The following is a 72,089-nucleotide window of genomic DNA, read 5'->3' on the forward strand; positions in this document are numbered from 1 at the left end:
GGTGTAGCTTGGAGGTATAATGCCCCTGGGTTTCATCCCCAGTACCGCAAAAAATAATAAATAAATAAAATAAAGTAAATTGAAAACTATAAGAAAATCAGTTAGTGATATTAGTAGAATCTGGCTGTACTTAAAGAATATATTTAAGAAATAGTTTCAAGTAGATATGTAAAATATGGAAATGAATGTCATCAGGAAATAGCTGTCCAAATAGGAAGTCTTCAAACAAAAACCTGATTGATTCTCATGTAGGGGGAGATAGCATGGCATCCAAGCAGCAGTCCCCAAAGGAGGTTCCTGTAGGTAAAAAAAAGACTTTCTAAGCCGGGCGTAGTGGCACACGCTTGTAATCCCCGCTCTTGGGAGGCGAAGACAGGAGGATCGCGCAGTTTGAAGCCAGCCTTGCTGGCTTAAGAGACCCTGTTTCCAAATAAAAATATAAAAAAATAGGTCTGGGAGTGTAGCCCAGAAGTAGAAGGGCTTCCAGAAACCCCAGTACCACCAAAAAAAAAAAAAAAAAAAAAAGACTTTCTAAATGGCAGCCAGCAGTAGCATTAAGGAAATCAATTTTTGGAAATTAATCTGTTCCAGGTGCATTTTGCCCATTCTTCTCCCCTGCCCTCCTCTTTTATGATCACTTTTTAATGACTTTACAAAAGAAAGTCATCTCTCTCATTTATCTCTGATCTCCGCAGGGAACATTGCTTTAGAGATTAAACAGAGACATTTCAAACCTTAGCAATGGTATCAATAAAATAATTATTCCAGTGACAAATTGCAAATCTTTCTGCAGTTTGGTTGGGTTTCGAATTCTTTGCTCTCAAAAGAAGTGACCCTGTTTCTAAATAAAAAATACGTCTGGGAGTGTAGCCAGAGTTAGAAGGGCTTCCAGGAACCCCAGTACCACCAAAAAAAAAAAAAAAAAAAAGGAAAGAAACCTAGTAGAATAGTCAGCTGGAAAATTATTAAAAACAGTGTTCCATGATGTTCTAATTTTATTTTGTTTTTCAGTATAATATTTTTAAGAATATTTCCTATGATTCTGTTTAGCAACTTTTGCTAAAAGAAATAGTGTCTGACTACTTTGAAGACATATACATTGAACACCTAAATCAATCTTAGGACAGAGAGGTATGGTGTAATATTATTCATTGTTGCATGTTTTCAATCTGTAGTCAACTTAATGGAAGAAGCTAAAGAAAAATCATTCCCAATTCATCTTTTAAGAAATTATATTGTAGTTTTAGATTAGTGTTATTAATAATACAGACTCCCTCCCCCCTTTGGTGCGGGAGATTAAACCCAGGAGCATTCTACCTCCAAGCTGTAATGTAAACCCAGCCCTACATCTTTATTTTTTTTCTGAAAACATTTGGCCTTGCTAAGTTGCCAAGCACCTCATTAGGTTGCTGAGGCTGGTGCTGAAGCTGCAATCCTCTTGTCTCACCTCCCAAATGCTGGGATTACAGGTGTGCACGACCACACCCGACAGAATACAGACATTTGATACCTTCATGTTGCATTTAAATGTTTTTGTTAACTGGGTAATAATATTAAAAATCAGATGCTTTTTAAAAACATTGCTTGCAATTTTAGCTATCTAAATTTAAGTGGTCTGGTACAAAACTAAATTTTATGTCTAACTTTTATTTTTGATTGCCTTATGAAAGTTTCCCTTAAAAAAAAAAAAAATCAGTAACTGGACCACAGAGTAGTATTTCACAGGGTGGCTAGCATGGATGGAAAGTTATGGCAAGTGACCTACAGCAATAATGGTTACCTGTTGCACCAAGCACAATGTATTTTATTGTGAAAATAATACTTCCTATTCTACATAATTATTTGCTGCAATTTTATGAATGATATTATTTGCTACAGTTTTTTTTTCTATTCTTGGGATTGAACCCAGAATCCTATTCTTCGAATTCTACCTTCAAGCTACACCTCCAGCCCTATTTTATTTTTATTTTGAAACAAAGTCTTACTAAATTATTGAGGCTGGCCTCAAAACAGCAACCCTCCTCCCTCAACTTCCCAGGTATTGTGATTAAAGACATAAGCCACCACACCCAGCTTATTTGCTACAAGTTTAAGCATACTTTATATTTTAGTATAAATATCTCTTTTGTATATATAGGTCCCAAATGTCATACCTTTTCATGATGATATATGTCATCCTTCTTACTGGAAGTACTCATGGTGTCTTTCGAAATCAAAGATCTCTGAACCCTGAAGCAAATATGAATATTGTAAGTTGTTAGGAAATAAATCTAAACTGCTGAAATAACAACAAATGCTTCACTTTATATTTTGGAGTCTTTAAATTAGTAGATTTATAGTCAAATGCATATCTTTGCATTTGTGTATTTTGATATGGGCCAATTAAAAGTTTTTCATCTACTTTTCTATAGTTTTACAGTTTCCCCTACAGCCTTAATCTCTTTGATGAAAATATAAATATATGAGTATACTGATACCTTCTTAGAGGACATGCAAATTCTCTCCTGTATATTCACATATATGCAAATTTAAAATACAAGGTTAGATGTAGACATGAAACCATTAATGGATAGACATTTATTTTAGAATTGTGCATGGGTGGGGAAGTAAAGGTATGAATGACTTACTGGCAGTTAGAAAGTGAAGGGTCCAAGAATTGCCCACCAACCCAAATAACAAAGGACTCACAAGAGATGTAAAATGCAAGCGAGGTTTATTGTGCTGCAGCTCTATCCCGGCTAGCCAGAGGTCGAGACCAAGACACTAAATGGTCAAGGTTAGACCCAGAGTTCACTCCAAGGTCTGAATTTATAGCCCCAGGAGGGAATGGTTACACACATCAGAGCATGCTAAAGACTGCTTATCTCCCATATGGTATGTGTTCAGTTCCCTAGGGCTGCCTTTCCCACCCACCTTGACTGGGCCAGGCTTATCTCTGCGCTGAGGAATCTGCCTGGAGAGCAGATTAGCATGGCCTTGTTCCCCAGGCCGGAGGGGGAGGGCTGACCTGGCTCAGAGATATGGGGATGGGGCCCATGTTGCTTGCAGCTGTGGGGGGCAGCACGGGGAGGACAGAGACCTTTTCTGACAAACTGGAGATTAGAATCTTTGACCTGGCGGGTCCCCTACCCTGGTCCTTGAATCCTGCAACCTGGACAGCTTGGCTTACAGATCTTCATTCTGCTTCCAATCCTACCTTACTTCTATATCTTAGCTCTATATACTAATATCTTATTTTATATCCTACTTTCTTAATCCTAATAGGGGAGAAGGCTTCTCTAACTAAATTCTCATGCTGGGGGGGAAACTCTTCTTCCAGCATTCCTACAAAAGAAGAACAATTAGTGGAGAGTTCTTGAAATATCTTTTTGGGAGCAGATAAAATTTATCCTATTTTATTTATCCTAGAATTTCTAGTATTTAAAGACTGGTGCTTAGAAGGTATTCTATATATATTAGCTAAAATTTAAATCAGCGGGTTAATGAGAATAAAAGCATATAGGCCTGAGGTTGAGAGAGAATATTAAGATTCATTATTACATAATGAATTTGAAGTGGCAAACTATTTAAACTTAACTGGTTGACAATTTTATGCTAAAAGGTTTGCTTTTACTTTATCCAGAGCCAACTTATTTCTTACTGGGGCTACCCTGATGAAGAGTATAATATTGTAACTGAAGATGGTTATATCCTTGGCCTATATAGAATTCCTTATGGGAAGACAAACACTAATAATTCAGGTAATATTCAATTAAAGATAGGAGGAGGAGGTAAGCATGTCTTGGGTGAGGCAATTCCCATTTGGCAGAAAGAGATTGCTACAGAGAAAAGAGCAGTGATGAACCCTTATGAAAAACACAACGAGGTCTCATGAATGGCCTCCTCCACCATCCATTCTAGATTCCTCTCCCTCCCACCTGGCTTGCCTGGTGGTGGGATAAACCAGCCCCTCATCCCCAGGGCTTATTAGATCTGATCAGATCATAGTTGTTGTCTGGTCCACAGGCATTAAAGCACAGAAATAGTGAAAGAGGCCCCAGGGAGCAGGTCACTTCTGTGGATCCAGGGAGTTCAGAAAATCTGGGATTCAAGTTTCTGATAGTTCTTCCCTAATCCCCTCATCTCAAGTCTCAGGATCCCACTTCTGCCCTATCATAGCTCAGAGCATGGCGTGAGTTCTACTCAGTGCTGAGAACTCAACCTCCTTGAAGTTCTGCTGTTCTTACAACTGGGTCCTGGCCCAGATTTTCAACTCAGTTCCCCTGTGGCTGTAGGACACAAGGAAGGTTAGATGCTGACCTGAGGAAGTCAGGCCTCAACTGAGGTCTAGCTTCATCTTGGTGACTTGGAGTGATAGAGAACATGAAATACATCAGAGTTGATCTAAGCTTGAAGCAAGGGAGTTGGTCTTTTGTACCTCTGTGTCATTTTGTCAGTGTGAATTTAGCTCTCTCCTCCACCACTGTGAGGACTTCCTCAGGTTAGCCTCCTGACCTTCACACTTGGCCTTGAACTGGTGATTGTCTGCTCTGAACTCTTCCTTTCTCTCTTTAAAACACCACTGGTACTCAGTAACAGCCACTCACACCCACACACATTTTTAATTATACTTCCACTATACTTCTTGACAGTCAGACGATTGTAAAAGCCAATCCTCCCTTTTCTGGATCTTACTCCAGCTCCTTGCAGCTGAATAGTCTAACCCTATTACTTGTATGTTGTACTGTTGCTACAACATGCAAGGTTCAATTCAGCTACAATCAGTGATGTAATCCTTACTGCCAGCCATCCAGGAGTAAGCCAGCTCCACAATTCCATCCTTAATTTTGTACTTCTTTAATAGCTTACGGCGGTAAATCTTAGGTTGAGATCCTGAGAAACAGGACCTGTGATAAGGATGAGGGTGTACATGATTTTTTTAAGGGAATAGAAGAAGGAGAAGGGGAAGGAGAGGGAGGAGGAGGAGGAGGAAGAGAAAGAAGAGGAGGAGGAGGAAGAAGGAGGAAGAAGGAGGAGTAGGAGATGGGGAAAACAGAGGACAGGGTAAAGCATGGATGTAGCTAGGCCTCAACTGAGGTCTAGCTTCATCTTGGTGACTTGGAGTGATAGAGAACATGAAATACATCAGAGTTGATCTAAGCTTGAAGCAAGGGAGTTGGTCTTTTGTACCTCTGTGTCATTTTGTCAGTGTGAATTTAGCTCTCTCCTCCACCACTGTGAGGACTTCCTTAAGACAAAATTATATGATTCAAAAGGTTTTATTTTTCAGAAAACATTGGAAGTACAGACTAAGGCTGTGGGAACTCAGGTGACTAAGATAGTGGTGATAATGATAACGATTATGACATCAAATATACTTGTGAAAAATGTGATCATAAAATAGTTTTATGAAATGCAAAAACCAGAAAGTCATATAAAAATTCATGTAGTATGTTATATAAAATATGTAGAAGTGCCCAAGTTACTATTAGATATTTGATGTTTTCTATCCCCCAAATTTACATTTTTAAATGGTACATGACCTAATTGTTCCTTGGTTAGTTGAGAGAAAATCTATTAATGAACTATATTAAACAGCTCTGCCATGCAATAGAATTAAATATTAGGAGCACACTGCATTTACATAAACCTTAATATCTCCAAACGGTTATATATTAAAGATTTGAATTTCAGATAAGAGATTTTTCTGTAGGTACTACACAGTTTAAAAAGAAATTTTCTGTATTTCACCCCCAGCTCAGAGGCTGGTTGTATATTTGCAACATGGTTTGCTTACATCTGCCAACAGCTGGATTTCCAACCTTCCCAACAACAGCCTGGGCTTCATTCTCGCAGATGCTGGTTACGATGTGTGGATGGGGAACAGCAGAGGAACTACCTGGTCCAGGAAACATGTATACCTAAAAGTGAATTCCAAGGAGTTCTGGGCTTTCAGGTACAAATAAAATGAAGTAATCTTTCATTTTATTTTATAAGTATATTGAACATTTTATTCCCTTTTTGAGTGGAATAAAATAAAATAAAGGTCTCTTTTCTCAATTCAGGAGTTTCAATAGACCATACAAAGTTATGCAAATTTTAGCTTGAAAAGTAAAATGTGTATTTGATATTAAGCTAGTTTCTCCTATTTCAGCAGTAACCTTATTTCCTACTTAGCACCTTAATGAATAGCCCCACCCTTGCTTTAGCTACTCTTCCAATTGACAACTCATGTGTTTAGTCCAGCCTACTGTATTTATAATATACCAACATAGGCCGGGCGTGGTGGCAAACGCTTGTAATCCCCGCCCTTGGGAGGCTGAGACAGGAGCATCGCACAGGTTCGAAGCCAGCCTCAGCTACTTAGTGAGGCTCTCAGCAACTCAGTGAGACCCTGTTTCCAAATAAAATATAAAATAGGTCTATAAGTATAGCCCAGAGGTAGAAAGCCTCTGGGTTCTACCCCCAGTACCACCAAAAAAAATTTATATATATGTATACGTGTATATATACGTATACATATATATATATATATATAAAATATACCAACATTTTCTTTATAAGACTTTTTGTGGTTTTATTTCCTTGACTCATGGTTCACCACCAAAATAGAAGTCTCATTTAGTATGTACATTATGTATAACTTCTTAGTGACACCCAAAGATCTGTTCTTTGAGTGTCAATAAATAAATATAACATTTGTTATCTTCAAATGTTAGTATAACATTAGTAGCAAGGGCTATTTTTATTTTCTTTTTTCTTTTGTAGTTTTGATGAGATGGCTAAATATGACCTTCCAGCTTCCATTGATTTTATTGTGAAACAAACTGGACAAGAAGAAATATTTTATGTAGGCCATTCACAGGGGGCCACTATTGGTATGCCAAGAAAGATGAGTGCTATATTCCTATTAATGACTTAAAGCATTCAATAACATATAAACCAGTGCTTAGTATCTTCTATGTAAGAAATCAAGAACTTTTAAAGTATATTTAGAATATATATTAAAACAATTTTACCCAAAGTATAGGACTTATCTATGTGAAAATTTTACTTATCTCATTTTCATCATTGCCAGTTATGCGAATGCTCAGTATTTCTGATTTTGATTTAATTTTATTTCTCATTTTAAACAAATGTGCTATAAGTCTGTTGTACTATTTTCATATTTATAATATTTCTAAAATCCTAATTATCAACATTATATTGTAATCAATATAATGCCACATGATGAGTAATCAAAAATATTTGATGAGCTGGACATGGTGGCTGACTCTTGTAACCCCAATATTTGGGTGGCTGAGGCAGGAGGATCTCAGGTTCTAAATCAGCCTCAACAATTTAGCAAGCTCTCAGCAATCTAGCAAGACCTTGTTTCAAAATAAAAAATAAAAAAGACTGTATGTGTAGCTTAGAGGTAGAATATCTCTGAATTTTATCCCCAGTGCCACAAAATACATGTATATATATTTGTACATAATTTTTGGCAATTGAATTAAGAATGAGTTACTTGATTGTTCAGTGATTATTTTTAAACTCATTCTCTGCAATGACTTTTTTACATGCTAGTAATTGCTTAAGAATAATTTATTAATTTGTATCATATTTTCTTTCAGCTTTCATAACATTTTCCACGATGCCACAGATAGCTGAAAGAATCAAAATATTTTTTGCCTTAGCACCAGTGTTTTCTACTAAGTACACAAAATCTCCTTTAGTTAATATGGCAGATAAATTGAAGTCAGTAATCAAGGTATATTCTATCCTTCTTTTGTGTAGTTGTTAACTCAAAGTGACAATAATTCTGTGCTTTTGAAATAAGAATTCTTGACTATTTTTGCATAGTTTCATGTATGAACTGAGATCATTAGTTTTGTTTATACTGGATTCTTGACATCATTTATACAAATGAATAAAATATTACATATTTTTATTACCTGTAAATATGTCATTGTGAGAGGAAACCCAGTGGAAAAGCCGTATTTATACTGTGTTTCCATGCCTTTAATTTTTTAAACTACTGTAAGATCATTTATTTTGCTGCATACATAGAAAACTCTCCCTGTATTTTCTTAATTGCCTATTGTGGTCTTCCAAATGTGAATGAAATACATTTATTTTACAGGCTTTTACTGGCAACCAAGACTTCTTACCCAAAACCTCATTTAACAGATTTGTTGGTTCAAGGCTGTGTCCATTACCAATTTTTGATAAAATTTGTTTGGACACCTTGTTTATGATATTTGGATATGACGCAAAGAACCTGAATACGGTGAGAGCAAGTTGTATTTAAAATGTATTTTGCCATATTGGAAAGCAGCTTGAGTGTTTATATTATGCCTCATGTTTATTATCTTATGATTAATCTATATATATATATATATATATATATATATATATATATATATGAGTAGCTAGATTCTTAGCATATTTGATTTTATGAGCACAACATTATGCAACTCATTTGCATGCCGGGATTCCTTTGCTTCTGTATTTGTCTTATTCTCAGTAAAGACTAGAAGGTGGGTGCTGTGATCCATGTCCTTAGGAGCTTTTGCTATAGGGTGTTAGTTACCCCAGACTTTTATATTTAGGCCCTCTTCTATTCACCTGATTCCCATAACTCTTCTTCTTATATCCTGTTTCCAAACAGTCCTCCTCTTCCTTGATGATTATTTCATAATTAAAATAGGTGTGCCTGTCAATTATCTTTAAGTTTCTAGCATCCATCCACACCCCTGGACTGGTAAATTGTTATGGTGCTAAAAGTACTATTATCAATACCATTTGGGCTGGTTGTGTGTACATTCTCTTGAAAATGTAGAAATTTATTCTCAGATTTTTATCACATTAAATTCAAACTCCAACCGGACGTGTTGGCGCACGCTTGTAATCCCCGCGCTTGGGAGGCAGAGACAGGAGGATTGTGCTGGTTCGAAGCCAGCTTCGCCGGCTTAAGAGAACCCTGTTTCCAAATAAAATAGAAAATAGGTCTGGGAGTGTAGCCCAGTAGAAGGGTTTCCAGAAACCCCAGTACCACCAAAAAAAAAAAAAAAAAAAAAATCCAAATTTGGCAGACACAATTGTGGCATTTGGATGGTGATTGGCCTTTTAAGAGATTTTCAGTGAGAACCAATTTATACATTCAAAGAAACAGGTATTCTATTAGTTCTCAAATATATGTTTATGCCACAAGGACATATTAATTTTATTTGACCTCAAGGTCTTACCCCATTCTCAGAGAGATATAAAGATAATTATAGGAAAATGAAAGAAAAATTTTACAGTATAATACATGAAGTCAGTTCTTGCCTCCCCCCACCAGTAGAGGTGTTAAAAATATACTTTCTGCCATAGAAGGTAAGCAGATCCGATTTTATAGCCGTTCTCTCTCACAATTTTCTGTCCATTTTTATGCACTTACTATGAAAATCTTGAAAGAATCATAATTTTAATTTTTGTTTACCAAATCCATTTATTCTGCATGTTGAGTACTATATTTGGCCAGTGCTGCATTTTTAGTAATTATATTGTGTCTCTGAGAACTCTTTCCCTGTGAATTATTGGGAAGCTTATGCTCTGGCTTCGAAGCCTTCAAGTTCATGGGAATTCATTCTGGGACAGAAGTTGATAACATTGTAGAGCCATGTCCTAAATTATCTGGAGTATAGAAAACTAGAAGTGGGAAATATCACACATAGAGTATAAACAGTGGAAGTGACAGTACAGTTAATCTTGAATGAGTCCTCTTAAGCCTGTCAAGGTCTGTGAAGAAAATAAAGAAGCTGGAGCTGGCTTGGAATGTCTTTCCTAGAGCCAGTGTGAAAAACCAAAAGAGAATCTGTCCATTTGTAAGAGGATAGTGAGTGGGACCAGCCCAGTGTTACTCAGGGTGGAAAACCAATTGTCTTTCCCATTTCTAGAATGTCTATTTAATTATAAAATAAAATATGGTAGCCCTCCCTTATCTATGTCTTTGCTTTTCATGGTTTCAGTGCCCTGTGGTCAATTGCTGTTTGAAAATATTGCTATAATACAATAAGGAATTAAGATATTTTGCGAGAGACAGAGCATTAGAGACCACATACTCCCAGCACAATTTTATTTCTTATTTGGAAACAGGGTCTTACTGAGAGCCCAGCTAAATTGCTGAGGCTGGCCTTGAACCTGTGATCCTCTTGTCTCAGCCTTCCAAATACTACTCTAAGCAATCATCACCATGCCAGGCCACATAAGTTTTATTATAGTGTATCATTATAATTATTTCATATTATTATTAGTTATTATTGCTAATCTCTTACTGTACCTAATTTATAAGTTAAATACGATGATTGAATTAAATATGTACTATATATTATATACAAATATAAATTATCCATAAATTATGGTCTTTCTATGTATCTACATCTATCTATATCCATTTATCTATCTATAATATATATATATATTATAATAGAGTTATATAAGGTTTGGTACTATCTGTGGTTTTAGTCAACCACATTGAGGTCTTGGATCATATCCCTCACAGATAATGGTGGACTACTGTACATTCCCATTTTCTGCTGAAATATCCAGCTTTTTTTTTTAACCATTTCAACTTATTTTAATACTTCAACATGCTAATCATGCTTATTGAAAAGTCTTCCCCAATTCCAGTGTGTGAATAATTGCTGCATCTGCTTCCATTGCTTGTGTTATATCTTTCCTGTTGGTTATGTTTTCATTATGTGGCGCATGCATTTTTATTGCATGCGGGGCATTGTGAGTGATTTGCTGCATTCTCCTGGTTAAGTTGCTGTCTTAGTCTGTTTCAGGCTGATATAACAGAATACCTGACACTGGGTAACTTATAATGAAAAGAAATTTATTGCCTCACAGTTTTGGAGGCCAGGAATTCCAAGATTAAGGCACTGACACCTGGCCTTCTGAAGCAAATTGGGAGGGGCTGCCCTCTCCCTTTTATAATGGTAGAATCCACCTATGAGGGCAGAGCCCTTATGATCCTGTCACTTCTCAAAGTGAGACCTCCAAATATTACACACATGGCCACCAAATTTCATCATGAGTTTGGAAGGGAACGAATATTTAAATCATAATAGTTACCCTTCCCTCAAGAAGTGTCCGGGTTTCTTTTTAGGCTTGTTGAGGTCAGTCTGATTCTGTTGAGTTCTTTCCAATTCAGGAATACTTACCTTAGTGACCTGCTGCCTAAAATCCAACTCGGTAGCAGTCAGACTTACTGATTTTTGTCACTTCTGTTCAGTAAGTCTGTCACTCATTTTCCTTTGGAAAATGCCCTCAGGATCAAAGTTGGAATTGACACAGGTTTTCTTCTCATGATTTTCTTTTGTCAATGTTCTTATCCTGCATTGGTTGCCTTTTAGTTTCTGTAAAGCGTAATTGTTTTATAATTCACATTCAGTAACATCTGAAATATTTGTGAGGTTCTCCCTAATCATTTATTTTCTTTTTTGCTTATTCTTTTTTGTAATTTGATTAATAAGACATACCTTTTATTTTTCTTGTGAACATGAACATGGTTTACCTATCCAAGGCATTTGAGGTCACTCTGAGATCTGGACCACTATATGTCTAATTTGCTAAACTGAGGTTCCCAGGGACTAACATAGGCAATATAAGCTCACACCTCTCATTCAGCTTTACTTTGGATACTGTAGTATTTGGGACCCCATTTTATCATGGTGCATATTTCTTTTCCAAATATCTTAACTTTGGCAACCCCTGTCAAAGTTCAACCAGTTTGGGCATTGATATTTATTTTTTTATCTAAGTTCTCTAAATACAACTTCAAATTTCCTGGGACTGGCAAATAAACTTAAGCACAAAGTGTCTTCAGTGCTTTCCTTGTCTTTTGGTGTTTTTGTGGTGTTTTAACCTTTGTTTTCAATTCATCCTGTTAATTTCTTTTTATTTTGTTCAGTGTGTGTGTGTGTGTGTGTGTGTGTGTGTGTGTGTGTGTGTGCGAGTGCTTTACTGGGGAATGAACCCAGAGGCATTCTATCTCTGAGCTATACCCCCATCTCTTTTTCAATTTTTGTTTGAAAACAGTGTCTTGCTAGGTTGCTGAGAGTCTCTCTAAATTGCTGGGGCTGGTCTTGATGCTATGATTATCTTGTCTCAGCCTCCCAAGTACTGGAATTGTAGGAATGCCCCACCATGCCAGTATTCTCATCCATTTTTGTCCACTTCTTAATGCTTTCAAAAGGTGTGTGTGTGTGTGTGTGTGTGTGTGTGTGTGTGTGTGTAGTTCATCAGTTCTAATTGTTTTCATTGGAGTTATGATGGATCAAATAACTTAGAAATCCAATCATAGTTTCTATACTAGTTAAAAAATCTCAATTTAATAAACACATTTGAATAATTATATGTGATTTGATTAATTGAAATTATTTATTAAAAACTGCCTTATAACTTTCTTGAAATATATAATTTTATTTATTAAATATCAAAATGATGCTTTTTTGATTGAACTAAATATAAAGATGCTTTGTATCCCCCCAGAGTCGATTGGATGTGTATTTTTCACAAAATCCAGAAGGAACATCTGTTCAAAATATGCTCCACTGGAGTCAGGTATGAGGGTTAAAGTGCATGTCAGTACAAACTAATTTATACTACTTATGGGTTACTTATCATTTTAGAGATTATGCCATTGCAATGCAATGACAAACTGAAAATGATAAAATGAAATTATTACATATTTGTATAAGTCTCTGTACTTTACAAAACATATTGATGTCATACTCTATTAGATACTCTGAACTTAAGCAATGATAGAACAATATAATTATCTATGTCTTACAAATGAGAAAATGTTTGAATCGACTAAGGATAATCCCACCCCTTTTGTTTGACTTGCTTCAGGATTCAAAGCTAAGACTAGAACACAGTTTTCCTGATGCCTCATCTGAAACACTTTCCTTTTTGTTGAATGGTGTTGCTTGAGAATCATGAGTAGGTTTTGTTCACTGTTGTATTTCCAAGACCAACGGTTCTTGGCTTATAGTAGATACTCAACTAATATTTGTTCAATGACTGATACCGATAAAGAGAAAAATCCAGAGTGAATGTAATCTCAATGTTGAAAGCCAGGATAGTGTGCTAAAAAGAGCACTTTCCTAAGAACAAAAGACCAAACAGTAAATCCTTTCTTTGAACTTTTCTGGCAGCATAACATCAAGCTGCTCATTTAATCTTTCTGAATCAGTTCCCAACTTTTCATAATGGAATGATTCTCTAACCTAACAAAGCCATTTTAAGAATTGAATAGAATAATGATGACTAATGTTAAACACTAGTATCATTAAGTTATTAGTATCAAGATATTAGATAAAACTTCCTCATTTATAAAATGTCTACATTTACAAAGTAATTGTTTTGATATCAATTATTAAAATACTTATTGTAACTTATCTTTAAATTTGGTCGATTCCTGATAATACATCAGAGAAATCTAAGCAACCTTATATTTATTCGTTCATGATAATAGTATTTATCAAGCACCTACCATGTGCCCTATATTGTTCCATGCTCATGAGATATACAAGTGAACAAAACAAAAGCTTGACTTTTTCTCTTGTGCTAGGTATCAAAGCTAGGACCTCACCATGATAGGCAAGCACTCTACCACAGAGCTATATCTCCAACACTTCCTGTATTCCTTAAGCTTGTATTATTGTCACACACATATAGAAAGTAAACAGGAAGCTAGGAAATAAATAAATTACTATAATATGTTAGAAGAGAAAAGAAGCTATGGAAAAATGAGGCAGGGGGAAGAATGGGAAAAGGAGTTAGGTATGTTAGTCATACCTTTTAATAGAGAAGTTAGATGCATAGGCCTCAGTTAGATGGTGACATTTTTGAAACAATTTGAAGGAGGTAAGGGAATTAGCAATGTGGACATCTGAGATTCTTAGTCTATTTAAGCTGCTTTAATAAAACATCATAAATTGGCCGGGTGTGGTGGTGCATGCTTGTAATCACAGCTCTTGGGAGGCTGAGACAGGAGCATCTCACAGGTTCAAAGCCAGCCTCAGCTACTTAGTGAGGCTCTCAGTAACTTAGTGAGACCCTGTTTACAAATAAAAACAATATATAAAATAGATCTGGAACCAGGCATGGTAGCGCATGCTTGTAATCCCATCATTCGGGAGGCTGAGACCGGAGGATCGCGGTTCGTGCACAGCCTCAGCTACTTACTGAGGCCCTCTGCAACTCAGTGAGACCTGGTTTCAAAATAAATAAAAAATAGGGCAGGTGGTGTAGCCTAGAGGTCAAATGCCCCTGGGTTTCATCCCCAGACCTGCAAAAATAAAATAAAATAAAATAGATCTGGGAGTGTAGCCCAGAGGTAGAAAGCCCCTGGGTTTCATCCCCAGTACCACACCAAAAACAAAACAACAACAAAAACCCATCATAAATTGGATAGCTTTTTCACAGCAGAACATTTTTTTTTTTTTTTTTTGCGGGTCTGGGGATGGGACCAAGGGCCATTTGACCTCCGAGTTACACCCCCTGCCCTATTTTTTTATTCTTTATTTTGAAACCGGGTCTCACTGAGTTGCAGAGAGCCTCACTAAGTAGCTGAGGCTGTCCGCGAACCGCGATCCTCCAGGTCTCAGCCTCCCGAATGCTGGGATTACAAGTGTGCGCCACCACGTCCGGCTACAGCAGAACATTTCTTACAGTTCCAAAGCCTGGGAAGTGCAAGATGAGGGCACTGGCAGATTCAGTGTCTGGTGAGGGTGCTTTCTTAGTCATAGATGGCACTCGCTTGCTGTTTTTTAACTTAGTGGAAGGAACAAAATAATTTCCTTGGGCCTATTTTTATAAGGGCACTAATCCCATTTACAAAGATTCTTCCCTCATCACCTAATCAACTTCCTAAAAGCCCACCGGCGCCCCCTCAACCCCTCAGCCCCCACCCCCGCTAATACCATTGCCTTGGTGGTTAAGATTTCACCACATGAATCTGGGGAGGATCTAAACATTCAGATTGTAGCATGGGGGGTGAGCATTCCAGATGGAGGGAGTAGCCAATGCAAAACCCTTACCAGGAACATTTCTGAGACTCACACTTAAGAATCAAATACAAGTGAAGTAAGGGAATAGTAGTAAAAAGAGGGAGTAGACAAGTAATAGGGAATCAGAAATCCATATGCCATTGTAAGAACTTTGGTATTCACTATGTATGAAGTGGATTTTTGATGTGGGAGGTGACATGGTATGGCATTTACAGGAGAACTTTGCTGCTATGTTGAGCACATTGTAGTGGGACAAGGGTGGAAGCGATGTCAAAATTAGGAAATTATTTCAGTAGTCCAAAGAAGAAATGATGATGTCTTAGATTGATATAAGTTGGCAGCAGAGGTGTAAAATTGGTTGAATTCTGAGTATCTGTCCATGTGTCATAAACACACAGCTGATAAGATTCAGGGGTAGAAGAGAAGAAAAAATCTTGGATGACTCCAAAGTTTTTGACTTAAGTGATGAAAATATAAAATTGCCATTAATGGGTTAAGGGAAATCTGTTGGTGAAATGGGGTTTGAGGAATGTAAGATGTTCTGTTTTGGAGACGTTAAGTTTTAGACATCCAAAGGATGAATTTGAATAAACAACTATTTATAGAAGTCTAGAATTTAGAGTGTAGCCCAGAGGCAGAAGGGCTTCCAGGAACCCCAGTACCACAAAAAAAAAAAAATAATAATAATCTTGGCCAGTTTTGGTGAAAGGATATAAGCAGTGTGTGCTGGTCAATATTTGATATTTGGCTTACTTAGTAGGAGTGAATAGATAAGGGTTGCATTGTAACACTTGGTATGCTTTGTGGTGGAAGTGTTCTCACGGTGGCTTATTCCAACGAACCAATATGGTGCCATCATATTCAGAACTGACAAAAGATAACCATAAATGGCCCTTGCTAATATGATCTGTCCCTAGCACACTGCCAGATGAAGATGTAAGATTGAGTAGCATGGACTTAAGAAATGATGGCATGGTGGTTGTACAAATATTTGATAAAATGGCATTAAAGGAACTTCAGACACATAAGGAGAGAGACAACTAGAATAATGCAAGGGGTTTGGGGAGGAAACTGGGGAGAGGAAAAAGGAGAGTTGATGAAGGAAACATTTAAAATGATGCTATGTACATATATGAAGTTATCAATACCAATATCCATAATATATAGGGAAAAGGGGGGAGTGGGGTGGAATCCAGAGGAAAACACACCAAGTGCTGTGTGCATGTATGTTTCTATCACTTGGAACCTCATTACGATGTATAATTACAATGCGCCAATAAAGTGTATTAATACAAATTGCTTTAAATAGTTAAAATTGTAAATTTTACTTTGTGTATTTTACTATACTTTTTAAAACAATGATTAAGGAGATTAAGTAGAAGTAATGAAAATCCCTCAGTGGAATCTCATAAAGTAAATATAAATAAAAATATTTGTCAAGAGCTGTGGTGGGAAAAGAGTTGACTCTATCTACCTTTCGATATAAGAGATAATTAACGATATGTTTTTATATTAACTAAATAGACTGCTAGAAAAAGAAGTAGGAGATAAAGGGGTGGAATTCTAGAAGAATTGTATAAAGTACATAAGAAATATGTAAGTTTTTAACTAACAGAAATAATATGTGTTCATTTGCTGTTAAATATGTTGAGATAGTAAACTTTTATGAACTCAGCTATTTTATGTTTGCTTTAGTTTTTATTAAAATAAAAAACTAGAGTCTGGATAGAAAAGAAGGTAGAAACCCAGTGTAGAGAAGACAAGGTATGATACAATTGCCCTGAAGAGTGGGTAAGGAAATGGACTAGGGCATTATGAGATGATTCCTAGGCAAAACGAATGGTCTACATGAGGTATGTAATCGGAAATTTTAAGTGACTTCAGTATGCATAAATTTGAGTTTTTCTTTTACTTTTTAAAAGCCTCAATATATATCATATAATGGGTAGAGAATTTAATTTTTCTGGTTTGTTTTTATGAGACAAGTAGGATGATACAAAAGATATGGAAAAGTGTTGAGTAAATGCAAGTAAAAATTTTAAGTATTAGATGTGAAATTTCAGCTGGATTTGGAGGATAGAAAGTACTTTAAGAGAATATGATATAAAAGATTGGAAGGGTTAATGGATACAAGATCTTGGTGGAGTTGAAGAATTTTTGAAGTTGATATGCTGGAGAGGATTAGTAAGTAATGTCCAGAAAACAGTATGAATAAAAATTAGATTATGGAGGGATTGTAGTAATGAAAAGGTTCATAATTGGTCATAGGGTAAATGGTTGCCATAGATGGAGTACAAAATCAGTAAAGAGAAGAGCTCAAAGAACTGAGAGGGGAAGTTGTTGGAAGAACCAAATCACTAAAATTCAAAGCAGAAACTTTGAGAGAGAGAGAGAGAGAGAGAGAGAGAGAGAGAGAGAGAGAGAGAGAGAGAGAGAGAGAGAGAGAGAACGAACCAGCAAGGAGGACCACACAGACAGAACAATGTGGGGTTAATAAAAAATAGAACTGCAAAAATAATAGTGGTTAATGTTATTGAATTATATGAGCATTTCAGAATTTATAGGAAATTTTTTAGGGAGGACAAAGTGAGAATTGTTTGGAAGAAAGAATAATGAGAAAAGAGATTAACCTGACCTCCAGGCCCAGCGATCCCAGGTATATGGAAGAAAAAAGTAAAACCACTTGAAAGCACTACAGGGAAGAAGAGATCTCAAGGAAAATTAGATTGTCAATAGAATAAGAAGGTGAAGGGGCCTGTCAGAGAAGACTTTTAAGATATAGAGTTGATAATGAAATTTTAGATAACACAGCATTAGGGTTTGAAGAGAACTGGGAGGATTTAGAAGAAGGAATACACAGCGCCTCATTAGGTCTAGACATCCATAGTCACAGGATAACCCAAGAGTCTGACCTTCTGGTGATGAAAAAACATATTCGGGGGTAAAATGGGCATAATAAAATTAAATCTAATAGACTTAAAGCAAATAGTAGTGGTGAGGCTGGGAGTGCTAAGAGGTGAAGCAAGAGATTGCTTCTGGGACACTCTTGAGTCCTCTTGTAGGTGGCAAGTTTATTTAGGGAGACATCATCTTAATCCCAGTGTAAGACACTCATTCTTGACCTCTGTTGGAAGCTGAGGATTTCTGAGGAAGTCCAATGTTACCCCAAACACACAGCCCCCTTTGGATAGTAAAGGGCTTTAGGGACATGCACATTTGTGTGAAGATGATAGATGAGTCTTTTGATTCCTCTGCCTCCCACCTCTCACTCCTTTCATTTCCTCTATCCAGAGGAAGCAAAAAGCAAAGAAGCCACAGCATAAACACCAGGAGACCCAGTACAAAGAGGACACACATGCAGTGCATACCCAATTTGGTCTTCTGCCACTGTAATGAACACATAAATATGGTCTTACTTTTTGTTTTTCTATTTTAGCTTCTACATTCTAATCATATGAAAGCCTTTGACTGGGGCAGTCCCGTTCTGAACTTGGTTCATTTTAATCAGGTACATAATTATATATGCACCACCTTCCTTCCTGCTTGGTTCAGCAGATGATAATCATGTTGGTTTTTATTTATATTGTCTCATCCAATGAAAGCAGTTTTTCTATGTTTCTACGTATTTCAGCAACAAATAACCCATATAAACTTAGAGAAGTTGACAGGCAGAAGAAGAATTTGTCATCACTTAAGAAGAAAAATATTGTGTTTGTAATATGTATAGCTCTGTACTTGGCTAAAATGAAATAAAAGCCATAATATATTTCTTGACTATGCAGTTATTCTGTTTAGGAAGATAGGACAAAGACATATACTAATTAGGACTTAGAAGCTTATGAGAACATGGTAAAATTCCTGAAATATTAGTACACAAGTCTGACTTCTAAATTTATGCTTTTCTACCAAATATTTTTTGCTTCAGCTAAACTCCAGACCTGATATAGTCTGCTAATATGTAAAAGCCTGAAGTAAACTTTGAAGATCAAATTCAGTGAGTTCAGAGTTGAACTTGGCTGTCAATATTTATAATTAATTAATAAACATGTTGACAGTAATATGGTCACAGAAAATTTGATTAAAATATGTTCATGCTTTATAAGCATTACTGAAATTATCTCTTTAATGTTTTAATCCTTTTAATTAGAACAAACATCTAGTTTTATTTGTTGTATTTATTTCTAAGTGAATCTTATATTACCTAGTATTTTATACTTTGTACTTCCATAGACCTATCAAGTTGAATTCATTAGATTAAACATCTCAAAATATTTAAATTTACTATTTGATAAGTTAACAATTAGAAATTTCTAATATATCATTTTCTGTGAAACCTTCTTTTAAACTCATTTATCTTTAGACAACATCTCCATTATACAATGTGACAGCTATGAATGTGACAACAGCAACTTGGAATGGTGGAAGTGACCTGTTGGCGGACCCAGAAGATATTAAAATTTTGCTTTCTGAAATCACCAACCTCATTTACCACAAAACTATTTCTTCCTACAATCATATAGACTTTTTGTTTGGGTTAGATGTTTATCATCAAGTGTACCATGAAATCATCGATATCATTGAAAAGAATCTCTAAAGGGCCGTGGTACTCTGTGTTTAAGGACTTATATCAATCATTCCTATTAAATTCAATTATTTTTCTTACCGTGTATTATTGTAACATATTTAAATAGAATATGCGATAAAGTAAATTTTCTATTATCTCCTTGCTCCTAGGCCCTCCACTCATTAAAGTGGGGGTAATTATCATCTCAGGGGGAAATGGTAGGTTACAAAGCAACCAGTCTGTTGACTTTCTTAACAGAATCCAAATAACTAATATCAGAAACAATAATAGTAAAGCTATTCAGCTTTCAATGACAAGAGATAGCTTTTTCAATGACAAGAGGTAGCTCTTTTTTAGAAAGTTCTTATTTCTTTAAAAGAATACAAGCTTACTTTACATATAAAAATAGAGTTTGGAAGAGCACTTGATACGAAAACTAATTTTCCTTTATGCTGAATGAAGAGTAAAAACACTTTTCTGACCATGAAAAGAATTTTGAGGGAAAATGAAGAGAGAGCCTGGATGCCAGTGTGAAGTCTTTGTCTTCTGATCACGCCAGAGGGAGGGAGATCACAGAAACCACACAGGGCTGTGCCTTTTTCCCTGAGGACTGCATTGCCAGGGGAGAATAAAGTCAGCTTTCCAACCCACTGTGGGTTAAAAGTAGTCATGGTTAAGGCATATTCCTAGGTAAAAAGATCTGAAGGTGGCCTCAAAAATATCTCTTGTAAGTAGTGCATAAAAGATGCAAACATGGAATAAATATAGATATATTCAAGAGAATACTGGAAGATGAGAAAAGGTTGAAGATGTGAGGTGATAGGATACTGTCAAGAGGTGGTGGCTTCATGCTAAGTAAGATTAGCCAGTCTCAGAAACTCAAGGGTGGTATGCATTCCCAGAGGAAACTTAGACAGAAAATAGGAAAGAAGCCTTCATATAAAAGAGGAAAAAGACTAGTAGTGGGAGAAAATTGGGGGAGGGGAAGGAGAGGGAAAAAAGAAGCCTTGAGAAAGGAAACAGATCAATCAATGTTATTTTCATTATGAAAGTATCACTTCCAATCACTACTAAGTACAGGAGAGGGGAGTGGGGTGGAATGCAGAGAGAAATCCACCACATGATGTGGGCAGATAAAAATGCATCACTTTCAGTCTCACTGTGTCGTATAATTACAGTGCTCCAATAAAAGTATATGTCTATATAATTATAACAGCACTCTGTTCTAAACAAGGTTAAGATTCAGGACAAGGTACCAAGGTTTCGCTATAAAAGTCTGTTTTCAATGTGTAATTACAATGCACCAAATAAAAAATGAAAAGAGCAGGGGGGATAGCTCAGAGCTAAAATGCTCGGAGTTAAAATCACACACACACACACACACACACACACACACACACACACACACACACACACACACCAGGAAAAAAAAGGAGGAGGAGAATGAAATAATGGAGGTGAAGTGGATAGATCTAGGTTGGGCAGCACCTCTGTTCGACTGTTTTCTTCAGGCTCCGAATTATTGCTCCCTCCCAATGAAAATTCAATTTTGAGACTGATTTTGATCAATGTGGATGGAGAAACAATCAGTTATTGTTGAAGTACAAATACAGATTACTTATGGGAGTAATGTTTCTGAAAGTATATTTATCTCCGAGTACAGGGTTTAAACCCAACTGTAGTATCCCTAAAAGGGGTACACAACCATGAGAATGAGGAATGGGGAGATGGTTAGAGGGTGGACTCTTGTCCTACTTTTCATTACTGATCTGAGCTCCAAACAAAATTAACTATAAATCATAGTTGTTTATAGTCTTTAAAAAGATAACTGCAATTACTTTTCCCTTATTCTTATAAATGACTTTGTATGCATGCAACTGAGATAACAATAATGCAATCTTTTAGGGATGTTATGGTTTGCCTCAAAGAAAAGAGGCCAAATGTGCTCAAAGTTTGAGCTTTTATATTTGTGAGAAGTTTTTTAACATCAAAATTCCTTGCTTTTATAAATTAAATGATATGTGAATAAAATGTCATGTGAGCATACTACCTCAAAAGCATAGGCTACCAGAAAGGTCTTATTTAACTAAACTCTGGTTTATTCACATCTATGTCATAAAGGTAGAAATACTTGGAATAATTATTTTAAAGTTTTTAACTCTTAAGTCAAATCAAGTTGACCTAGAATAAACTATTTGACAGGAAAACTTTGCAGGTATAATGTTTTCCAGGATACAAAATGAGTTCTATAGTAGTAAAACTTGACTAGGGGATTATATAATTGGATTGGGTAATTTAGCTTTACCTGACTACTGGCTTTATTTCCTTAAATAAGACATATTATGATAATATATGTTTAAATAAGATAATTTGTTTGTTTTATTTTTATTTCTTTAAATCAATTCCTTGACTTTAGCATGATTAATTTTGTAGATATATTTCATGACTGACCTTCACTATTTTACCAATACATTAATCTACATAAGAGGTAAGTGTGGAGTTTTCTAGTATCCCCAGAGGAACCCTAAGTTTCAGCAGAGCTTCATTCTTTTCAGTAGATATAGAAGAGAAACTTGAGATTCTCTCTATTGTGGATAATAATTTCTGAAATTTTTACTTTAGTTAGTTTAATGTCATCTGTGACACAGTTCAGAGGAAGGATATAATTCTTGAATGTTAGAAGAATAATTCTTGTACCTTATTCCTTTAAGAATATTAGGCAATTTCTAGTGATCAAAAGACGCTTAGGGTATATAAGTAAGGTAACAGAACACTAAACATAAAACTATAATCAAGATATAAAAAGTGGTAGTGTTGGGAGGAACAGAGTTCAGAAGAACTAGGGCTAGAAATTGTTAACTCTAATTGGGGCATCAGCATCCTTATCCTTAGTCTAAGGGTTCAATTCAGAACACTTGGCTAAACTAGGAGAATAGCCAGCTACTCAGATTAGTCTTTGTCCAGAAATTCTAAAACACACTTACCTTTCTCTCTTCAAAAAGTCAACAAAGCAAATCTGGTTTGATTTTTCAGTAATCTATTTTATTGTTGTCTTAAAGATTAGGCATAAAATACAATTCCTCCTCTAATTCCAAACTTCATGGCAAAAGGCAAATTATTTGCCATGTGTGGTTGTGCTAATCTGGTCTAGACTTTTTACATCATGCTACTATGTAAGTAGTCTTTCTTCTAGAAGCTATATATGGTAAAACTTCTTTGGCTAATAATATAACATATATAAAATATACATTCTCTTCTAGTAAAGCATAAGTTTACAAAGAACAAATGTTGCTTTTATGTGTTATTTGTGAAACCTTTTACCTTTCTTTATATTTACTTAAACTAATCCTCCACAGCCTCATGTGACCAACTTTACTGTGGTTATGGAAAATTCCGACTGTACTAGGTATGAGAAAATGGCTTACTATCTGATTCTTAAAATATCAGCAATTTACTCTGCAAAATCCCTGACCTCATTCACCTTCTGTCTCTGCCTCCTTACAATCAATTGGATTTGGATTTGGTCTAAGAACATGGTGTACTTCAAGACATTTACTAGCAAATCATTAAAACAATAATGAAAACCTTGCCAGATGCAAAGCTCTAGATTGCTTTATTTTTTTTTTTTTTTCTTTGTGGTACTGGGGGTGGAAACCAGAGAGAGGCATTCTACCTCCAAGCTACAGCCCCAGTCCTAATTTCTTTCTTTCTTTCTTTCTTTCTTTCTTTCTTTCTTTCTTTCTTTCTTTCTTTCTTTCTTGTGGTTTGGGGGATGGAACCCAAGGGCCTTCTACCTCCGGGCTACACTCCCAGACCTTTTTTATATTTTATTTGGGAACAGGATCTCTTAAGACAGCAGAGGCTGGCTTCGAACCCACGCAGTCCTCCTGTCTCCGCCTCCCAAGCGCAGGATGACAGGCTTGCACCACCACTCCAGGCTTTATTCTTTATTTTAAAACAAGGTCATACTGAGTTGTGAAGGTATTAGCAGTATTAGCAGAGGCTGTCCTCGAACTTTGCGATCCTCCTGTTTCAGCCTCCCAAATGCTGAGATTACAAGTGTGTGCTACCACAACCAGTTAGATTTCATTCTTAATGTTATCTTTTACATTCTTTCAAAATATTTCTTAAGTTTCACTATAATATTTTTATTCTGTGAAAGTTACAGAAATAGTGCCGGGCATGGTGGCTCATGCTTGTAATCCCAGCATTTGGGAGGCTGAGAAAGAGGATAGCGGTTCTCAGACAGCCTCAGCTACTTAGGCCCACTGCAAATTAGTGAGACCCTGTTTCAAAATAAAGAATAAAAAATAGGGCAGGGGGTATAGCTCGGAGGCCAAATGCCCCTGAGTTTCATCCCCAGACCTGCAAAAATGAATAAATAAATAAAGTTATAGAAATAATCATTACTATATAATATGTATCACTATTTTTCAATGTCTGGTTGACTTCATAATGCATGTGAAATAATATTTTGCATGGTATTTCCACTTGCAGGAAATCCTTTCATTACTGTATTTTTTCTTCAGCTTTTCATTGTCTTTCTGATTTATTAACTCATTTATTGAAGGATATTGTAATTGATATATAAAGAACTATAATACACAACCCAGAGCTAATGATCCCTAACTTTTTTTATAGATGAAAGATAAATTTGAGAATCCAATGAAAGCCATGAAACTACTCATCTTAGAAATATGAATCTAAACCCCTATATCTCACCTAACACAGGAATCAACTCAAGATGGATTAAAGACTTAGAAATTAGACCTGAGACTGTGAAGCTAGTAGAGGAAAGCATAGGTTCAACACTACAACATATTGGCACAGGCAGTAACTTTCTCAACAAAACCTACAAAGCTCAGGAAATTAAAGCAAGAATAAACAAGTGGGACAACATCAAACTAAAAAGTTTCTTCTCATCAAAGGAAACTATCAATAACCTAAAGAGGAAGCCTACAGAATGGGAAAGGATCTTTATCAGCCACCATTCTGATAGGGGGCTAATATCCAGAGTATACAAAGAGCTCAAAAGGCTCTACACTAGCAAAACAAACAACCCAATCAAGAAATGGGCAAATGAACTAAATAGACACTTCACAAAAGAAGAGATACAAAGGGCTAATAGATACATGAAAAGATGTTCTTCATCACTGGCCATCAGGGAGATACAAATCAAAACTACACTGAGATTCCATCTAACCCCAGTCAGAGTAGCAAGCATAAAGAAATCAAACAACAACAAATGCTGGCGAGGATGTGGGGAAAGAGGAACTCTTTTACACTGTTGGTGGGAGTGCAAAGTAGTTCAGCCACTATGGAGATCTGTGTGGAGATTCCTGAGAAAGTTGGGAATAGATCCACCATATGATCCAGCTATACCACTCCTAGGTATCTTTCCAAAGGGGTTGAATTCAGAGAAATACAGCAACATATACATACCTATGTTCATAGCAGCACAATTTGTAATAGCCAAAATATGGAACCAACCCAGATCACCATCAACAGATGAATGGATAGCAAAACTGTGGGAAATACACACAATGGAATTCTATTCAGCCATAAAGAAGAACAAAATTATATCATTTGCAAGAAGATGGAAAGCCCTGGAGAGCATCATGTTAAGTGAGATCAGCCAAGCACAGAAGGAGAAGATACACATGTTTTCTCTAATATGCCCAAACTAGAAAACACAAAGGATACCAGTAGGACCTCAGATATTAGAGGGGAAATACTAGCTAAGTTTTAATGGAAAGATAGGAGAGGAGAAAGGCCGATCTGGATTAATGAGGGTCTACACCTGAACATGTGTAAAATTATGAATAAGACATGGTTAACCTGGACAACCATTGGTGGGGGGGGGAGGGGGCGGGGGGGAGAGGGCACCAAATATAGTATAAATGTATACTACTTATGTTCAATAAAAAATTGTTAAAAAATAAATTAAAAAAATATATACCTTCAATAATGCAATGAATTGCCAAAAAGGGACAAGTCAAATTAATTTTCTTTTAAATCTCACTAATAAAATATTATATTTTCCTCTAGAAAAAAAAGAAATATATATATATTTCTAATATATATATATTCATATATTTCTATGTGTGTATATATATATGTAGAGAGGGAGACATAAACACACACACACACACACACACACACACACACACACACACATCTACATAAGTCCCAGTAAATGTACATTTGTTTTTAATAATGTCACTGTAAACTATGTAAAGTAGGAAGGACCACTCTAGGTTTCTAAGAAGAGTTGTAGTGATAATGGGATCACCTCTGAGTGATAAACATTTCAATTTAACAAAACAGCCAAATAAAAGGATTAGTCAAACACCAAGGATTATCTCGTGTATTTTCAAAATGATGCAGTAGCTAGGATAATTTAATTTAAAGTGAAGAGTCCTGTACAGGCTTATAATGACATTAAATTTGTGTTCTAATGAAGTTCATTTTTAACTAATTGAACACATGCTAAAGTCATTAAGAAGCAGTAGAAAACAGGAGAGATTTGAGGTCCAAATGAGTTTTATAGTCACCAAAGTATAATAGGAAGTGATGGGCAGAAGAGAGGTCAATTGGTATTGGAAATTTTAGAAATACTCTATTCCCCAGAAGAGAAAAGATTCTCCAAAAACTGCCTATTAAATGAATAAAATACATTCTTTGATGTTTGACCTTTATTCATGTCACAGTGGGACCTATGGTAAATTTTTAAACTAGACATGATATAATTGGACTTGGATTTTAGGATTTCAATTGGGCAATGGAATAAGGAAATAATGGAAGATTAGCAGCTAGAATACCAGTCTAAAGTGACAGAAAATATCCTAGATGAAGTGTAATAAAAGCTTATAATAGAATAAAAGAATTAGGGAAACAGTATGGAGGATCCTCAGAAAATAGGAAAAAACTTACCATATGATCCAGCAAATACTACTTCTGCGTATCTACCCAAAAGAATAGACACCAAACTACCAAACTAATGCATGCGTGTCTGTGTTCATAGCTGCACAATTCACCATTGCCAAACTATGGAATCAACCAAGATGTTCATCAACAGATGAGTGGTTTACAAAATTATGGGATATGTATGCAGTGGAATTTTACTCATCATAAAGAAGAACAAAATTATGTAATTTACAGGGAAATGAATGGAACTGGAGAACATTATGCTAAGTAATATTTGTCAGTCACAAAATTAAGAAATCGGATGCTTTTCCTAATATGCAGAAGCTAGAGAGAGAATGAGTCATAGGAGGAACTCTAGACAAAGAAGGAGAAACTATAGAGGAGCAAAAAAGGCAACCTGAGGGCAGGGAGAGAAGGAAAGAGGAAAATTTTCTAATGTACATGATGTACAGAGAAGGAGGGAGGTGGGAGGGAATGGGTAGGAATTGGAAATGGGCTAAATGAGTGATGTGTGCAGTATTTGGGAGAGGCAGACAGATCCAATCCAATCCACCTTGAATTTTTGAAAATATTTCTCCAAATGTAGACTGCTCTTGCCACACATGTGCAGGAATTCTAGACAACACACTATGTAGGAAAAATGTTCAGGTCAAGTCGGAGGGAGCCCCGCCCATGTTGCTGGGCTGATTCGCTGCACCACATATATTCCTCTGCGCTGCGCTGAGGGTCAGGGTGCGCTTGGAGCAGCGGATCCTGCTCTCCATGGGGAGGCTATGAGCCTCCCCTTTCAATGAGGAGATAAAAATCCATTGCTGCTAGGGAATTGGGCTCCCAGCTTCTGCAAATGACATGTGCTGTTTTCTCCTACTAAATTATATGTGGAGGGAAAAATAGGAACCTCTGTAAAGGTCACGCCCACAGTGACAGGAACCAGAGCCTGCCAGGTAGCGAAGCCGGGTCAAGAGTCAGTGGGCCAGGATGGAGCCTGCTGGGGGGCGAGGCCGGGTCTGGAGCCGGCGAGGCCGGGCCTGGAGCCTTTTGCACCACAGGCCTGGAACTGGGGCCTGCTTCACAGCAAAGGGACAGCAGGTTTCATCAACTGTGTGGCCAGGAAGCAATAGATGCTGCCGCTGCCGCTGCCTCACCTAATCTCTCAGCAGATGCATAGATCCAAGTGACCCCTATTTTAAAAAAAATTTGGTTGTGAGTGGATCATCCTGTCAAAGTTACTCACCTTCTGGCTTTCAGGTTTTCAGTAAGTGGGAATAAGTGTGGAGAAATAGAAGCTCTAATACATTGTTGGTGGGATTACAAGTTGGTGCAACCACTTTATTTATTTATTTATTTATTTATTTATTTATTTATTTATTTATTTTTGGTGGTACTGGGGTTCCTGGAAACCCTTCTACCTCCAGGCTATACTACCAGACCTGTTTTTACACTTTTTTATTTGGAAACAGGGTATCTTAAGCCAGTGCAGCTGGCTTCGAACCTGCACGATCCTCCTGTCTCCACCTCCCAAGCGCAGGGATTACAAGCATGCGCCACCACACCCAGCTGGTGCAACCATTTTGGAGAACAGTATAGAAGATCCTCAGAAGAAAAAAAATGAACTTATCATATGATCCAGAAATACCACCTCTGAGTATCTACCAAAAAGAATGAAAATCAAAATACCAAACTATTGCACAAACAACCATGTTCATAGCTGCATAGTTCATTATTTCCAAACTGTGGAACCAGCCAAGATGTCCTTCAACAAATGAGTGGATTTCAAAACTATGGGATATGCACACAATGGAATTTTGCCCAGCCATAAGGGAGAACAAAATCATGGCATTTACAGTGAAATGCCACAAAAAATAAATCAGATGCTTTTCTTAATATGCAAAATATTAGGGAGAAATGGGTAACAGGAGGAACTCTAGATGAAGAAGGGACCCTATAGAGGAGCAATTAAGGTGACATATCTGAGGGGATCAGAGGGAAGACAAGGGAAACTCTTTAAAGCACATGATGTACTTAAACATATCAAAGTCAATCAGGAAGCCAAGCATGGGTAGGAGGGAAGGGGAGGGAAGGGAAGAGATTGAGTAGGGGCTGATTGGGTGATGTGTGCATGTATATCTCCTCAAGTTTTTTATCCCATTGAGAATGCACCAATAACAATTTTGAGGTTGACTCCCAAAAGATAGCTAGTTCAGCTAGAAAGATATTCTCAACAAGCATGGACTTCAGGGAATCTGCACAAAACTTCAGAAATAATGAGCAACCGTGTGTGTGTGTGTGTGTGTGTGTGTGTGTGTGTGTGTGTATGTGCACCTGTGCACACATGTGAATGGGAGGTCATAGCTTTTGTTGGATTTTTAAAGCATGCATGCCCTTATTAAGAACCAGAAGAAAACTGCAATCAATGTCAGTCTATGGCATAGTCCCTCCTTAGGAAGTGAGCCCTTCCACTGATCTCTGTTCCATTAAAAAAAAATGTATATATATATATATATATATATATATATATATATATATATACATACATACATATATACATGTGTACACGTATACATGTGTACACATGTACACGTATACATGTGTACACGTATACACATATACACATATACACATATATACACACACACACATATATATATACATATACATACACACACATACCAGTTCAAAGCTGACATGTATCCTTAGGCTAAAGTTAACCTGACTGTGAAATGAACTTTGTATACTGAATCTACATTCTACCTTTTGGACTAGAAAGATCAAAATAAAAAATTATGAAGATTGGCAATACATGCTGGAGGAAGCCAAGATTTATGCTAAATGTGGTGCAAGAATTTGAAAAGTCTGAGAGAGGACACGTGTTCCGGGAAGAAACTCTTTCTTATTCTCTTGCATTCCACTTATATGTCACAATAGATGAAAGTTCCTAGATGTCTGATTCTAACACATAATTCTTGAAAACTTTAAGGAATCATGAACCATTTGCTTCCTGTGCCTCTTCTAAGTTGTCACAATTACAGCAGCAGCAACAACAAAATGCCTCAAAATGAATGGGCTCCAGGCACCTGTATTTAATTCATCACATGATTTTAATATGTAGCCTAAATTGAGCATTACTTCCTTTAGTGATCTCATCCAATCCCAAGATTTAGATACTGTATACTAATTACACACACACACACACACACACACACACACACACACACACATATATATTGATATATTGATATATTGATATATTGGTGGTACTGGGGTTTCTGGAAGCCCTTCTACCTCCGGGCTACACTCCCAGACCTATTTTATATTTTTATTTGGAAACAGGGTCTCTGAAGCCAGTGCCACTGGCTTCGAACCTGTGCAATCCTCCTGTCTCCGCCTCCCAAGCGTGGGCATTACAAGCGTGCGCCACCACGCCCGGCCAATAATAAGTATATTGAACAATATATTGGTGACCATTTCTCATATCTGCATTAGAAACAAAGCCACATGATGTTAAGTCTGGCTCTCTATATATTAAGGTACAAAATTTGGACCAAAGATCAAAATTATGATAATCTGATCTTCAAAATCCAATGCATATGAGGTAACTTTTTAGAGAGTAAATATGCTATTGAGTAATCATTCTAATAAACATTTCTTATGACTTTCTTCAAACTGACCCTTTTCTTAATTATTGTGACTCACCACTATTTCAAACTGACCTCTTTACTTTCATGTTACCATTTCAGTACCCAGGGATTTCTGAAGCAGAATAAATTTGATTTCATAAAAACAATAGATACTTTAACATTTCAGTGACAGGTTTTGTTTGTTTGTTTGTTTGTTTGTTTGTTTTGGTGGTATTGGGCTTTATATCTCTGGGCTATACTCCCAGACCTATTTTATATTTTATTTGGAAACAGGGTCTCACTAAGTTGTTGAGAGCCTCACTAAGTAGCTGAGGCTGGCTATGAACCTGTGCAATCCTCCTGTCAGCCTCCCAAATGCGAGGATTATAAGCATGCACCACCCCACACTTTTTAAATCTGTAAACTCAAGAATCACATTAAATAATTTAACATTTAACTTAAGTTTGGATCTGTATTGGACAGATAAGCACCATACTTTTCTTTCTTTTTCCTTTTTTTTTTTTTTTTGGCGGTACTGAGGATTGAACCTAGGGGCATTCTACCTTCAAGCTATACCCCCATCCCTATTTTTTACTCTTTATTTTGAAACAGGGTCGCCCTAAGTTTGGAGGGCCTCACTAAGTAGTTGAGGGTGGCCACAAACCTGGATCCTCCTGTCTCAGCCTCCCAAGTACTGGAATTACAAGCATGTGCCACCACACACAGCTAGCTCCATGCTTTTCAAATGATATGAAAGACACATTTATTTGGTGGTGGTTTGATTTTTTTTTTAAGTAAAATCACCAAACTTGTGCAATGGAAGTACAAAAGTTATCGGAGGTATCTTGTGTGATTGTGCTTTAGCCTGGGTGAATGCAGTTTAAATTATAAAAACTGAAAATTAAAGTACAAAGAAGTAGAAGTTCAATCTGCCTACTTCGAAGAGAACCTGCATTCTTTAAAACCAGCTAACATTGATTGGGGGAAGTTAAATTAATTCCATGAGTCAGAACACAAGAGTGACTAGTGTCTATTTTCACCTAAGATCATTATTCTGTAACGTTCTTGGTCTTGAAACATTTCAGTGTACAAAAATATTGCAATGTTAATCCAAGAAAAAAAGCCATTATTATGTGTGTACTGATTATCATGATCAGTGTGGAACATTTTTTTTTACAACAAACTATCATGCCCTTTAAACAAAACAACAAAACAATATGTTGTTTCCTTGAATTCCATATGAATTTGAAAAGCTACCTACTTTACATTTTTATCTTCCTATCTAACATATCCGAAGGGGATTTTTAAAATTTTTTGGTACTGAGAAATGAGCCTAGGTACATTTTATCTCTGAGCTACACCCTCAACTCTTTCTTAATTTATTCTTTAATTTTGAAACAGTCTCACTAAGTTGCTGAAGATCTCAAACTAAAGATCCTCCTGTGTCAGCCTCCAACGTACTTGGATTACAGGTATGCACCACTGCACCTGGGTCAAAATGGATTTCATAACTTCCTACCTCCCATCCCCATCTGTTCCATCCTTAGACTTTTCAATGTAATTGATTCCACTATCCACTCAGTCGGCCCGCGTAAAACCTGCAAATCATCCTTGTTTCATATTTCTTTCTCTTCTTCAGACCTCTCCTGAATCTTATATGTTAACAAATCCTATCAGACTAACATCCAGAACATCTCTTAAAGCAGTTCTTATCTTCTCAAGTACCATTCTGATCAAAGGCTTTACCATCTTTCAACTGGAGCAAAGCGATTCCAAAATAAAAGTAGCTGAGGCTGGCTTTGAACCTGTGCAATCCTCCTGTCTCAGCCTCCCATGCACAGGGATTACAAGCATGAGCCACTACACCCGGCTCAGTGACAGTTTTTAAATCTGTAAACTCAAGAATCACATTACATAATTTAGCATGAAATTTCCTAACAGTTTTAATACATTCCACTAATTTTCTAAAATAACTGAGGAACCAATATTTACAGTATATGGAATATTTATGAAAAACCTGTCATCAGGTATATATATGTATGTGTGTATATATGTATACATACATACATATATATTTATATAGAGAGAACCCAAGATTATATGCAACTAGGAAACAGGTTTTATGTCATGTCTTAACAGTAGAACTAGAGAGTAATGAGATGGGTTTATAAACGCTTTTCAAAGTATGGGCGCTGGAAAAGGAGCAGACATATTGTTTCAGAACCTGAAGTTTTCTCGGGATTGAAGTGAAAATCATAACTGCCACAGAGGCAAAAAAGGGAAGCTTTTCCTGCTTTAATTGTTCATCTGCGCCAGAGTCCAGTATCCCTGAGATAGGAACCACTGCGATGCAGAGGGAGTGACAGGGCCTCCCAAAGGAAGATTGTTCACTAGTTAGGCCTCCTGCCCTGGTCATCAGGTGTAAGCTTTATGTTTCCCAACCTAATGCTTCGCAGCACCGAGATGTTTCAGTGATGGTTCATCATAAACCCAGCATTCTCCATCTTCATGGAATAACCTTATCTCCCACTGAATTTCCTTCTTCCTTTCTCGGGCTTCTGCTCTTTGTTGTTCAAGTCTGTGCTTTGCTTCAGTTGCTGCTTCAATGTCTCTGATTTTTAAATTGGAAGTGACTTCCTTCCAAAGGCAGCGGGATTCATACTCATTCTGATCTCCCCGCTTCCTTACTTTCTTCTTGATTATAGGCAACTTTCTTGGTATCTACAAAGACCATATTTCCCCCTGTTGCCTATTTTGCATACATTACACTATTCCATTCTTCCATTGAGCAAAAAGACTTCTTGTCATTTGGAAAAAAAATTCTCAGGGGTGATTCTGTGCTTCTTGTCCCCATTGAAAGGTTTGGTGTGGAAGGCAATGTTTGCACTATACCCTGTTTTGGAAAAACCAATATTTCATTCTCCTCTTAATTCCACCTAGGGCACTTGTTAAAACACTCAACATTTAAGGCTGAAAGGAATAGATGATGGGAAACTTGCTCAGCCACAAACGTTACACTGTTTTTGGAAACCCAGGGAACTGGTCCTTCTGTAACTAGCTCCGTGTTCTCTTCAATGTCACTGGGTTGTATCCAGTGACACTGGAAAATCTCGCCCAAGATGGGGCTGTACGGCTTTTTGGCGACTGATCCTTTCCTTCCTGCATGGAAGGCGGAGAAGTACCACTTCATTAATCTGGACCATTTGATCCCTGGCATCTTTTTGGCCACTAATGCTCAAAAACAGGTCGGGATGTGAAAAGAAGTCTGCCTACATTTCTAAAAGAGATCTTTCAAGAATAAATGTTGGAGCAACTACATAGTAAGATCCATCCCGAGCCTGACCTGTGACAAGAAGTGCGTGATGACACTTCTGTGCTCCTCCACCGACCCAGCCTTCCCGTCTCTGCCATCATGGGAATCAGAAAGGTTAGTATCACTTGTCCCATCGGACCTGGAAGAATTCCGTGACTCTGTGGTATCTGGGCGCTTCAAACTATTTCCTGAGTTGCTGTGTGTCAGGGCTGAGGCAGATCCAGAAGAATCTATTAAGCGCGTTGGAAATGAACCATTTTGATAGAATTCATACGCATCATAGAATTCATCTTCACTGCTAGAGTAAGAGAACTCGGGGACTGTATTTTGGAGACAAGTTGACATGGCTTGGAGAAGTTAGACTGCCACGAGGTGGTGAATGCCCACTGCCTGTACTATTTAGTGTTGGAGTCTGATGATGCCCCAACATAGCTAATTACAGTTTTTTGTTTGTTTGTTTGTTTTTTGGTACTGGGGGTGGAACCCAGAGGCTTTCTACCTCCGGGCTATACTCCCAGACCTTTTTTACATATATGCATTTTTATTTAGAAACAGGGTCTCACGAAGTTGTTGAAAGCCTCACTAAGTAGCTGAGGCTGGCTTCGAACCTGTGTGAACCTCCTGTCTCAGCCTCCCAAGCGCGGGGATTACAAGCGTGCGCCACCACGCCCGGCAGCTAATTACAGTTCTAACGGGGAGGGAAGATGGACGCTGCTCTGACTTACACAACTGAGCAGGTTCTGAAGGTAAGACAGTCGGGGAAGACATTGTTCTAATCACAGGTTCCAGGGAACTAGGTTGATATATTGCGTCTACAGGATTAATAGTACTTTTAGCAATTTGCAGCAATAGAATGCAGTATTTGATTCTACCATGCTATTTATTGTTTCTTTGAGAGTTTCAATTTTCTTTCTCTGTTCAACATCTTTACAGTTTTGAAGCTTGTCATCAAAAAGCTTTAATCGTTCTATCAAGCATTCAAGCATCTTCCTCTGTAAGTTTCTTGTCAAAGTCTTGGACACTAGAAACAAATCCTGAATCCAAACCTCGGCTGGTGGCCCCCAGGAAAGCCGTCAGCGGAGGCCCCGCCCTCTGCGCCTCCTGCAGGAGGGAGGGGGCGCTTGCGAGCCCTCAGCCCTGCCGGATCCCAGGCAGCAGCGCAGGCGTGCGGCCAGGCCGGCGGTCGAGGACCACCAGGGTAATGTTTAAAAACTTATTCTATGCTACCCCCTTGCTTCAAATCCTTTGATGCATTCTATTTCTTTAATGTTCCTTGCCATGGACGGCATGAACCATGATCCGGTCTTATTTTTCTGACATCTCACATTACTCCCACTCTCACTTCCTGTCTTCAGCCACACATCAGCCTCATTTTTGTTCATTGGACAAAAATGGAAACTGTTGTTTACATTTTGCGAACTTTGACTTTGCTCTGACCTCTGCCTGGAATGCTTTGTCCTTGACTCTTTGCAAGCTGGTTTGTCCTTGACTCTTTGCAAGCTGGTTCGTCTGGTCAGTAGATTTCCATTCATCCCCTAAGGGAATCTACCTCACCCCAAGTGATGCTTTCTGCTCCTATCACTGCACCCTAAAATGTAAGTCCCTATAAAGCAGAAATCGGTCTTTTCTTTCAAAGACTACTTCTAGTTGCTGAGACGGTGTTGAGCATGTAACAGGTCCTCAGTACAGTTGATCAATTGATGAATGAGACCTTGAGAAATTAATCACTATATTCATCATAAAAATAAAACATAGAACTGAGCAAGGTGCCACACGCCTAAAATCCCAGTACTTGGGAGGCTAAGACAGGAAGATTGCAGGTTGCAGGACAGCTTCAGCAAATAATGAGACTCTCATCAACCTAGCAAGACACTCTTTCAAGATAAAAATAAAATAGGACTGGGAATGTAGCTCAGAGGTAGAATGCCCTGAGTTTAATTCCAGTAACTAAGATACACACACACACACACACACACACACACACACACACACACACACAAACACACTAGCACTTAAGTAGCTATGCCATGCCTGATGCCAAGTATATTGTCGAAATTACTCATTTAATTTATAACAAGCCTCTGAAAGGTAGGTGCTCTTATCCTGATTTTACAAATGAAGATGAGAGGCTGGAATTGATGCAAACTTTTGCAGGAGGTAGGTGGCAGAGCAAAAACTTAAGCTTAACACGTTTGACCCCAGAGCCCAGGCTTTTGAATATATGCCTCTTTTCTCATACAATAAAGACAAAACAAAACAAAAAATTGAGGAGAGAGAGGAAGAAATTTTTGCCTTCTGTGATAAGCCGCATCGCCTGTGATCAGGCTGGTCAATCTCCTGGCCTTTGCGGTGTTTCTTCAATAAGGCCAACACGACACTGTTTAGATATTCTCTTGTTTGTTTCCCCAGATATTTAAAATGTTTTAAGTATTTGCTAGGGTATTGTCTCCTGTGATCTGTATTCATCTATTCACTCATGTATCCATTTTTTCTTTCATCATGCACAGTCTAGGCAGGAAATCATATAGTTTATATATGAGACAGGAGGATCACAGGTTGGAATCCAGCTGGGAAAATTAGTGAGACCCTCTGCAACTTAGTGAGACCTTATTTCAAAATAAAAAATAAGCCGGGCATGGTGGCGCACGCTTGTATTCCCCGGGCTTGGGAGGCTGAGACAGGAGGATCGCACAGGTTCGAAGCCAGCCTCAGCTGGCTTAAGAGACTGTGCTTCCAAATAAAATATAAAATAGGTCTGGGAGTGTAGCCCTGAGGTAGAAGGCCCCTGGGTTCCATCCCCAGTACCACCAAATAAATAAATAAACAAACAAACAAATAAATAAAGTAGGGTTGAGGTGTCACTCAGAGGTAGAATGCCCTGGGTTCAATATCCAGTACCAAAAATACATGCATACACAAACACACACACACATATGCATACACACACACATACATACACAGGAAGTGCTAGTACACTGGTACAGATAAAGACCTAGAAGAACCAGGGGTAGAATGAACTAACTCTGCCAGGCATTCAGAGAAATCTTTACCATGAAGCTGACATTTGAAGTGAATCTTGAATCTTGAATACAAAGTACCAAGCAATAAAAGGAAATAAGCTCGTTTATGTCCTATGTTTCTCAGGGAGGTGGGCAGATAGTGTTATTATTATACTTTCAATTACGTAAACCAATGCCAAATGAATTAAGTGATTTGAGTGGAATCAGAGAATATACATCTCAGTAAGTACAGCCATTCTTTCTGTCCTTGGCCCCTTACCACAACAGCCTGATTAAAAGATAGTTTCCACAATTAGATTCATGTTTTCATTTGTCTTAATTAAAGCCTCAAAATTTAAATGCATCAATGGTGTTTGTCAATGACTGTCTCAAATATTTGGGAATTGGGGTCTTTTCCAAGGAAAAACCTATATAAGTCTTAAATTACATTTTTTTCCCCTTTCAGCAGTTTGCAAATGGTTTTCCAAGACAAATTCATCTTGTTCTCTCTCATATGTGGACATTAAAAACTTATCAGAATGTGTAATAGTGATTATGAGAGGCTGGTAAGGGTAGTGAGGGAGAGAGAATAGTGTGATGTCAGATTACTCATACTCCAACACTGTAAATAGAAGCAATACTTTCTAAGCAGAATGTGGTGGTGCACGCCTATGCTTCCAATACTTGGGGGCGGAGACAGGAGTATTGCAGGTCTGAGGATGGCCTCCGCAACGTAGCAAGACTATCAGCAACCTAAGCTGGGGGGATAGCTCAGAGGTTGAACACCCCTGGGTTCACTCCCAATTAAACACACACACACACACACACACACACACACACACACACACACTAATAAATTTTAGTGATCTACAGGGTAGTGGATGGATTATAGTTCATAATAACCTATTATATGTCTTATGAATAACTGAAAGAGACAAACTTGAGGTCTCCAAATACAAAATAATGATTCGCAAGTAGAAACATTGATTACTCTGATTTATCAGTGCATATTATATATACTTAATGAAATATCATACTGTACCCTCTAAATGTATATAATTACTATATGTTAGTAAATTTTTTTTAAATGCTTTAAGAAAATGGAAATGTTAAATGCCAGATTTATACCCCATACATTTGTACAATTTAAATACTAATTTAAAATGAAGAAACAGTTTTCTATTATTGTTACCAAAATTTTTTTACATTGGCATTAGGAATAGAAATAAAAATACTCTATTGCATTTTTCTTGTGTATTATTTTATTTTTTGTGGTACTGGGAATTGGACCAAGGGGCATTCTACCTCGGAGCTACACACCCAGCTCTGTTTTTCATTATTTTGAAACAAGGTCTCTCTCTCTCTTTTTTTTTTTTCCTGGTGGTATTGGGGTTCCTGGAAACCCTTCTACCTCCGGGCTACAGTCCCAGACCCATTTTTTTTATATTTTTATTTGGAAACAAGGTTTGAACCTGCGCGATCCTCCTGTCTCCGCCGCCCAAGCGTGGGGATTACAAGCCTGCGCCACCACACCCGGCTCATTTTGTTCTTTTCAAATGTAATTATTTCTTTACTATTTCTGCTGTGTACTTAAATACTAACAAGCAAATATATATTTCTCAAAATAAATTACAAATGACTTAACAAGTCAAAATACAATTCTGTTTTTCTTTCACCATGAGCTACAGATAGATGCTCATGGTGTTTATAAAGAATAAATGATGCCGGGCATGGTGGTGCACGCTTATAATCCCTGCACTTGGGAGGTGGAGACAGGAGGATAGCGCAGGTTCGAAGCCAGCCTCGGAGGCTTAAGAGACCTTGTTTCCATACAAAAAAATATAAAATAGGTCTGGGAGTGTAGCCCGGAGGTAGAAGGGTTTCCAGGAACCCCAGTACCACCAAAAAATAAAATAAAATAAAATAAATTACTTTTATAAATAAAAACTTTTAACTGTACATTTATAAGTATATTCACATCAATCAAGCTCTCACCAATATATTTTTTGTTAAAAAGGGGCACGACTTCTATGTTTTTAAAGGTCAGGGGTGGGTTTAGTATATTAGCTAGACCATTAACTGAAAGGTAGGAAATGCTGGCCAAAGACCACAGTAAAGCACTAATCCTGGCTGGCCTCGTTCACTTATCTAACCATCTGGTCAGGATAGCTTACAGTACTGCATTATAAAGAACAAGAGGTGGGGACTTTTACCATCTTAATCGGCTTTATCTGAACCAAATTATATAATCATTAGTGTTGTATTTTTGGCTCGGTAGGTTTTATATGTTTGTTATCAAGAATCCTTTTTTTTTTTAAGTTTTCTGAATCATGTTTATTTGCCACAGTTTCTTTGGTCAATATTAGCATTTGTTAATAAACTCAATATTATGTGAACTTAAATATAATATTTGGTCTTTAAGTTTGTTCTTTCAACATTAAGTTATGTCTACATATTAACAGTTTATGGTAATTTAATCAAAGGGTGAATAATTCTGGCCATTGTTAAAGTTTTTGTATATAAAGGCAATCATACCATTAACCAAAATACCAAGCACCCAGAGAGACCTAATCCTAACTTTCCTGAAGAGACTGTAAGTACAATTTATGCTGAGCAAAATTATCTGAATTCTAAGATTCATTTTTTTCTTTAACTCAACTGTTTCAGTTTAAAAAGGCTTAGATATTTATTATATATTCTCCTATATAAATGTGTCTATTTGAATTATTGCTTATTCCTGTAGGATCGGAGTTTTTTCTTTTTATGTACATAAATTTTTGATTATTGAATAACGAGTTTGTTATTATAATAAGTGCCTTGTGTAGAAGTCTATACTCTTATTCTCTTTTTTTGAGAAGCACTAATCCAGTCTTTTACTGTCTTATTGGCATTATGAAAATATTATGTCAGATAATTTAGTATCGTTCAAATCAGTTCTGTTGAATTAGCCATTATTAATATCATTGGGAACCTTCACAGACTACTGATACATCTCTTCAAATTATAAACCCCTCAAAACAGATGTTTGAATCAAATCATGTTAATCTTTGTGGAGGTTCCAAGTAGTTCTTTATAGAATCTGGAAATATATCCACCTTTGTGCTGTCCTAAGTAGTTCCTTACAGAAGCTGGCTTCAGGTCATTCTAAAGAAGCATTATAGTGGAGAAAAACATGAACTTTGGAAACAGATGCCCTCATTTCAAAGATAGCTTCAGCCTTGCTTTACTCATCTGTTAAATGGGAATACAGCTGTCTCTAGAGGGATGACCCACATTTTCTCTTGAAGGCATATTCCTTGCTTTACCTTAACAGACGTCTCATTTTTTAAATATTCTGAATGCTCTTTTGAATGTGCATCTACTTTCTTAGATGCGTCTCTGACCTGTCTCTGAAAAACCGGGCAGGGGAAGGGTACAGTACTATCTACATAATAGGATTGTTCTAAAAAAAATGAGATGACAGTATTGATAACTACATCTAATGTTTAGTAGATGCCTGACATATTAGAAGCTTTGCTTTTTATCATAATGAATGCTTATCATATTTCAAGCCCTATTTTTAGATGAGGAAAATGTTTTAGTGAAGATAACCCACTTGTACATGTTACGTGTTGAGTATACTCTCTAGCACGTAGTGGGCCCTCTATAAATGTTCAGTTTCTGCTGCTATCCTATAACTTGGCATCAGGTATTTTGAGGAATTTACTCTTCCCCAGAACATTTCCATGCTGTTAGCTTGAATTACTGGAATGCCCCATAACTCAGACCATAGGTTGTGTCTTCACTTTACAACGATAAATTGTTTAATGGAAGCAATAGAAGATATATAAATGTGGGTTCCTGAAAAGTTTGATGAAAACTCTATGGTTTGAATGTGAAAACACTGCTGGTTTGCCATTATACACTAGCTTGTTCCCTCCTAAAATTTCATGGTAAAGACAAGATTTAGTTAAAATTCATTTTTAAGAGATATCATTAAATCTAATTTCTATACCATATAAGTATCCAAATTATTAGCAAGATGGCCAATCCAGAGACTTCTAGTCTGGTTTAATTGCAAACCAGGAACTATGCTAAGAGCTCTGCATGAATTGTAATAAATGGTTATTCAGGTTTTGTCGAAATATGATCTGCACCTCAGAAGTCACTCCTTTTCAAAGAACTTCACTTGAATCCATGACTCAAATTTTATAAATTCTTCATTATAAGCAATTAAATTCCTTCTCTATATAACTTCCCAATATTGCTTCTAACATGCATTAGTTTCTCAATAAATATGTATTCATATGCTTATTCCATAATATGCTTATTCCAAACACATTAACATTATTCAACTTAAAACTATCTTCCACATGGCGTCCCTTCAGACATTTGAGAGCAAATATTGGTTCTCCCTTGAGGCTTTTTCAGAAGCTCAGTATCTAAAGATTCTCAAACTTATCAAAGGATATTTGCATAGAAGGAAGTCTAGATGTTCTGGGTTCAATGTCAAATATTATCTGTACTGAGATATACATGACAATTATCACAAGATCAGAAAAGCAGAGTCCTATTGAAGTGTTCTTTTGAAAAAAGAATGTTTGTAAATTGAAATTTTACCATTTTTCACAAAAAAAACCCTGAAAACAGTACTGGTTCAATTCAGGTAAGTTTGAGCATACATGAAATTTTAGTTATTGTCCAAGAGAACATGCTGAGTAGTTGCCCCAAAGACCAAATGTTGACAGGCTGACAGGTGAGGCTGACATATTTAAAATTGGCCTGCAGCTTACTCAGCTTTTAAAGGATGACTAATAGGCTCATAGGCTAAGCTATTTTATGTTCTAAGAAATTTTCCTTAATTTATAACAAGCACAATTTTGTTACTAGCCTATATTTCTTCTGTCCTATTTTGCTTACTAATTATAAAAAAGCCTAATAATTGGATAGATAATTATGTGATGGGTTAATCATTTTTATAGTGGCACTAATTCAGTCTACTTAAAATTATTATTTAAGAAGTGAGTTTCTATTTCTTACCTTAAAATATGAAAGGCTTGAATCAGAAAAATTCCTTGGGTTTTTCAAAATAATGATACTTGTTTTTTAATAGTCCTGGGAATCTAACCCAGGATCTCACACATGCTAGGCAAGTGTTCTACCACTGAGTCCATTCTTAGATCTAATAATGCTGATTTTTATTTTTGTCGTTAAATACTGTGACAAAAGATACCAGATCATAAATTATATTGCTGATTTATAATTTTCATGACCCACCTAAGTTATGTCAATGAGATAACATTTCAATAAAAATTAAAAAATTAAAACTGGAAATATAGTTGAGAGGCAGAGCACCGGCCTACCAGGCATTAGGACATAAATTCAATTTCCTGTATAGCAAAAAAAAAAAGATTTTCTAAATTTACTTTTCTAAAATTATATTCATATATTTCTCTATTTATGAGTGGCACTTTGAGGAGGTGATGACAGCTTTTAAATCCAAAATAATGACCTCAAACCAACAAGTATTTATGAAGTGACAATATAAATAACATTTATTTAAAGCATAATGATAGGTTTGAGTGCACATCATATTGAGACTGAATCTGTAGGTAGTCAATGCCCATACAACCCTCGCTCCCACACTGAACTCTCAAAATAGTTAAAGTCTTAAACACAAGGCGTAATGAGAATATGATGTTTTTCCCCCTAACAATTGGAGCATTTTTTCTAATTAAAATTACTTCACTAGGACTTCAAAATTAAGTCGGAAATGTTCTTAAAAGTAATTAAGAAGAAAAATATGTTGAACATTAAGATGACTGTGCTAATGTCCATATGTCCTAGTTTATTGGCCAATCAAACTCAAGCACTTCTCTACTTTGCAAGAAAGTTAAGAGATCACCAACTGTGAGCATTCTGAAAGTGCAATGGGTTAATCACGACATGGGTTATTCTTGTGTTTCAGGACCATTCAAAATGTGGTCGCTCTTAACCGTGGCAACTCTGATATGTACACTTGGATCTACACATGGTTTCTTGCAAAAATTAGTACCTGATAGCCCTGAAGTGAATATGAACATTGTAAGTTACCAAGGGTGGGAAGGCACTTAGCAAATGTAACAGATACTATTGTGCTTTAGACTCTGGGGGCTTAAACTTTTAAGTGACCAATCCAATATAATTGACACCATCTACTTATTCGATGCGTTTTAAAAGTCAACTAAAACATATAGCTATCATTTCTCCTCATTAGAGTCAGATGATTACCTTCTGGGGATACCCTAGCGAAGAGTATGAGGTTATAACTGAAGACGGCTACATCCTTGGAATCTACCGAATCCCTTACGGGAAGAAAAATTCAGAGAATATAGGTATAGCTTTCTCTTCCTTTGCCCCTCTTTCTCTTTCCCTCTTACCTTCATCCTTCCCCTTTCTCACTTCCATCCTCTTCCATTTCTTCCTTCTTTTTTCCCCTCCTTTTATTTCTTAAGTGTTAAATGAATCTTGCTAGTTCTGAAAATGCAACAACAATCAACCTGATTTCCAGTTGTCAAGGGAATCGTCAAGACAATGAGATAAATAAACAGATATTTGTAATGAAATGTGTTAAGTCCAATGCAACAACTGTGCCCAAACTATTAAACTAGGAATCCTGATGAAGGAACCTAACCCACTAAAGCAAGTTGCTCTCAGATATAGTAACTGAGCTCAGACCTAAGGACCAAAGACTTAGGCAGAGTGTGTTGCAGAGGAGTATGGAACTAATCTTATCCCCCTTTTCCAAATAAAGGTCTTTTTTTCCCTAATACTATTAAAATAAAACATTTTTTTCGCCGGATGTGGCGGCGTATGCTTGTAATCCCAGCATTCGGGAGGCTGAGACTGTAGGATCTTGGTTCGCAAACAGCCTCAGCTACTTAGTGAGGCCCTCTGCAACTTAATGAGACCCTGTTTCAAAATAAAGAATAAAAAATAGGGGAGGGGGTGTAGCTCGGAGGTCAGATGCCTCTGGTTTCCATCTCCAAACCCATAAATAAATAAATAAAACATTTTTTTCATTGCAGAAAATTATAAAGTACACAAAGAATAGAAATTTTAAGAGACTACTCATAACTTTGCTACTTATAGTTCACCGAGGTTAACATAATGCTGAATTTCCTCCAAATATTTTAATATATTTTATTGAATTATAATTGGCATAGAATCGCACACATTTAAAGTATACATTTGACAAGTTTGGGCATCTGAGAAACTAACCACCTGAGAAAAGATAATTAAGACATTCAAATATATGCAACCCAATCAAGCAAATGTATTTACTTCTAGTCACATGTTTATCTTAAAATAAGTTTGTAAAGATTGAAACAATTTTCTTCTCTAGGCCACAGACCTGTCGTGTTTTTGCAGCACGGTTTGCTCGCATCAGCCACAAACTGGATTGCTAACCTGCCCAACAACAGCCTGGCCTTCATTCTGGCAGATGCTGGTTACGATGTGTGGCTGGGAAATAGCAGAGGAAATACTTGGTCCAGGAAAAATTTGTACTATTCACCAAACTCAGTTGAATTCTGGGCTTTCAGGTAAAGGAAAAGGACAATACAAGTGGGCCATTAAAAACAAACATCCGGAGCCTATAATCCTGGTACTTGGGAGACTGAGGCAGAAAGATCACAGGTTGGAGGCCAGCCTCAATAACTTAGGAAGGCTCTCAGCAATTTGGCAAGACCCTCAAAATAAAAAATGAAATAGGACTGGGGGTGTAGCTCAGAGATATAATGCCCTCGGGTTAAGTCCTTAGTGTCACAAGAAAGGAAAAATAAATAAATAAATAAATAAATAAATAAAAGTAAACACTGGGCTTTAAAAGCACAGACATTCTTTCTTTTCAACCTGTCTCATTTTAACACATTATACCCAAAGCCATTTTTTATTCTTATCTCTTCTTGGACTCTTCCATGTGCTTCATTCCCAGGATAACCTTTCCTTTAAACTTTCTGTAATTTTGGTACCCATCCCAAGGGGATTCCTGTATGTTTTTCCAAATGAGATGAACAGTATGGCTGAAGCAAGAAAATTCATTGCCCCCGGCAAATTCCAAAGGGAGAATACATATTAACTCAGGAGAATGTTAAAACCCAGCTGGGGATGGGAAAGCAGCAACCTGCATCATGGTCAATGAAAAAACTTCAGCCGGGCGTGGAGGCGCATGCTTGTAATCCCCGCGCTTGGGAGGCGGAGACAGGAGGATCATACAGGTTCAAAGCCAGCCTGGCTGGCTTAAGAGACCCTGTTTCCAAATAAAAATATAGAGTAGGTCTGGGAGTATAGCCCCGAGGTAGAAGGCTTTCCAGGAAGCCCAGTACCACCAAAAAAAGAAAAAAGAAAAACCTTCAAATGCCATGGAGAAATGACTAAGTGTTTCCTATCACTGATCTCCTTGTGCCTTACTCCTGGAACTTAACTGACCAGAGGGAGAGAACAAAACTGAATTTCGCTGATAATGGTGAGGCACAAAAGTGCTTTGGAAGTCCTGGTTGCTGAAAGAAAACTCGTGTGTCCCCAGCATAGTGAGGAAGAGGGTGCGTGACATAAGAGATGAGAGATGTTGAGAAGAGTCGGATCAGGCAGGGCTGTATGGGTGGTGGGTGAGGAGCTTGTTTCTAGTGCAATAAAAAGCCACTGAAAAGTTTTAAAGTAGGGCGGATTTTCATTTTCAAAATACTATTCTGGCTGATTTGTGAAGAATAAATAAATAAGGATAAGACTCACATTCAATGGTCCTGGAATAGAGCATGCAAATGCTTATTAAATCTGACATTCCATTCCCACCTATAGATATCATCTTGTTTGGATTCGATTGAAACCATGATACTGTGCTTCAGAAATGATGTCAATTGTTTGTAAGAAGCCACCCCCAAAGGGCACCTGCCACTTGCTAAGCATTTTTAAGCAGCAATGATTTAGAGTATCTAGTTTTTGATTTCTCAAATAGAAACAGAGCCTTAGCTATAAATATGCTTGAAATTTAGAAATTAGAGCAAGAAAATATAACTGGTTTTATTTTATCTTTTTTTCTTGCAGTTTTGATGAAATGGCTAAATATGACCTACCGGCCACAGTCGATTTCATTGTAAAGAAAACTGGGCAGGAGAAGGTACACTATGTTGGTCATTCCCAGGGCACTACCATTGGTAAGTAAAGACATTGAGACCAGGTAATTTCATTTTTATAGATCCCTTTCAAGTGGGTAGAGAAGCATACCTATTTTAAGTACTATTCATTCATTATAAAACTTAATGCCCATGATAACCCAAAAAAGATGTAGGGATAATAGATGAGCAAACAAAACAGGAGGTAAATACTTTGTGCAAGGTAACATGGGTTATTCCTAATAGAGTTGACAAGGTAGCTCAGATACCAGCTCAGAAAATCTGACTCTCAAGTCAGTATTGTATAGTCTCTGGGCTGAATTTATGTATTAATTCAAGCATATGTAGAGAGAATAAGCCTATTATGTACCTAAAGAATACAACAATAAATTAAATAGATTAAACTACCTTCATACCACTAAGATTCTAGTGGGAGAGAGCAAAAGAAATAAAGATAGTAAAATGTAGAATATACTAAACAGTGATAATGCTATAAAAATAAATTGGGGGAGGAAATCAAGAAGAATCAATTTGGGCATGGTAGTGCACGCCTGTAATCCCAGTACTTGGGAGGCTGAAAAAGAAAATAGCAGATTCACAGCCAACCTTAGTAACCTAGTGAGAGCCTCTGCAACTTGGTGAGACTGTTTCAAATTTTAAAAATAAAATAAAATAAAATAGGGCTGGGGTGTAGCTCAAAGGTGAGATGCCCCTGGGTTCAACCCCCAGTACCATAAAAAAAGAAACATTAGAGAGGATCAAAGCAACTTTAAGACAGAAACACAAACAAAGACCCTCTGGCCAAGGAGGAAGCCAGAAAGCAAATTGTGTATAAACCTGGCTGGCTGATGTTCCAGAACGAAAAAGCACGCTGAAGCTTTGCGCACACTCAGTATGTTCAAGGAACAGCACTGAGGCTATTCTTTGTGTGGATAGAGACAGAGTGAGGGAGGGAGAAGAAGGGAGAGAGAAGAGAGAGAGAGAGAGAGAGAGAGAGAGAGAGAGAGAGAGAGAGAGAGAGAGAGAGAGAGAGAGAGAGAGAGAACAAGCCAGTCTACACAGGGGTTGGGGAGGGCAGGCTCTTCAAAACTCTTTAGCTGTTGTAGGGATATCAGCTTTCATGATAAGCAAAAAGGAGACCATAGAAGAATCTTGAATCGAGGAATTAAATTATCTATAGTAAGATTTATTTGGTTGTTGAAGGAGAACAGGGAAGTAACAGAGAATCACATAGCAGATTCCTATAATAATTCATGCTGGAGATTATGGACCTGGATTGGGGGCGAAGATAGCTGTGGAAGTAATGATACATGGCCAGATTATAGATCTTTCTTTTAGATTTTTTAAAAATGGAGCCAACAAAATTTATTGACAGTTTGGATATGGAGTGTAAGAGAAAAAGAAGAGTCAAGTATGATGCCAGGATACGTGGCTGAGGACATAGAATAATGGGGTTGCCATTAACCTGAATGGGGAAGGCTATAAGAAAAGTTGATCGGGTAGGGGGAACATAAACTCAGATTTGGAACATTTTAAGTTGCCCGTTAGAAATTCAAGAAGAGGTATCAAGTGTTCAATAATATACACATATCTGAACTTCATAGGAGAAGAAGGAGCTAAAAATACAAAACAGAAGTTATCAGTACATAAAACAGAATGTCATACCCAAAGGTAAGAGCTCAAGCAGAAAAGAGGAGAGGTCCAAGGCCTCTGTGGTTTTCTCTTTTGCTTAGCTTGTAGCAGATGCCACTTTTAGTAAGAACAAGATAATGTCCCACATGTGAAAACAAAATAATACACAAACACCCCTTCTTCCCTGGTTCTCTGTTCTATTTCAGGTTTTATCGCCTTTTCTACCAATCCCACACTAGCAAAAAAGATCAAATCCTTTTATGCATTGGCTCCAGTTGCCACTGTGAAGTATACAACAAGCCCTTTAAAAGACATGGAATATATTCCTACTTTTCTCTTCAAGGTATGTGATGCTCTTTAGTTGTTTGAATCAAAGGTGCTCAGTTGCCTGTGGATTTCAAAGCAATGAGAAGAGAACAAAAACACCGGCTAGACAAGCATGCCCATACCCCAAAATGGAACCGTACAGGTGCACATGAATCCTTGTATGGCGCTGACCCATGTTTGAATCCCCTGCAGCCTGTGAGATTCCCATTTGTTTCTTTGTTCTTGACTAGCTTTATGTGTGTTACCAATGCCTATGAGTGTGTTTGCTCTTTCAAAGATGTTTCACTTACCAAATACTCTACATGGTTATGTCAAAGCTGCAATTCTACTCCTAGAGCAGGAACCGGAGAGTAAAATCAAAGCAAAATAGTCTAAGTAAAAACCTAACCCACCAGGGCCATGCTAACTTGGGAAAAGGAGCAAAAGGAAAGAAAAGAGGAGGGAAAAGAGAGAGAAGAAAGAAATGAAGGGTTGAGTGAAGCAAATATCTCAAGAACCTTAATTAAATACTTTTGGTTTTCAAAGAGGTCTTTTCCTAAGCGCTTCCTTAATCTCTAAATGGATATTGATTCTGTAGAGCAGTATTGTGGATTTCAAAAATCCACAAATAGTAAGTACTTTGTTGAGTATACATAACAGTTTTAAGAAGTTGTGCATTAACACTCTTCCCTTTTTTCTATGTTTATATCCTACTTCTGCCACTGAAACCAACACACACACACACCACATGCACTTTTTTTTAGGAGTATGGTTTAACCACAGGCTATATGAGGTAATAATATCATTCCCTTCTATGCTTTTGTGCTATTTAGTTCTCTCTCTCTTCTTTTTCCCACTCAGTATTTACATGTATGTTTAAAACCAGAGACCTTAGCTATGGTCATACTACCTTGGTAAACCTTCTGTTCAAAAATAAAATGTTATAATGACCTTGATTGTATTTCTTGTTGCATTGATCCAGAGCTTATTTCTTCTTGTGGTCAGATTTTCTGATTGCAGGGAAGAGAGTGACTTAGAAATAAAAGACATGTATTTAGAACCCAAGTCAGTGGTCTGAGGCAACATTCTGAGTGTAATGTAGCTCTAATTAACCCGACATGGTGACTGTGTTGTTAACCTCATATTTCCACAGGTATAAAATGGAAGAAAACAAAATACTTTCCTCCAAAAGAACTGAGACAAATCCCTAAAGGTTTTGCTTCACACATGGCTCGGTCACCGTTTCCCCTCCTGATCTCTTCACAACTTAGGTTGATATCTCGCATATTGGCACATATCTATGACAGTCCACCATGCTGTTTCCTTCGTGGGTTTTATTCTATAACCCTTATCAGCCAGCTAGATAGCAAGGCGTATCTTCTGATTTCTCTCAGAAACCAGTACAGTTCTCAATACAAAGATAGACATTGGTGTGGATATCCACCCTGTTCATCTCACCACTTCATTGTGGGAGTTCATTGAGAGAAAGTATAGGAAATTCCTAAAACAACATGTAGAAGTCAGAAAACATCCACAGCCAAGTTGTTACAATGATGAGTTTTCTGCAGTTTGACCACTGTCGTGCTCTAACAATTGTTTTATTTTCTAGCTCATATTTGGTGACAAGATGTTCTTACCACATGATTTCTTTGATCAACTTCTTGGTACTGAAATCTGCAACCGTCAACTACTGGATGAACTTTGCAGCAATGCCTTATTTATCATGTGTGGATATGATAGTAAGAACTTCAACACGGTGTGTATGCATGTTTTTATTCTGAATGTTTTGAGAAAACTTCTGATTTATTTTCATCATCACTTAGAAATGTTACTTTATAAGGTCTAGGAGTAGATTCATAATTGTGTCCATGGGATTCTAGTAAGCCCACGAGGAATCATGAGTCCTCATTCCATTCCAATTCTGTCACCTCTTCCCCCCTTTCATCATCCCGGTTGCCCCTTAAGTATGTAAATAGCATGCAGAAAAAACAAAAAACTTATGACTGACATGTGACCACTTAAATAATTGGGGTGGCATTTAAATTCTGTGATGAAAGGATCCTGACCAAAATTTTAATCAGCCTTCTCTCTGGGGGAAGGAAATTACAGCATTGAATAAGTGTTCTCATAAATTTGTTTAATACTGCTAGTCATTCCCAGAAATTGTATAAAGCACATTTCAGAGAAACTATTTATGTAACACCTTGCCCGTATTCTTGATCTGCATTTTTACCTGCTTTGCACTGAGTTGGGATTATATAGTTGATGCGAGAAAGTGCAACATAATGAAGGTTTTACTGTATGGATGCCAGTCAACCTGATTTCAAATCCTATCTTTGACACCGATTTAAACATCTCTGTCCTGGTTTTCTCATCTACACAATGTGTGATTGTAGAGCTCAAATCAGCTAATATATGTAAAGCATATAGAACTTAGTACAAAGCATATAGCGCTTAGCAGTATATAATTTTTTGCTGATATTACTATTATATAGAGACAACTATTATATTCAAAATTGTTGGTTTAGTTTATATCTTTTAATATCTATGAAAATTGAAGTTCATTGATAAGACAGTATAATTGTTGATTTAGTTTACACCTTTGAATACCTATGAACATCAAAGTTCATCAATAGAAAGGTGTAATTCTACAAAATATTATAATCATTGGGAAGATGGTGATAAAAGAGATCCAGCTTCTGGCTTCGTGGAGATCAAGATTTAGGTGTTTTTTTTTTCATGTGCGTGTGTGTGTGTGTGTGTGTGTGTGTGTGTGTGTGTGTGTGTTACTGGAGAAGCATTTTACCTCCAAGCTATACTCTTATGTCTTCTCTATTTTTATTTTGACAGAGGGTCTCTCTAGGTTGTTGATAGTATTGCTACTTGCTGATGCTGTCCTCAAAGCTGCTATTCTCCTGTCTTAACCTCCCAAGTACTAGGATTACAATAAGCATGCACTGTGTACCTGGCTCAGATCGTTTTCTTAATGCTGGTGATCATTCCCATGGATATTTGCAGACTCTATCTCTGCCTCTATCTATCTATCTATCTATCTATCTATCTATCTATCTATCTACCTACCTACCTACCTACCTACCTATCTAATCTATATCTACATAGAGAGATATAGGTATAGCTATAGATATAAATATTTGTTTTGTTTTGTTTTTCCCCTTAGATTGGCAAACAAGTCCCTCTCTTAGAAAGGAATTCTTAGCTGGGCATGGTGGCACACACTTGTAATCCCAGCATTTGGGAGGCTGAAACCAGAAGATCGCGGTTCTCAGACAGCCTCAGCTACTTAGTGAGGCCCTTTGCAACTCAATGAGACCCTGTTTCAAAATAAGGAGTAAAAAAATAGGGCTGAGGGGCGTCTCTCGGAGTTAGAATGCCCTTGGGTTCCAACCCCAGTACTGAAAAGCAAAAACAAAATAGGAAGAAAGAAAGGAATTCTTAGCTGGGCGTGGTGGCGCACTCTTGTAATTCCAGTACTTGGGAGGCTGAGACAGGAGGATCGTGCAGGTTTAAAGCCAACCTCAGCTACTTAGTGAGACCCTGTTTCCAAACAAAATATAAAATAGGTCTGAGAGTGTAGCCCAGAGGTAGAAAGCCCCTGGGTTTCATCTTCAGTACCATCAAAAACAAACAGAAAAAAAGAAAGAGGAAGAAAGAAAGAAAGAAAGAAAGAAAGAAAGAAAGAAAGAAAGAAAGAAAGGGAAATTCTTGATTTGAAAGATGTTTTTATTCAGCATATGGAGTAGATCACACTAAGTGATCTAAGCATATGGAGTATCCATATCACACTAAGGCAGATTACCATATTCCATCAATAAAAGTATTATGAGAAAAGTAATAGTAAAATAAATAAAACAAAATAAGAGATTTCATATTTTTCATGATACTTTTGGGGGCAGATTTTAATTTCCCTGAAGATAATTTATTGGACTTTGTCCACAGTCTAAGATTCACTGTGAACTATTCTATGCAATCCTAGAAGGGAACTTTCGTTTTTCAGCTGGGACTGAGCAAGATATATTATGGCATAATTGAAAAAATATATAATAGCTATCATATGTAGATAAATAGATTACCATCTCATATACATTAAAGTTCTCCAAAGCAAGCGGTCTTTGTGTGAATAGTTAATTTATTGACTACATGCTGACACTGGGTAAAAAATAAGAAGCTGAGAATTCAGACTCAGAGACCTAAAATGTCTCTGGCTCCACTCTGCTAATGTCTGGGTGAAATGGACTATTTCCCTAAATTTCTTTGAATCTCTTTGCAAACTCTAAAGTGACACACAACTGAGTTACTCATCTCTTTATAGGAATAGCTTCCCTCAAACACTTGGCTCACATAGGAAAACTTAGATCTTATCTACTTTTCAGAAACCAAGTATATGTCTAAATGTATATGTGCATGTGCATCTGTGTTTGATTTCTAGAGTCGCCTGGATATCTACCTAGCACACAATCCAGCAGGAACCTCTGTTCAAGACATTCTCCATTGGGCCCAGGTATCATTAATGCCGTTAAAGCTTATTTTGAGGGTCTGAACCCTTGTACTTCACCTGTAGCATGACCTTAAACATTTTGTCAAATGTTCCTGTCAGGTGATATTTTCCTAGCATATGTCTGCCATATGGAAACACCTATCAATTCATGTAAATTAAAAACTCTTATGAAAATAAGTATTTTGGGTAGCAAAAAAATGAAGGATTTTATGATTAGGCTTGCCAGAAAAATTATTTCAAGCAGAGCTGCATTTAACCTTTTTATGTACCTTATTCTAGATTATACTAATTGTATTTGGAATAAAATATGTTAATTGTTTGATTGAAAATAAACTACTTGGAAATGGCTGGATTTAATTTTCACTTACTAAGAATTTTTATTTATTTGTGTTTTTAATTTCTCTATATTAGCTTGCTAGGTCTGGGAAATTTCAAGCTTTTAACTGGGGAAGCACATATCTGAACATGCTGCACTATAATCAGGTAAGCTTTTTAAAGTTGAAATTATTTATATCTTGAAAGGCAGTAATATAAGAGGCTGGGCATGGTACTGCATAATTGTAATCCCAGGACTTGGGAGGCTGAGATAGAAGGATCACAGGTTTGAGGCCAGCCTCATAAACTTGGCAAGGCCTTCTGCAACTTAGACTCTGTGTAAAATGAAAAACAAAATAGGGCTGGGGTATAGCTCAGAGGCAGAATGTCACTGGATTCAATATCCAGTACCACAAAAACTAAAGGAGGAGGAGGAGGAGGAGGAGGAGGAGATATTACATATGATAAAATACCTTGTTGTGAAAAGCTATCTATGTCATAGTTGAGAATAGAGAAGTTCTTCATATATTGGAATATTATTAAGCTGGGCGTGGTGGCGCACGCTTGTAATCCCAGCATTCGGGAGGCTGAGACCGGAGGATCATGCTTCATGGCCAGCCTCAGCTACTTAGTGAGGCCCTCTGAGACCCTGTTTTAAAATAAAGAATAAAAAATAGGGCAGGGGGTGTAGCTCGGAGGTCGAATGCCCCTGGGTTTCATACACACATACACACACGCACGCACGCACGCACGCGTGCGCGCACACACACGAGAATATTATTGAAGTCTGAACTAACAACATTGTTTCTAGGTTGTGGAAAAACTGGATTTATTTCTCTTGTTCCCTCTTTTCCTCTGTATGAATCTCCTTAAAATTTGTGTGTTGATGGTGATTTTTCTAGAAATGGGAAATGGGGCTGATGAAGCCTTTTCTCAGAATTCGAGGCAGGATTTACTAAAATCAGATAAGTACCTAGGAAATACAGCTCTAAACAAAACCCAGTGGCCTATTCACTTACTGTTCTGGAAAGTAGTACGGAAAAGTAAATGACTTGGGACATTTCAGGAAGATCATACTTCAGAGTGGTAAAATCCATCTACTATAGTTAGAACCCAGTCAGATAAATTTCCTTCAGCTTGAGATGGAATCTCAGTGTTTAATTTGTAACAAAGCCTTGCATTCACGATCTGAAGCCATTCAGATCATGGTTTAGGACAAGCAGTATTAGCATCCACTCCGAATGTAGAATTTCAGGCTCACCCCCCAAATCCATTGAGTCTTCATTCTAGCAAGACCCCCAGGAGATTCTCAGGTCCATTAGTTGGAAAAACGCCCAACAAAAACACACAGCTTCCACTTTGCTCTGTGGATGAAGGTGACTTTCTCAAAGCAATCATTGTTAGAATTTACTTATAAAACTAAGTCACCAAGATGCATAATTACAATGCACCAATAAAAGTATTTTTTAAAAAATCAGTTAATGTTACCCAGTCTACCCAGAGAATAAACACTGTCTACAGCATGGTCTTAAACTCTGGTTCTTTCTCACGTGTGTGTGTGTTTAGGCCACAGCTCCCTACTACAACGTGTCAGCTGTGACAGTGCCAACCGCGGTGTGGAACGGTGGCCGTGACGTGTTGGCTGATCCCCGAGATGTTGCCATGTTGCTTCCCAAACTCACCAATCTCATTTACCACAAGGAGATTCCTTCTTACAATCACCTGGACTTTATCTGGGCAATGAATGCCCCTCAAGAAGTTTATAATGAAATAGTTTCTATGTTGGCAGAAGATAAATAATAGTTCTGAATTGAAAGAATTATCCACTTTTTTCCCCAAAATACTTTCTTCTTGCTTCAAGAATGTAGTTTTCTCCAGTGCTTCTTTCTGTAATTTGGCTTCTGAAATATATTGGCATCAACAAACTTCCCATTTGTCATTTTGATTTCTTTTTAGATATAATGAAATTCAATCCTTCACTGGGAAAATTTATCTAGAAACACCTGAGAATACATTCACAGAGCAAGGAACTTCTCATTCAGTTTCTTTTCCTACACTCAGAATAGGAGCCATGAGCCATTAATGCTCCCAAAAACCAGTCCTAGGATTGAATATTGACTCCTTAGATATGCTTGATGCTGAGTAGATTGCTTATAGATACTATTGACAATGGCCCTTGTCAATGAAGCTCTGTCTCTCCATCTGCACTGTGGCCTGTTTAGCCCCATGAGAAGGTCCACTGGGATATAAGCTGCATTGAAGTCAGCTCACTTTCACCTTCCAGGGACAAAGGCCAAGCATAGGCTGGAGTGCGACAGGCAACCCCAACCTTGACTCAGGAAGTGTGTTCTACCATTCCTTTTATTCTGTCTTCATTTCTGTGGGTCTCAAAAATGTCCACCGACGAACCCAAATACTTTTGAAATCACTGTCACCCCATAACCCAAGGATCCAGAAACATTCTCATAGATTCATAAACTAGCAAATACATCTGCTACCAGTAGGTTCTACATTTCCAAGACTTTCAGAAAGCACAGCCTAGGAGAGTTTATTAACACTTGCCAAGTTGTGACCTCATATTTTAAGCAATTAAGGTTTTTGGTTGCCATTTATGATATAGTAAGTTTGAATGTGTAAAATATATATGAAATAAAGACTATCATCCAAATAGCATAATATGTAGAAGATAGAGATCATTCCAAAAATTATTATTTCTATTATATTGTCACATCCCTCTACCTCATAGAGGAAGCCTGAAGTTTTCTTACTTGCTTTATACTTTCTCCTTTATTTTTATTTTTATTTATTTATTTATTTGTGCATGTGTGTGGTACTGGGGATGGATCCCAGGGAATTCTACCTCCGAGCTACAACCCCAGGCCTATTTTTTTATTCTTTATTTTGAAACAGGGTCTCACTTAGTTGCAAAGGGCCTCACTAAGTAGCTAAGGCTGACCTTGAACTGCGATCCTCCTTTCTCAGCCTCCCAAACGCTGGAATTATAAGCATGTGCCACCATGCCCAGCTTCTCCTTTATTTTTAAAGTAGAAACCAAAAATTCCTAACAGAAGATCACTTACAGGCCTTTATTTTTAATATTTTAGTGAAGGTGATTGGAGCCTTCACTAAGCCATTGGAGCATCTCAGTGACTACTAAATGACAAATATTCATGGTGGTAGTGTAATCAGGAAAGGGCTCAGGTGGTTTATCTATTCTACATTTTTGAGAAAAGAACAATCACAACTAGAATGGCCATCATTCAAAACACAAACACCAGCAAATAGTGGCAAGGATGTGGAGAAGTGGGAACTCTAAGACATTGTTGGTGAGACTGCAAATTCGTGCAACCACTTTGGAAAATAGTATGGAGGATTCTCAGAAGAATGGGAACAGACCTACCATTGATTCAATAATACTACTTTTGGGTATCTACCTATAAGAATAGAAACCAAACTACTGAACTAATCCATGGGTATCTATGTTCATAGCTGCACAATTCATAATTGCCAAACTATGAAACTAGCCAAAATGTCTATCAATAAATGAATGGATTACAAAACTATGGGATATGTACACAATGGAATTTTACTCAGCCATAAAGAAGAACAAAATTATGTCACTTACAGGGAAATGAATCAAACTGGAGAACATTATACTAAGTGAGATTAGTCAGTCACAAAAGGTAAAATATTGGATGCTCTTCCTAAAATATGGAAGCTAGGGAGAAAAAGGGTCATAGGAGGAACTCTAGATGGGGATGTAAAAACCATAGGTGAGCAAATAAGATAAGATGACTTTACCAAGGGGGATGTGAGAGGGCAAGAGGGAAATTCCCTAATGTACATGATATACATTCACAAACATATCAAAGTCAATCACTAAGCCAAACATGAGGAGGGACAGGGAGGGAATGGGGTGAGAATTGGGAAAGGGATAGATAAATGAGTGGTGTGTGTGTGTATGCCTCTACCATCTTGTACTCCATTAAGATGTATGACTACAATGCACCAATAAAAATTTAAAACAAAACAAAAAGGAACAATAATTATATTCTTACAGTCTCCTATGCTTTTCCAGCTTACTGCCATTCTTTAGGCCTGTAATCAGCAAAAAACAGTTTTGGTTTGATCTATGAACACAAGTAAATGCCATCTTATTTGCTCCCACAGCAGCTTTGCTAGTATTTCTCATTTTTTAATGTTAACTGTCAACATATCAGATGATAGTCAAGAGTTTATTTCCACCTGCCTCCTGTAACCACCCCCTGGGTAACCTCTCATCACATCAAGTTCGATAATTTCAAACTCAATGCATCATCCTCACTTCCCTGAGTCAATAAATGTCAAGCAAATGAAGTTCTCCCAATCACCAGGGAGTGAGAATTTAGAGTCAATTTTGTGTACTCTCTCCATTCTAGTATAGAAAACTTTAAATACATAGGATACTAGAATAGTTTAATAAACCCTTTTGTACTCATTACTCAGTTTCAGCTATTATAAATACACAAATGATCTTATTTCACCTGTACCTCCAGCTACTTATCCCTTCCCATAATAATTTGAAACAAATTTCAGACACTACATTGTTCATACATGAATATTTCAGGATGCATTTCTAAACTATCAGGTCTCTTTCTTAACACAACAATGACATTGTCATATCCCAAACTTCCTTAATATTAAATGCCCAATCAATGCTAAAATGTCCAATTGTCTTGTAAATGTCAAACTCTTGAAACTGGAAACCAAACAAGGTCTACACCTTTTATTGGTCAATGTGCCCCTTGTTTCTTTAGGTCTGTCTGTAACTTATACCTCTCTTCTCTCCTCTTCTCTTCTCTTCTCTTCTCTTCTCTTCTCTTCTCTTCTCTTCTCTTCTCTTCTCTTCTCTTCTCTTCCCTTCCCTTCCCTCCCCTCCCCTCCCCTCCCCTCCCTTCCCCTCCCCTTCCCTTTCCTCCCCCCTCCCTGATTTTTCATTCTTGTTTATTCTATCGAAGAAATTGCATCTTTCATGTTGTAGTTTCATATTATTGGTATTTTGCCAATTATATTCCAGTGGAATGACTAATCATTCTTCTCTCCCCTTTATTCTTCCACCCTATGATCAAAATATCAAGGTATGCCCTCAAGAATAATTAGTCTGTGGTGGGGAGGTTTTACTTCCTGGACTTGTTTATTGCCCATGTCAGGATTTTATCTTATTCATATCATCTCCTAATGAGCTAACAACACTCTCATAAACAATTAAAATCTCTTTCTGGAATGTCTGTAATTGTCTATGAATAAACAGCATGGTAGAATCAGAAAAACACTTCCATCCAGAGAGCATTGGTCAACAAGAACACAGTGAGGTGGTTGCTAGGGAAGTATAATGACTGCTACCAGTCCTGCAAGAAGACACCTGCACAACGTCATTGTTCCTATGCTGTAAAGCCAAACCTCCTTATTAAGAAGCATCTCTCAGACTCTAACTGCTAATGGCCCAAGATGTAGCTATTCCTATATTTGAAAGCCAAAATTAACAATGCAAATAATGCATTAACTGAGGCAGATTCTGTATTAATTTAGACAACTGCTATGCCAGTTGGAGGTGACTGAAATTATTAAAAATTATAATGCCAGGTAAAAGTTATAAGCCATGTTGAGTTTCCAACCCAAAAGCCCTGATGATGCTAAAATTTTAAAATACTGATTGAGCTGGGGGTGGTAGCACATGCCTGTAATCCTAGTACTGAGAGGCTGAGAAAGGAGGATCACTTGTACACATACCAGGTATAGCCTCAGTAATGTACCAAGATTCTTAGGAACTTATGAGACTCTGTTTATAAACAACAACAACAACAACAACACAAGGGCTAGGAGTATCGCTAGGAGGTAGAGCACCCCTGGGTTCAATCTCTAGTACCACACACAAAAAATTATTTAATTAGTTAATTAAATAAAATACTGATTGATCTTAAAGTCTTGGTTATATAGAAGTCATATTTATATAAAAATATAAACATGGGCTGATTAAAAGATATTTTCTCCACTGTTTTTTTTTTTCTTTGTTTTGTTGGAAGGGAGTTTAATAGAACATAGTTTTTAAACAAAGCTGGATCTGAATCCGTATTTCAATTTATGATTAATAATATCAGTTTTGGACAGAATTTTGCCCTTTCAAAAGTGAGAATGGCTTATACTGATTCATTTTTAATGCTACAAAACCTATTTAATTCATTTTCCTGTTTCAGCATAACATTTACTATTTCTCTTCTAATGCAATATATAATCTTTATTATATATTATGCCATACATTATACATTGTCTTTTGCTGTTTTGTAATTACTTTTGCCCTATTTGTTCTCCTTTGTAGATTTGTGGTCAATTCTCCCACATATTTAAAATTATTTAGCTTTAAATCCATTCTATAAAAGGAAACCATCACCACTCTAAAGAGAGTCTAAGAATTGGAAATCTTTGCTGGGCGTGGTGGCACACACTTGTAATCTAGGTGCTTGGGATGGGGAGACAGGAGGATGGCGCAGGATAGAAGCCAGGCTAAGCTGGTTTAAGAGACCCTGTTTCCAAATAAAAATATAAAATAGTTCTGGGAGTGTAGCCCGGAGGTAGAAGGGCTTCTAAGTACTACCAAAAAAAAAAAAAAAAAAGAGAGAGAGAGAATTGAAAATCTTTGCCAGTTATTCCTCTGACAAAGAACTAATATCTAGAATATAAAAAGAACTTAAAAGACTTGACACTAAAAAAAAACAACTCAATCGAGAAATGGGCAATTAAACTAAATAGACACATCACAAAAGAAGAAATACAAATGGCCAATAAATATATGAAAAAATGTTCAATATCATTAGCGAACAGTAAGATACAAATCAAAACTATACTTAGATTCCATCTAATCCCTAATTAGACTGTCAATCATTAAGAATACAAATTAGGTAAGGGATAATGTGATGTGTACATCTACCACTTTGTCCTTCATTAAGATGTGTGACTTCAATGAACCAATAAAAATTAAAAAATAAATCAGAATGCAAAAAAGAAATACAAACAGTAATAAATTGTGGTGAGGATATGGGAAAGTAGGAACTCTTCTACACTCTTGGTGGGATTGCAAATTAGTGGAGCTGCTATGGAGATCAGTATGGAGATGCCTTAGAAAACTGTGACTGAAACCAGCATATAATCCAAACCACTTCTGGATATCTTTCCAAAGGAAATTAAATAAAAATACTACAGTGATATATGCATATCCATGTCTATAGCAGCACAAGTCACAATAGCCAAATTATGGAATCAACCTGAGTGTCCATCATTAGATGAATGGATTATGAAATTATGGGTTATATGCACAATGGAATTCTACTCATCAATAAAGAAGAACAGAATAATGTCATTTGCAGGAAAAATGGAGGTACCTGGAGAACATCATGTTACGTGAGATCAGCCAGCCACACAAGGCTAAGGGTTATGCTCTCTCATGTGAAAGTAAGGGAGTAACTGGGATCCAGGAAGGATATTAGATAAAGGAGGAGAAACCACACTGGAGTGATGGTGGGGGTCTAGGGGAGGGTGGGAGCTGGGAGAATTAATGGAGGAAACACATTGATGTTATGTATCTATTTGAGAATATCAATGCAAATCTCAATGTCATGTGTGGGGGAGGGGAGGGGGAGGGGAGGGAGCTGGGGGAAGCTCCCAAGTGCCATGCACAAGTACGTCCCTACCACTCTGAGCTTCATTATAATGTGAGAATACAATGCACCAACAGAGGTATATTCTTAAAAAATAAATCCATTATAGTGCTCACTTCGGGAGCACGTATACTAAAAGTGGAACGATACGGAGAAGATTAGCATGGCCCCTGCACAAGGATGACATGCAAATTCGTGAAGCATTCCGTATTTTTTTTAACAAAATTAGGGCATCTACAGTTAAATGTCACAAAAAAATAAGAAATCAGATGCTTTTCTTAATGTGCAAAAAATTAGGGAGAAATGGGTAACAGGAGGAACTCTAGATGAAGAAGGGACCCTATAGAGGAACAATGAAGGTTTTTTGTTTGTTTGATAAATATAAGTTCTTAATTTCAGTAAAGTTCAATTTATAAGTAAAAAAAAAATAAATCCATTATATAGTTGGTGAAACCCTATCTGGTACTCTAAATCAGTGTTCTTAAATATTTTTGTTATTTTATACTTCTTGATAACATTTACATTTTAGCTAGTTTGCAAAAAATTCACCAAGATTTTGACTGAAATTGCATTATGAATTTTAATTATTTTCTAAGAAGTGTACAAGTGTTCAAATCCGATTCTCATTCTAAACATTGAATGTTTAATTTTAGTCATGTTGTCATCTATGCTCCTCAGTAAAGTAGTTTACCTTGTTTTTTATTCAAATTATTCCTAAACAGTTTGTGATATCATTGCTAAGATGACATGGGTCCTCTCCCCTCCAGTATGTATACTAAGTAGTTATTGCTAGTATATAGCTGTGACTATTAAAGGATGTGTTTCAAAATCAACTGTGGCCTTTTTCCAAATTATACTCATGTTTCCCTCTGGGATTCTAACACATCTTCCAGGAGACTGTCCTTCCATCCCTTAATGAGAAGTACATACACCAACCCCCCTACCCAGAACTGGAGAGAAAGTTAAATGAAACCAAAGTAAAACAAAGCTTTTGAGTTTAAAAAAAAATTGTATCACTTCATTTTTTCTATCAGTTCTAAGAGTTTTTCTTTACCATGGAGTTTTTTGTTTTATAAAACAAAACTCAAGTATTTTCTCGACAAAAAAATTGCCTTTGCTTATTAATCAGCACTGAATCTAACATGTACACGGCACCCTAGAGAGAGCTTTGGAATACAGAGATTTAAAAGGCTGAGTTTTGTCTTTGGTTGATCAGGTTTGGGTAGGAAGAGGAACTAGATAATCTGGAGAACTGAGGTAAAAATAGAGAATAATATATATTAGAACATGCATATTCATTAACATGATTAGTTCTTTTAAAGTGAAATACCATTGTCAAAGTAGGGAATTGGGGCAGGAATAAACCCAAGTTCTGAAAAATAAAAACAAAAACAAAACAACAGTCAAGCTTTAGCATTTCTGAACATGTTTAACAACTATCTCTGTCATCACAGATCAAGCGTGCATGGAAACTATACCTTGGCCAAGAATGTACAGATAAATAAGCATCTTAAGGGTGTGGGGATTATGGACAGACAGGCCTTTTGACTTATCTGCTGCTTGGAGTCAGCACCTATTGCTCTCTGCAGAAATAAAAGAGACATCATCTTGCTTCTAATTTTCATAAAGCCAGTAGTGCCTGAACTTAATAATAGGTTAACTCTAAATGGTAATTTCTAAATTGTCTATTTGGAGCTTGCAACACATTTTCATAAGCAAATTTCTCTAGATTAGAGCTTCTCCGACTTACTTTAGCCTGAATTAAAGTTTTCTGGACAGGTTGGTAAATCATAAAGACCCAAGTCCAGAGATGCTGATTCAGTATGTCTGGAATGGAACCAAATTAAATTGCATTTTAACAAACTCCTAGGGTTGCTTGCTGGTCCACAGATCAAGGTTTGAGTAGCCTCACTCTGGAAGATGGCTTAATTCTTACACCAGCTCATCTAAGGGTATTTAAGTGGTTGTGTACCACCTTGTGATATTAATGGAGTCTAAATTTGCACTTACACTCTAACAGAAAATTCCCAGAACACACCCCATTTAACTGCAGTCCCAGTTCTGATAATCACCAATGAAAACAAGAATATAAGCTCATGAGGTGTGCTCCTCCTTTCCCACAGCTTCAGACAACCTTGAGGATGGGGTGGGGGTGGGGAGCACAATGAGAAGGGATTCCGAAATGTAAAGGGAGGAGAAACTGTGGTTGCCCTACGGAGGGACAAGGTAGGAGAGGATGGCTATAGAATTAGGGCTTCCTTTAGGTTCCAGGGGACCAGAACCGTGAGGAATTGTGACCACCGATCACAATGATCCCCTTGGCAAATGAAGAGAATCTGAAAGGAAGGAAAAATAGTGAGATTTAAGGATACCAGCTTCCCAGAGTGCGCTTTTTCCCAGTGATTGTCAAGTCATCATGATACCATTTTTTTCCATAGTAAAATATTTAATGTAGATTCTGCCTAAAGAGGAAAGGTGATTCACATTTATTTAACATCTACTAAGCACCAAGCACTGTCCCAGGTACCCGCAGGCATCTGCCATATATTTTCTGTTCTCATCTTATAAATGAGAGCAGAAAGAGCAATGTAAGATATAAGTTCTCACCCCCACTTGGATGTGAGGTTCTAAATTAATTACATATTCCCTCCAGTCACAGTTTCTCCATTTGTAAGTGAGGGCAATTATCCCTACTTTGTGGAATTGTGGTAAGAATTAAAATACATAGGATAAAAACTTAGGTCAGTGCCCAGCCCATAGTTGATGTTCAGTAAATGATAACTACATTGTTATAAATACCATAATTGTTCTTATTGCCTAAAATAAAGAGGAGCTTGCAAAAGCTCAAACACGTAACAAACAACAAAGTCAAATCTAGGAACTGTCTTTCAAACCTCATGAGCTACCTTAGCTTTGCTGCTACTGAAAGCCTGGGCCAAGTTCCAGTAGTACTTTTGTTATCACTTGGTAGTTTGTTAGAAATAAGGGAATTTTGGACTCTACCCAGACTGAGTCAGAATCTGTATTTTAAAGACAATCAATCAAATTAGAATGTGACTTTTAACAATATATAAACAAGTCCTGGTGACTTGTTTGCATGTTTCCGTTTGAGGGGCTCAACACTACAGTAATTGTGCTTTCATCAATATGTTGGTAGAGTGTTATGGTTGGCTAAATTGTTGGGAAACATCAGTCACATACCCCTAGACATGTCTGGAATTGAGTTCTACCAGGTAAGGTCTTTGGCTGTATGCTCATGGCTGGACCTCCAGTGCCTGAAAAAACAGCTGGTGCATAGTAGAGGCAGAGTAGATGTCTAATGAATAATAAATAAATCTGAAGCAAACATGAGAAGCATCTTTTAGAAATATCTTTAGTATTGAAGCATAGGGTAGCACCATTCCGTAAGCATCATTCATTATTATTCAAGGTCCAGATAAAATGGTGCTCTTCATTCTATGCACTCCAAATATTAGAAGAGAGGGCAAGAACTGGTTATTCTTGCAGCCCTGGTAGGAACACTATTGCCCCATAATCTTAGAAGCCCAGAATGGTCATGGCACTCCTTTCAGAACACTTGCTTTCTATTACCAACTTTTCTATTGTTAGAGATATTCTTAAAGCTTACGTGTCACCAATTCTTTTCAAATGGAAACCTTAGTCATGAAAATTTGTTCTTTGCTTCTTGTGTTTTTGTTTCCTGTAGTGCATATGGTAACTTAAAAAAACAAAGGTTATTTTATAAACCTTAAAAAAAAGAAAATGTCTACATTTAAGTAATATAATTGATTTGTCTGCAGTATTCACTAATAAATCTCAGCTTCCAAGGTTGTTTTTTCATTAGTAAATGGGCTGATATATTTTTACACTTTTATTGGTCATTGTAATTCTATGTTATTGTGAGATTCAAAGTGATACATAAATCTGTGCGCACATCATTGGTGTAGTTTCCTCACTGCCCCATGTTGTTTCCCCTTTGGCCTCTCTGTGTGTGTTAGTGAGGTTGGTAGTGATGCCTCCGTGTGTGGACATGGCCTTATTTGATCAGTTTCTTTCCTCAAGCTTCTGAATTTCTTTTCATTGAGCCACAATAGTATTTATCTTAACCCAAGAGAAAGTTTCTTTATGTTCTTGTATTTGTATACATTTCAGACATTTGTCACTACATTCTGTCTCAGAATGTAAGTCCCTTTTAAGAAATCATTGTCTAACAATACTTAAAATGTTAAAAAAAAAAAAGCCTACAACCCTAAATTCAAACCCAACCTGAAACCCAACCTGAAAGGAAGAGAGAGAGAGAGAGAGAGAGAGAGAGAGAGAGAGAGAGAGAGATAGAGAGAGAGAAGAGAGAGTGTGTGTGTGTGTGTGTGTGAGTGTGTGTGTGTGTGTGTGTGTGTGTGTGTGTGTGTGTGTACTAGAATTGAACCTAGGGGCCCCCAGCCACTGAGCTACATCCTAAGTCCTTTTATATTTTGAGACAGGGTTCGCTAAATTGTCCAGAATGGCCTCTAATTTGTGATTCCCCTGCCTCAGCCTCACAAGTAGCTAGAAGAAAAGGCATGTACAACTATGCTGTGCAAAAAGAATAGCAATTTTATTATTAGCAATTTTATTATATCAGCCATATGATTGTGGTTTGTTAGGGAACAATGTCATACACAGAAACACATATACATACAAGGGGAATATATATATTCTCTGGAATCTATGAATATCCTGAGAATAATATGATGTGTTTATGTACATAATCCTATATATATATATATGTATATATACATATACATATATACATATATATATGTGTGTGTGTGTGTGTGTGTTTGTGTGTGTGTGTGTGTGTGTGTGTGTGTATAAATATGGTACATGCAATGTACTTTGTAATCTTTGGTTAAAGAAGACAATAACATAGTAAAATTACTGGAAAATCAGTTCTAACCTTTGTTTTGCCATTAACCTTCAGTTAATCCTAAATTATTAAATTTAAATTATTAAATTATTAAATCCTAATGTATTAAATTATTAAAGTGCAATTTTCCTTTAAATGAAGAAACACAAATATGTAACTTCTAAGGAACCCATGAGCTCTAGAATTCCATAATTCTATGCAGAAAGTTTATTAATCAACTGAAGATGGCAGAAGGAAAAACAGGGTGGGAAGTGTACATTTAACATAGCTATCAACTAAATGAATTAATTGCTTTTTAAGTTCTTTATGGTGCTTATATAGATGTAGAACTATTGAGATTTGTATGTAGTTTAATCTACTAATGATTTACTTTTATAACTTCTACCTTTGGTATCACATTATAAAAGCCCCTTCTTACTCAGATATTTTAAAAATATCTACATTTTCTTCAAGGCTTATATTGTTTTGTTTGATATCTAAATTCTTCATTTAGAATTTCTTTTTGTATTTAGAGTGAGGTAAGTACTTAGCTTTATTTTGTTTCAAATATATAGTGAAGTATTCTAATGCTATCTGGGAAACAATCCATCTTTTACCCACAAATCTTAAGTGTTACAGTTTGAGAAACTGTCCCCAGGGATCTTTATTAGACCCCTGGGAATAATTTCCTGAAAACTTCCCCAATGAAAGAAAAAAACAGAAAAACAGAAAAACCACAGGTTCTTGTCCTGAGCTAAGGGTAAATACACATTAGCCCTGACTCTTGCTGAAGATTTAAAGAAATTTATTTAAAAAATAGAAATACAGAAGATACAGCCCCGTGCCAGAAATGGCATGGGTGGGTGGTTCAAATGAATGCCTCACCAAAGATATAACATGTGGACCAGACTTTTTATACCCATGACCTCCATCTTATTTATGTAATTCTGACATAGTAAACATCCCTGTAAGGTTCCTCCCCCAGCAAGGTGTGGCAAGGTGTCTCCTTTCATGAAGGTCCACCCCTCCTCCCATCCTAGCTAGATTATCCAATTATTATGTAAACCTGTCTTTAAATGAGGATAAGGAAGTCCTACTTCCCCTCTCCTATAGACTTGCTAATTACCTTTAGCTAGGTTAATTTACAGTGGAATAATTGCCTGCTTTCTAGGCAGAAACCAAGTCCTTTCACAGATTTTCCCCTCGCCCAATTTTTGGAATATATTACTAATCATAGCTTTCTCAAATCTTCCTAGGTCATTCCCAATACTGATACAGTAAGCCTTTCATGTGTTCTAAAGTTTTAGTATTATATTTCCTTTCTTATTTTGAATAAGATATGTTAGTTTTTCTACTTACATAATAATTTTTACTAAAAACTTAGTATTTGAGTCTATTAATTTTGCTATTTAGGGTTTGTTTTTTAAAAAATATTAATTCTCATGTTGTCTAAAAGACAGGCACCATAAACAATCAGATTGTAGAGGAAATATTTTAAGTACAGGAGAAATTTTTTTGCTTCTCTCCATTTTATAGAATGGACAGACTTATACCTGTTTGTGTATATTACTATTGGATAATTATATTAATAGATAATAGTGACTTTGAAACCTCATTTGGACTGAATTATAAACTGTATTTCTATATTTCAATATAAATACCCTTTCATATTTTTAATTTCCATGTTTTAAAACATGTAGGCTATGTCTATAGATGGCTACTTGGACCATGAAACCTAGGGTAGCATATCAAATAACTACTTAGTAGGACAGTTCACATATCTCTGCTGTATGAATTCACTGCCTCAATGAGGGGCTAAATGTTATATTATTTATCTTCTATTTGCCAGTTCTCTAAGCATGCTATAATTTCTCTGATTTTCAGTTTCTTCACCTATAAAATGGGGATTTAATATCTATTATGTAAAATTTGGGTCATAATTAGAGTTAATGGCTATCTGTCTCAGTACCTTCTTCACAATAGCTGTGGTGTTTTAAAACCCCTACAATTTTTAAAGAAGAAATAGACCTTTAAAGCTTGCAGAATGCTAGGTATTTTAACATTATTATACGCTAAAGTATGCTTTAACCCATACATAAATCTCAATCTGAAAGTAAATTTTCATAAAGTTTTATGGGTTTTGTCATTGTAATTATTTGTCTTTTAATGATTTCAAAGTGAAAAATGCATTTTTATATCTCTCTACTCAGAATGCTTCTTATAATTGATGATGTCTCAAATATAATTGACATAACTTTTCTTTTTTTTTCTTTCTTAAAAGTACAGAATATAATGGTACATTTTATTTTATTTTGTTTTTTAGGTGTCTATGAAGTAAACAGTATACTTCATTCTTTTTTCTTTTTTTTCCTCTTTATTTATTTTTCCAAAATTTTTTTATTGGTGCATTGTAATCATATATCACATTGAAATACAAGACTTGAGAGGATATACAAGCACACATCATCCAATTAGCCCTCATCCAGCCCCCATCCCATTCCCTCCCCCTCCCTCGATCCCATGCTTGTTTGGTGATTAACTTTGATACATTTGTTTATGTACCTCCTGCGTTTTAAAGAGGCTCCATTCTCCCCTATTCCATACCCTCTGATTGGTCACCTTAGTTGCTTCACTATAGGGCCCTTTCTATAGCTCGACCTCTTCCTGTTGCCCCTTTCCTCCTAGTTTTTGCTGATTAGGGGAAGCATCTGATTTTTATTTTCTGCGATATTACTCTGTGCATGCCGTGTTACAAGTACCAATCCGACTCTTGACGGCCCCAGTAGTGGCCTGGCTACCTGGTGGACTGATCCAGACCTCGCTGGCTCAAGCAGCGGCCTTGCCTCATGGGAGGCCCCGATTCTGGTCTCACTGGCTCCAACACCAGCCTAACCCCTCAGCTGGCTCCGATCCTGGCCTCGCTGGCCCCAGCACCGGCCTAGCCTCAAGGCAGGCTCCAATCCTGGCCTTGGCGGCCTCAGTAGCAGCCTTGCCTCATTGAAGGCTCCGATGTCGGCCACTGGCCCTGGCACCGGCCTAACCCCTCGGCAGGCTCTGATCCCGGCCTCGGAGGTCCCAGCTCCGGCCTTGCCTCATGGCAGGATCCGATTCTGGCCTCGCTGGTCCCAGCATCAGCCTAATCCCTCGGCAGGCTCCGATCCCGGCCTCGGAGGCCCCAGAACCGGCCTTGCCTCACAGCAGGCTCTGATGCTGGCCTCACTTGCCCCAGCACTGGCCTAACCCCTCGGCAGGCTCCTATCCCGACCTCGGAGGCCCCAGCACCGGCCTTGCCTCACAGCAGGCTCCGATACTGGCTGTTGGCCCAGGCATTGGCCTAACCCCTCGGCAGGCTCCGATCCCGGCCTCGGAGGCCCCAGCTCTGGCCTTGCCTCACAGCAGGCTCCGATCCCAGCCTCGCTGGCCCCAGCATCAGCCTAACCCCTCGGCAGGCTCTTATCCTGGTCTCGGAGGCCCCAGAACCGGCCTTGCCTCACGGCAGGCTCCAATGCTGGCCTCGCTGGCCCCGGCATCGGCCTAACCCCTTAGCAGGCTCCGATCCCGGCCTCGGAGGCCCCAGAACCGGCCTTGCCTCACAGCAGGCTCTGATGCTGGCCTCACTTGCCCCAGCACTGGCCTAACCCCTCGGCAGGCTCCTATCCCGACCTCGGAGGCCCCAGCACCGGCCTTGCCTCACAGCAGGCTCCAATACTGGCTGTTGGCCCAGGCATTGGCCTAACCCCTCGGCAGGCTCCGATCCCGGCCTCGGAGGCCCCAGCTCTGGCCTTGCCTCACAGCAGGCTCCGATCCCAGCCTCGCTGGCCCCAGCATCGGCCTAACCCCTCGGCAGGCTCTTATCCCGGCCTCGGAGGCCCCAGAACCGGCCTTGCCTCACAGCAGGCTCCAATGCTGGCCTCGCTGGCCCCGGCATCGGCCTAACCCCTTAGCAGGCTCCAATCCCGGCCTCGGAGGCCCCAGCTCCGGCCTTGCCTCGCGGCAGGCTCCACTGCTGGCCACTGGCCCCAGCATCGGCCTAACCCCTCGGCAGGCTCCAATCCTGACCTCAGAGGCCTTAGTAGCGGCCTTGCCTCCTGGCAGGCTTCGATGCCGGCTGTTGGCCCCAGCATCAGCCTAACCCCTCGACAGGCTCTGATCCCGGCCTCAGAGGCCCCAGCACTGGCCTTGCCTCATGGCAGGCTCTGATCCTGGCCTCGGAGGTCCCAGCACCGGCCTAGCCTCACAGCAGGCTCCGATCCTGCCCTCACTGGCCCCAGCACCAGCCTAACCCCTCAGCAGGCTCCAATCCTGGCCTCGGAGGCCCCAGTAGCAGCCTTGCCTCCTGTCAGGCTCCAATGCCGGCCGTTGGCCCTGGCCTCGGCCTAACCCCTTAGCAGGCTCCGATCCTGGCCTTGAGGCCCCAGCATCGGCCTTGTGTCATGGCAGGCTCCAATGCCGGCCTCGCTGGCCCCGGCACTGGTCTAACCCCTTGGCAGGCTCCAATCCTGGCCTTGGGGGCCTCAGTAGTGGCCTTGCCTCACAGAAGGCTCAGATGCCGGCCGCTGGCCCCAGAACCAGCCTAACCCCTTGGCAGACTCTTATCCCGGCCTCAGAGGCCCCAGCACTGGCCTTGCCTCATGGTGAGCTCCGATGCTGGCCTCGCTGGCCCCAGCACCAGCCTAACCCCTCGGCAGGCTTCAATCCTGGCCTTGGAAGCCCCAACACCGGCCTTGCCTCACAGTGAGTTCCGATCCCGGCCTTGCTGGCCCCGGTACTGGCCTAACCCCTCGGCAGGCTCTTATCCTGGCTTTGAAGGCCCCAGCACTGGCCTTGCCTCATGGCAGGCTCCGATCCCGGCCTTGCTGGCCCCGGCACTGGCCTAACCCCTTGGCAGGCTCCAATCCTGGCCTCAAAGGCCCCAGCACCAGCCTTGCCTCATGGCAGGCTCCGATCCTGGCCTCACTGGCCCCAGCATTGGCCTAACCCCTCGGCAGTCTCCGGTCCCTGCCTCGAAGGCCCCAGCACTGGCCTTGCCTCACAGCAGGCACTGATCCCGGCCTTGCTGGCCCCGGTACTGGCCTAACCCCTCGGCAGGCTCCAATCCTGGCCTCGAAGGCCCCAGCACTGGCCTTGCCTCATGGCAGGCTTTGATCCCAGCCTTGGAGGCTCCAGCCCCGGCCTTGCCTCAGGGCAGGCTCCAATCCCAGCTTTGCTGTGTCTGTCACTGGCCTCACCCCTCGGCAGGCTCTAATCCGAGCACCCTCTTCGCCCAACTAATTGTCCCACGTTCTCGAGGGTGTGTGGTGGTAGCATTCTGCCTCTGGGGTTATTATTTCAAAGGTTCCAGGTGAAATGCATCAGATCTCTGCCTCCCCTGAGTACTGGCCACTGCCACTGCCACTGCCTCCACCATTTCAAATCTTTCCCAAGCTCTTTTTCCACTCTGAATGTTGTTCAGTGTTCCTAAGTATGCGTGATGGTAGCATTCGACATTTGGTGTAATTTCTCCAAAATAATAAGGTTGGTAGGATCCGATTTCTGCTTCTCCTGAATACAAATCTCCACCGCCATTACGGAGACCTCTTTCAACACCGCCTTTCTCCTTGGTCTCCACTAAACTCTCTTCTTACAGGTGATGTCCATGATTCTTAACAATATAAAGAAACTGCAGTCCTCCTTCACAGGGAATTTTCCCATAAGTTCCAGTTCATTTGGATAAGTTTTGTCTGCATCTCCAGTATCCTGGCATCCGCCACGGCCTTCTTAACCCCTCTCCAATATTTTTCTTTTTTCTTTTTCTTTTTCTTTTCCTTTTCCTTTTTTTTATTTTAAATAAGAGAAGACAGTATATGTGGTTTGAGTAGGTAGTGGGATCAGGCACTCAGTAGCACTGTGACCCGGCCTGGTTTCCCCATGGGTCCAGCATGCTCTGCAGTACTCCGCCTGGGGCCCAGAGTCCTGTGACCCAGGCCCCGGCTGTTCTGGGGTCCGGCATGCCCCGCCCAACCCCTACCCAGGACTCAGGGTCTTACTGGGCCCGGTTTCTCCAGGGGTCTGGCGTGCTACGCGTGGTCCGGCCTGGGGCCCAGAGTCCCGTGACCTGGGCCCCGGCTGTTCTGGGTTCAGGTGTGCCCTGCTTGACCCCTTCCCGAAACCCAGGGTCTTCGGTACATTTTATAAATAAAGACATTTTTTAATTCATAAAACAAAACACTATACTATCTTCCTCAATTATTTTTGTGTTACTGAAGAATGAACCCAGGGGCATTCTACCTTCAAGCTACACTCCCAGCTATATACATATATATTTTTTAAACTAAGTTGCAGAGGGCCTGCCAAGTTGCTGAGCCTGATCTTCAAACTTGTGATCCTCCTGTCTCAGCCTCCCAAGTACTAGGATTATCAGAGTATGCCACTGCATGCCACACTGTTTTCCAATTTGATACCTTCTTCCTAGGAAAATCCAGGTGGCTTAATGAATTATTATACTCATTATCAAGAGGAGTACATTTTAATGCTTGCCTGGTCCATGAGACTTTTTTCCTTTTTGTTCATAATCATCAATATAATATCCTGTAGAGGTCACTGGGTACATATACACATATGCACTTTCCAAAGGTCCTCAATGCACACAAACCCCAAATTAGAGCTCTTAAACCTCAGATGCAAACATTCTAGGTCCATAACTATGGGCCCATAAAAATGCACACCTTAGGGGACAGTGCTCCAAGGCGATTAGCCAAAACAAGAGACATCATTACACAAACATGACGGCATTTAACCCCCTTGAGAAAACAATGTGAAATCCCTGGCTTAGACCTACAGGTACAGATTTTAAAATTTGTTCAGACTGTGGACCCAGTTCAGTTTTACTCTAAATGGTACAATCCCCTTTAAGACACCCCCAAATCTTGTAACACAAGCAGCTGGGTAAACACACTGGCCACGACTTGTCTACAATATGAGTCAAGTAGAGTCCATGAGTCAAGTAGTCAGTCTTTCCCTTGCTCCACCAGATACCTTGGAGGTCACAGAAACCTTGATAAAACACCCACACAAGTCTTCAAGCTAAGGAAGGGAGGAGGAACAAAAGAGAAGATGGGCCTCACCCCTCTCAAGGCCCTGAAGCTACTATAAAAGAGGGAAATGGAAAGAACTTTCACTCTTTTCTTT

General features: G+C 38.1%; 2 protein-coding genes and 1 pseudogene across 3 annotated transcripts; 2 read left to right on the top strand and 1 right to left on the bottom strand.

Annotated features, from left to right (window-relative positions):
• Positions 1-2,162: 2,162 nt before the first annotated feature.
• LIPJ (lipase family member J) lies at positions 2,163-19,620 on the top strand (the record flags this gene model as incomplete). The annotated part of the gene is made up of 9 exons (XM_080694825.1): positions 2,163-2,249; positions 3,623-3,740; positions 5,737-5,935; positions 6,748-6,857; positions 7,596-7,732; positions 8,105-8,251; positions 12,502-12,573; positions 18,463-18,534; positions 19,387-19,620. 9 exons carry the CDS (start codon positions 2,163-2,165, stop codon positions 19,618-19,620), a joined length of 1,176 nt encoding a protein of 391 aa, XP_080550951.1.
• A 12,956-nt stretch (positions 19,621-32,576) lies between these two features.
• Positions 32,577-34,979, bottom strand: LOC308262407 (oxysterol-binding protein-related protein 9-like; annotated as a pseudogene). The gene is made up of 4 exons: positions 34,857-34,979; positions 34,115-34,548; positions 33,124-33,866; positions 32,577-33,070 (listed from the first exon to the last, which is right to left on the bottom strand). The product of its transcript is annotated as an oxysterol-binding protein-related protein 9-like (transcript).
• Positions 34,980-42,404: 7,425 nt separating this feature from the next.
• LIPF (lipase F, gastric type) lies at positions 42,405-54,146 on the top strand (the record flags this gene model as incomplete). Its single annotated transcript, XM_080695167.1, has 9 exons — positions 42,405-42,509; positions 42,682-42,799; positions 43,810-44,008; positions 45,510-45,619; positions 47,416-47,552; positions 49,125-49,271; positions 51,963-52,034; positions 52,443-52,514; positions 53,913-54,146. The coding sequence occupies 9 exons, from the start codon at positions 42,405-42,407 to the stop codon at positions 54,144-54,146; spliced, it is 1,194 nt and encodes a 397-aa protein (XP_080551293.1).
• Positions 54,147-72,089: the final 17,943 nt, after the last annotated feature.

Source organism: Muscardinus avellanarius (assembly GCF_963383645.1).
Source record: "Muscardinus avellanarius genome assembly, chromosome: 4".
In the NCBI taxonomy this organism is placed as follows: domain Eukaryota; kingdom Metazoa; phylum Chordata; class Mammalia; order Rodentia; family Gliridae; genus Muscardinus; species Muscardinus avellanarius.